A 72089-nucleotide genomic window follows, 5' to 3' on the forward strand; every position below is an offset into this window, starting at 1 on the left:
CTAAAGATGAAACTTGTTTACGCATATGTAATTTTAGCAGAGCTTTAAATATAACACAGATGGTAAAGGCTAATGGGCGGAATGGCAGATTAACTATCTGTATTTAAGTATTATAATTTTTACAGTAGAATTGTTTTTACAATGGCGATCATTAGTGAAAGACAACATTAGAGGCCAGATTATTTTTAGTACACGGGTGATATTTTTAAGCACATGGGGTATGTCTAGGGGAAGGGTACCTTTAGAAATGTCACCCTAGAAAGGAAGTACTTTTCTCCTAAGAGTGGATGTGGAACCAGAATACCAGGGTTAGTTTTCTTCAAAGAAATGCCTTTTTTTTTTTTTTTTTAAGTACTATCACTCCTAGTGGTTCTATAAAAAAGCAGATGTAGTGCCACACAATAGAAAATCTAAATCATGGTTATTTGCACGGTATTCTAATTTGCATGTTTGAACACATTTTTAGTGACAGGGAGGGGAGAGAGCAGGCACATATTATGTAAGCAAGGATCAACTACCATTTTTTATTGTATTTTTTATAAATATGTATATTCTTAAAGTTTATTTATTTGAGGGGGCGGGGGGGGGGGGTTGCACAGAGAGGCAGAGAGAGGAGAGCGAATCCCAAGCAGCCTCCACACTGTGGCGCAGAGCCCGATGTAGGGCTGGAACCCATGAACGGTGAGATCACAACGTGAGCCCAAACCGAGAGTCAGATGCTTAACCTTGACTGAGCACCCAGGCGCCCCTCAATTACCAGTTTTTAATTTGCTGTGAATTATACACACAGGATCTCTCTGAGAAATTTACTCCAACACTGGTGCTTAAGTTGAGCTCATCTAGGTTATATATATTTTTGTTATTGTTTTGTTTTTGTTTTTAGTTGATTCTTAAGCTCTAAAGTACTTAAGTAAATGCTAGTGAATAACCAAAATTTAAGAATGTGTTAGAAAGGTTGCCTGTTGGGGTGCCTGGGTGGCTCAACTGGTTAAGCGACCGACTCTTGATTTTGGCTCAGGTCACATCACGATCTTGTGGTGGTGAGACCGAGTCCTGGGTTGGGCTGCTTAAGATTCTCTCCGTCCCTCTCTCTCTGCCCCTCCCCATCTTGTGTGCTCTCTTTCTCTCTCAAAAACAAAAACAAAACAAAACAAAAAAAGTCCTGCTAACTACTGAGTCAACTCATCAATGAGCCCAATTTCTGAACAGCCATGGTTACATTACCAATCATTTCAGATATATACGATCTGAGTTCTGTGGTGATCGTTTCAATCAAAACCATCAGGAAAAAACAGATCCAGGACCTATTAACCAACTAGAAAATAACCTATAACTTCTGTCATCTTGCCGTTAATTGAGGTATAACATGAAGTAGGACTTTGTAACATCAGTACCTAAGCTAATAAAGAAAGTAGTACTTTGTTGCAGACAAAATGGAGTCTTACATTTATGTCACAAAATGGTAGAACTTTTACTTCTAGGACAAGCACACAAATGCACTCTGGAGGGAAACACACAAACAGCGCTCTTTGGTTTTATATGAATTAAACAGCTTTTGTGTATGGAAACAGTATCAAATAGCATTTTTGTGCCCTGTTGTTCATGTAGTTTGCTTTAAAGATTCTACAAACACAAGAAACTGCTTTGTCAAATTTCAAGTTACTTTCCACACCTGCTGCCTCACCAACAGAAACCCTTTTCTGCAGTTTAAGGCTACACAATCTTATGGCTAATCAACCAGCAACCACACCCACCATTCTCTCCAAAATTATAAGCGAAGATTACTGGACAGAAATCACTGTAAGAACTTCGCACTCAAACAATTAAGCAAACAAGAGTCAAATTAAGTCTCTGTACACAATGTTTATGGAAGAGATAAAATAGCCTTTCCAAGTTTTGACAGTTACCTAAAATGTACATGTGTCTTCAGAATGGAGGGTATGGGACAGAATGTTTAAGGCCTTGCTATATTGATCAATTCGTTTTTGAATTCTGTGAATGTATTATTGACTGCAAAAAATACAATTATAACATTGTATTTTTACAATACTTAACATGTTGCCATTACACTACTTAGTAGACATTTACCCATTTGTAGAGACTTGCTAAGAATTTCAATTCAACAGTCTTTCCAAGTTCTGGAAATCATTACTCTAAGACATTAAAATTAATAATAGCTCAAGAAAATAAGACAACTTACAGACTGAAGGTATATGCAAATTACAGACTGAAGGTATATGCAAATGACACATCTGAAAAAGGACTGTTGTCCAAAATATAGAAAGAACTCTTAAAACTCAACAGTTAAGAGGGGCACGTGGGTGGCTTAGTTCGTTGTCTTGACTCTTGATTTCAGCTTGGGTCATGATCCCTGGATCATGGGATTCAGCTTTGTGTCGGGCTCTGTGCCGAGCGTGGAGCTTGCCTGAGAATATATATATCTATACACACACACACATATATATCCGTATGTATAACATATATACGGATATATAAATGTTTATAAAACAGTAAGAAAACCTGATTAAAAAATGGGCCAAAGACCTTACCAAAGAAGATACACAGATGGCAAATGAGCACACAGAAAGATGCTCCAGTCATGTCATCAGAGAAACACAAATTAAAATGAGTTACTACTGCACATCTGTTAGAATGGCCAAAATCAGAACACTGACCAACACCAACTGTTGGTGAAGATGTGGGGCAAAAATCATTCACACGTTGCTGCTAGGAATGCAAAATGGTACAGCCGCTTTGGAATTTTGGTGGTTTCTTACAAAACTAAACATTCTTACCATACAATCCAGCAATCGCACTTGGTATTTACCCAGAGTTGAAAATTCACGTCCACACAAAATTCGCACACTGGTTTAAAGTGGCTTTATTTGGAATTGCCAAAACTTGGAAGCAACCAAGATTTCCTTCAGTAGGTGAATGGATAAACCATGGCACTTCCAGCCAATGGAATATTATTCAGCACTAGAAAGAAATGAGCTACCTATCAAGCCATGAAAGATGTGGAGGGAACTCGCGGTGTATCACTAAGTCAAAGAAGCCCATCTGAAAGGTTACATACTGCAGAATTCCTACTACGTGACATTCTGGAAAAGGCAAATTAGGGACAGTAAAAAGACAGTAGTTGCCAGGGGTTAGTGAGGGTGAGGAATAGGTAGATTTTTAGGGCAGCGAAATGGTCCATATACTACAGTGATGGATACAGGTCATCACACTTGTCTAAACCTACACAATGTATACCACCAAGAGTGAACTGTAAACTACGGACTGGGAGGCGATAGCGGCTCAACGTAGGTTTGACAGTTTTAACAAATATACCGTCCGGGTGGCAGAGGTGACTAGAGGCGGCTATGCACATGTTGGGGGTTGGGGAGAAGGTATATGGGAAATCTCTGTACTTTCAATTTTGCTGTGAATCTAAAGCTGCTCTAAAAAGAGAAATTTTAAAATTTTTTAGCAGGGCATACTATGCGTCAGCCACTATCACCGTCCTCGTTTACTTACAGACGAAGCCTGATTCTAGGGTCCATTACCTTCACCACCACGCCATACCACTCAAAAAAGGTCTCTGCTTGCAAATTCGCGCCGTGAAAAGTCCACCTCAGAGCCAACCTGAGGCTCTAGTCTTACAGATAAGGCCCTTCGAATAAATCTTATAAAAGGACCAGCCCACGGCCATACATTTAACTATCATGGTCTGTCCTCACAAGACATTTTTGGAGTGGGGGTGTACAGAGCCTATATAAAGAGAAACATGGTATGTTCTTCAGATGCTTAGGATGTCAGTGTACATTCCAAAGTCAAAGCCACTTAAGTCTTGCCTGAAGAATATTCCGGTTTAAATGCAAGTCTAGCTAGAATTGAATCTTCTAGTTGTCTCACACTTACTCTTCTTCTCAATCAACTGATGCTCCTGACAAATCCTCAATCCAAATCTTTCCTAAATACTTCTCACAAAAAATTGTGGAAACATTACCACCATTTTGTGCTGCAAAGTTACAGAACAACAAAGGGCCCATCACCTTGTCATCTAAGTCTTTATCCCCCAGATACCACTTTGATTTCAAAACCTTAACATTTAAAATTCATCAAGCAAACATTGACAAAGGCAGCACCGAGAGGGGAAGTCTTAAACTTTCGATAAAAATTGTTGGCCCCAGTACTGTACTTTTCACCTCAATTGTGATTCTTCAGTATCTTCATAGTTCAGGAGAGATGATCTCATGATTTCCTCCACGTGAAGCACAGGCAGCAGCACCCAAAGAACCATGACAGACCAGTGAACGAGGGCATTTCCGTTGCAGACTCCATCACTGAGAAGTCATGGTTCTGCTTTTAGCTTCAGCTACCCCATGGGCCCAGCTCTGCATTAGAACCGAACCCGAAACAGAAACAAAACCATGCCTGTTTCTGTACACAAATGGTCGTGTCACCTTATATAAAGCAAGAAAACGGGCAAGGGAGATAGGTCACAGTTGTGAAAAGTCCATTCCTTTCTCAAGTCCTAAGATTGTTATGATCATAAAAGGTGCCTATTCATTTCTTCACAAATAAGCTGCCCACTGTGTACCACACTTGACGTCTCAAAGTTCATCTCAAGGCTCTCACTTAAACATACCATGTTTGGGGGGGGGGGGGGGCAATTAAAAAAATTACAAGGTAGCCATGCAAAGTCTCCATATGCAACTACCAAGTTGGATATGAAACATTTTCTAACTATTCCTCTTTATGGTTTCTACCTGTGGCTTAAGGACCCAATGAACAAGTGGAAGTTTCCCTCTGTACATGGCTTTTATTATTTACATAATACAATATAGCATCGATGCTGAATAGCATGATTATGTGCAATACATAAATATGAACTATCTGTACACATCTGCAGATCTAACTCCGAACTAAGGTACATAAAAATCGAAAGCAAAACCGAATGCTTTAATTAAAGTAAAAACTAGGACTGAACACTGCAATAAATCAGAAGTAGTGCCTCGTGTACCTACTTAACTATTTACAGATGAAAACAGGCATTACCACAATACTAATCTAACTATGCTCGTTTATATATAAAAAACACAAGTTTCATACATCACAAAAACCTTCCATTATGACACAGAAGTGATATTACCAGACAAGCATCAGTGAAGTATACTGCCTCTTCTAGTTGTTATTGTACAATGCTGTAGATAATGCAGCCCATGCAATACACCCAAGAACACTAGAGTCCTACACCCAAGTACAATTAATAGGATAACGCAGCCCTCTGCGAGTGGTGCTGGATACCACTAAGAAGTCTACTGCAGCCATGTTGGTTATGATTTTCCATGCAGAAGGTACAGTTACATTAAGAACTGAAGTCTTTAAAAAAGCTTTAAACATTCTTTCTTGAACCAAAACATTCAACAAAAGATGCACACGAAAAATGAACTTTTCAGATACCTTTGCAACTTAAAATTCAGATGCATGTTATTCAATAGAGCTGCGGCATGTAAAAACCAAATGTAGTTTTAATTTCTTCTTGTAGACAAATTAATCCTAGTGCAGTTCTGTGCTACACAACATTTTGAGCAATGAGAGTAATGCAGGCATCTTCTGGTGCAGGCCAGCACAGTAAGCTTCAAAGAGAGCTCAAGCCCCTGTTGGCTTGATGGCTTTACTCATGATAACCAGTTGCGATGTTTACCTTTCACAGAATGTCTTACTTGACAGCTTTTAGGAGACCAATGAGCCAGGCTTACATATGGCACCAAATACTGGTTTCACGGAAAGGTCTGATCCTCTTTATAGCTTTCCTCCTGCTTCCAAAGAACATGTTGTGGAAATTAACAGGGTGAAGTTGGACTATGGAAGAAGTAGACTGCCAGTCCTTTTCTGGTGTACCATTTTTTAAAAAAATACAGGCACGTAACACTAGCCAAAGATTATACCTTGATTACATTCCCAAAAGGCAGATATGCTGCAAACATGCAGAGATTTCACGGATTATGTTTGGCACGTGGGAACTAAATTTTGTCCCTATCGTCTGTGTATTTCAATTTGCTGTGCAGATTTTCATCCAATTTTATTCAGGGGAGGGCATATACATTTTGTAGGGCTGTATCTATCCATTTCTGCCTGTAACAAACACCCAAACATCCTAAAATTTCAATTATAAGACAGACAAGTGTAAAGTAAAACTCTGGAGAACATCAAAGGAAAATGGCCATGCATCTGCTCTTTAATGTTTTCCTACGATATATTAAAATAAAAACAAAGTTTCAGTCTCTTCACAAGTAGTAATTTATATTCTCTGGATTTTTTCAGCCACAACAACTGGATTCTCTTTTCTGATTTTTGCTGCAGCTTCTGCTTTGTAATCATATGGACAGTTGTGCTTGTCAGAGTAACGGTGAAGTCCACAAAACAAATTTCCACATCGGCAGTCAAACCCTGTACACATAAGAGGAAGTAGAGTCACTTGGGAATTTGCAGTAATTAAAAGGGGGAAAAAAAAAGCCTCAGTCAGTGGAGAAAAAGAACCAGATTTTCATGGTTCTCTGTAACATGAAATTGAGTCTGCCACTTTAAATTGTGAAACAGCTTTCAATCTCTTTTGACATAGTGAGAAATTCGAATAGCTCTCCCTCCATAAACTCCTGTAGATAGCACAGGGTAGAAATTACACAGGCTCTAAAAGCCAGACTGACCTGGATGCAAATCCTCCTCCTCCTCCATATAAACAGGATAACGTTTTCTCAAGTGAAAACTAGGGAAAAGAGAACCAGAGGGTTCTGAAATTTACAGGGAACAGTTAAGAAGTATTCTAATACTTTGTGCCTGGCTCAAAGATGGTGTTCACTGTTTGGGTCAACTACCTTCTCCTCAGGAGAACAAAGAAAAGACTCGAAAGCGATGAATTTTTATCAGTTCAGTAAAGCAGAGTAACTCACAAGGCCTGAAGGTAATAAAAGGTTCCAGAGGATTAGAGACACAAGTGCAAATCAAACCCAACTTCTCCCACTCTGGAAACTTTCTGTTCCTGAAAGTCGGGCATTTTGTTGTAGGTGTTAGGACCGACCAGTCCCTTAAGGGAGCTCCCTGTTAAAGCCTACCAACAAAATATACGTTGTCTTCTATGTTCTCTAATACCTGTAAGGCCAACTTTCTTTCTGCACATAAAACATCTGTTCTTCTTTGGTTTGGGCAACTCAGGAGCTTTTTCTTCACTTTGAGAAGTACTAGGCTGAGAAACGGATGGACTGGGCTGAGTGACAACTGAAAAACAAGGGTGAAAATGAGATAACTGTTAAGAGTTCACTGGCTGACAATTACTTAAGTCACAAAAAGAAAACATTTAAGAGAAGAAGGAAGATTCTTAGTGAAAATATTCATGAAGCCTTTCTTAAAAACATGTGCTTTAAACAGAATCTTCTACTTCAGTATCAGAACTTTCAAATCTGACAATTTCTTGCCAACCAACATACACTTGGCTTCTCTAAATTTTGTAAAATGATTACTCCACTCAAATTCCTTTAAACTGACTCTTAACAGCTAGTCCTAGGGAATAAACTCCTAAGTTTTAAAGACCTGGGAGATGCTGGTCACATGCCCAGTTTTTCCAAATTGCAATTGCCTAAATGCAAACTTCTTAATTAGGGCAGTTTACATTCATTATTACTCAGTACATAAAGTTGCCAACCGCCAAAAAATTCATTTTGGTTTTACACTGATAGACAAAAGACTGAATACATAAATTTAGCAATTTCAGTAAGTAAAACCCATATCGTTAAGCCCTAATTAACTTCAGATCCTAAAATTTCACAATTATTTTGCCATTTTAACACGGGCTTTATATGGTCACATGCAGAAAATCTGAATAGTTCTTAAACTTTTTGAAAGATCAGCAAACAGTCTTTAGGACAATATAAGTACTTGTGAAGTTTTGACTATTAAGGATTCCACAGGCAAATCAAGAATTTTTAAAGCACAGCTTTTATTTGCTTTGCAGTACTTCTCTAAAATGGGTACAGAATTTAGACAATGAGAGATAATGATCTACTTTTAAGAAGTCCGTGTTTCTCCTTGAAGTTTTAGTTCACATGACATCAATAAAATTTGTCAACATGAAGATAAAATTGCAGTTCAGCACATTAGAGCTCACCATTACCACTAGTTACTTAAGACAAAAATACCAAATTAGTTCTCCTTTCATAGAATTCAATTAGACCAGAAGCACAGTTTTAATATTAATCCAAACCCCAAGAATAGCAAATTATTGTATGCAATGCTAAGATTACTGCTTAAATAGGCCAGCACCAATGCTATAAGCATAAATCCAAACTCTAGAGCAAGCTGATAGGTTTCATGACAGCTTACTCTAAAATTCTCTGTAAATACATAACTCATTTGCATTAGTAATATATTTAGTCAGACTAATAGCCTATTATAGACTAACAGAATAATACTCTACCTACTACTCATTCCTAATAATCTACTATGACAACCTAATAGTTTCTCCTGATGCTATGATGGTAGAGAAAAATGTACAGGAACAGTTTGGGGGAGGGGTATGTGTGACAGCCATTTCCTTGGCTACATCAGAAGACTGAGTAGTGGTTCCTGGGACATACAGGGACAAATGGGAGTTAAGAAGGGGGAAACGACTCAGTAAAGGCAAAGAGGAACAAACTACAGAACCTATTAAGAAATAATAAATGCAGAGACTAGGTACAGATCTAAACCAAAAGAGTACCGTTCCCAGGTCAGAGTAATTTTGTTTATAAAACCCCACAAACACCTAATTTGGCTGGCTTTTTCAGAAAGACTGAACTCCTTTGAAAATATCAAATATGGATTCACCTGCTGAACTGCAGAGTTTTTACTTAACTTTATAAATTAAGATTGCCCTAGTTCACATAAGCTTTGCTATGTGATGTTAGCAAAAGCAAGCCTCCAAAGCAGATCACATACCCACAGATGTTATTTCCTCACAATGAAGTTTTATATTGTGTTCAGTCAACACTGTACCAGGAGACAATGAACTGAGTAAATGAATGATGTGCCCTATAGAGTACAGAGCTGTTTTAGGGCCCAGCACAGGTAATTCAAACAAGTCCATCTCTCAATGTGACAGCACTTCTGACTGTGCTCTACAGAAGCAGAGACTCAAAGGCACTCAGTGAAAAAAATGCCTTTCCATATTGAGTTTTGAGCTCTTGTTTTTTCAACTCCTAGACTTTTCAACTTGAAAGCTTCTTTCAGTGTTCAATATGTTGTCTTAAATATTTTCTACCAACACTGAGGATACCAAGACTGAGTATTGCTTTTGATTATAAAACGTTCTTCATGGCTTTGAAATTCAATCTAATTTCTTCTGTTTATGAATAACACTTTCTTTAGTGATTTAGAGATCTTTGAAATATAATGGCAAACGACCTTTTAAGTTCATTACATTCTTAATATTTCCAGTTCCCAGATTATAAATTTATGGTGTGAGTTTAAGAAGAAAAAAGAGTAAAGAATGACTATTTTACACCCAAGAGACTTGAGAGAGAGTGGTTCTTCCTTGGCCTATATTTTACAGCTCTCTCTCCAATTTAACCTTCGATGGGAAGGAACTCCTCTCCCGCCAACTCTTTCTTGTACTACCAAATCCAGAACGGAACTAGTATTAAACAAAAAGCATACCTGGCTCTGACACCTCTGTTTTCGGGGTAGTTATTTTGTCCTCTCTTGAAATGCTCATTTCTGTCATTTGCTGAGTTACAGGCAAGGCAGCCACAGGCACATTTCTATTTGAGTTCAAGCAAACATTTTTAAAGATGTTAAGGGTACTTCTTTGTGAGACAGTAAGTTGTCAGTTCAACTTTAAAGTACGTACTATTTCCAACATTGATCAAATGGAACTAAATAATCTAAAAACTTAAAAGAATATTGGATGCCCAGCACACACGGTTGAGAATAAAGAAAGCGATCTGATAAATGGCTCATCAATTCAAGGCTGCATATGTGTATAGGTTACGAGGTCCTATTATAGCCAACTGGGAACTTTTAGCTGTGCCTGTAATTTAAGGGCAAAAGGGGCAGTTTGCCAAAATGTCTTGTGTAGCATTACAATACAGTCTACAGAGCCATACTCTACAATCACTTAACCTCAATTATAATACAAGCACAGCATTCTCAATACAGCATCTTTGAGAGTACCACGGAGTGTTATGATATACGTCTTTATTCAGTGACCTGTAAGACCATGTAGTAAAAGATCCCAGAATCCCAGACTGTGCAACACAAGCAAAGCCAAGGGCATCGGATCCGTTAACATCCTTAGCGTATATAGACATTCATAATTAGAATGGTATGGGGAGCACCCATGTATTTCCTTGTTGTATTATGATAAAAAGCCTGAAGTGGTCAATCTTACCTTGATTTTTCAGATGTGCTGCCAGCAGCACCTTCACAGTTGTTTAAACTAGTGTCTGCTCTCTGTACAGATGCAGAATCTGAGGTAGGACTGTTGGAACCACTAGCTGTTCCTATTTAAAAAAAGGATTTGTAAGAAACAGCAAGACTACCAACACTCAGTAGCAAGACTCTTAATAAGTAACAAATACTTGCATTTAATTAGGTTAGTGATTTAAGCACTTTCACTGTACTGCTGAATCCTACAATTAAGTGAGTATCCAAACAAAAACATGTATGGAAAAGTCACATCCAGTGAACATAAGTATGAAACAAAACCTCAAAAAGGAAAATAAAAAAGCTAGAAGATGCTTGTAGATGGTCATTCATTCCTGATGTTGTCATGCCAAGGACGTGGGCTGGGCTGCTGCTTTAATTTCAAGCTTTTCTCAGGAATTCTCTTCTCGGGCTCTCAGCATTGATTCTCATAGTCTTAGGCCCCAATTCTTGGTTCTATATTTTCTGTCCACCAGTTCTTCAAATGGGTTTTTCCTTGGAAACTTACCCATTGGGCTCATTCTGCCACTATTTTGCTGCCTCTGAAGATGTTCTTTGTAGCAAACGGAACACATTCCATTTGTCCTAGGATTCCCATAAAAGCCACATCCTGTACTACACAGCATGGGCCCTGGGGTCTGGTTAGTCTCCTGAGCCATATTTTTCTGCTATAAACAAAACAAAAACAAAACTTTAGAAATTAGCACGTTACCAAATAAAATCACTAAATTAGTATGACAGCCACCAGCATACCTTTGTTATTTCTAAACACCAAGTCTATTTCTAACAAAGGCCCTAATTATGTTAATCATTAAAAAGAGTAGGACAAGAAAACTATGAATATTTTGTTGCCTTTATAAAACAAAGGGTATTAAAGAAATTGTCTTTTTAACTTGATAAACAATGAACTGTAGGGACTTCACATTCTTTAGGACAAAAAAAATGCTATCATTAAACATTAAAATGCATTACTCCACCTATCACTATGATCTTTGTTTCAATTTCTGAAAAGGTCACTCTGCCAGATGTCAGAATTACATTTAAATCAGTTTGGACAATTGTCATCTTAAAGTCACTTTCTGATTTCTGCACTACAGGCAGACCATATCAAATGAGATTTTTACTTCTCTGGCTAAAAATCTATCAAATGGAACTTGCCAATGAAAAAAAAAATCTACAATAATCACAATTAAGTACCAACTCTTGATATGTACTAGTGGTTCTTTAAGCTGGCCGTACACTGGATGTAGCTATAAAGCTTTCTTAAAATATCTTATAAGATGATGGGCCTCACTAGTAATTCAACAATTCTGCTACGGGACAGAATTTTAAAAACTTTTAAAAACGCAACACCTTTACAGAACACTGAAGAGAGCTGATAGATCATCTGGCCTTTCCTGCTGCCTTGGCACTAACAAGTGAAGCTCTTTAAGAATTTAGGGGTCAGCTGCTCATGCAATTCCTTTTAAGTTCTGCATTTGAGGTGTGAAATCTGGGTTTGAATACTTTAAAGGCAGTGCCTAGTAACTTGCAAAAGCACAAATTATCAGCTATAGATTTCTCCAGCCAAAGGCTCTCTTAAAGCTTTTCACGAGTGCTTGCCTTCCTCACGTCAGAAAACGAAACCTTTGAAAGCTCAATTTCAATATGGCAAAGCCAAGCAATATGAACACACAACCTTCAGTAGTCATTAATATTTAATGCTAGGTTACCAGAAAGAACTTCGTACAGCTAGCCTACCTTGTTTTTCCAGAAGCCTTGTTAAAATTAGAACAGATATAGTAACGTTATGCTAAATTTAGTAAATTTTTCTGAGTTTTAAGTGAAAACACACATTAAGAAAAATTTAAACTGTAGAAAGTTTCCATGTCACCTTAAAATATGTATGTACGTACAAAAACATATTTGAGAGCATTTTATTAAAGGGAGATTGTGTGCTATAACTTGTGGTCATGGTCATTTAAATGTGTCTTAACATTGATAACAGAAGTTAAGTTACTTATTTGTTATGAACATTTCAAATTAAGTGCAGGATAAAGTCCTTCATTCAAGCTAGAGCTGGTCTAGAATTTCATATGGCTTTTTCCAACTAACACACACTAGAATACACTCTTTAGTGAGTTACTAAAAACAATGTTTTAGCAAGTTATTTAATACTTTTTACCAAAATTACAAAAAGGGGAGAAGAGGGCTAACCAAATTTGACCTGGCCAGAATCCTGCCACTATTTCCTCCACAGTTAAATGATAGTACTCTTTCCTTTCGTTAGCAAAAAGAAATATCTGAAGCTTGAAAATACTTCAAGCCAATCAAGCTTATGTGGAGGGTGCGGGAGAACCACAGCTTACTTCAAACAATACTACTAATTTAGTTGACATGGTCGCTTTAAATAGTAAGTGGAATTTAGCTGACTCATTTTGGAGCAGGGCAGTGTAAACATTTCAACATCACTTAGGTTTATTAATAAACATTTTCAGCTGGGCTTAAAAAACTTTTAATATGTGCAAAAATGCTTCAAATAATAAATTGTCTTTACTTGCATCACCCCCCCCCCCCCCACGTAGTATGTGGGAATCTGCCCTATGCAAAAAGTTCATTCCTTGAAGCCAGCTTAAGAATTATGCTAGCTCACAGTTGCTATACTAACTTCCAGTGGCTCTTGTGACAGTGGCTTTATAATGGCGACCAGGCCTAAATTTAAGCATCAACCTTAGTTAATTCAATTCTTTAAAATCTTTTCTTTTACATAAAAAAAGGAGGGGGAAAGGAATCTCAATGATTTTACCCACTTCGACTGGCAACTTGCAAAGTATTCCACCTTCCCTTCTTCAGAAAACACAACTACTTTCAATTCACTATAAATAGCCTGCAACTGAGACACAAGAGACACCAGGACATTAGTCTTCCACGTAGCTTCCCATTTTGTAGATTTTCCCCCCCTAGAAAGCGAGCTTTTAAACGCCATCACATGTGCAAAGCTTGCCTTAATATTTCTCAGAAGCTTAGATCACATGGGCGGGAGCTTCAGCCTGTCACAAGGCTGCAATGTGACAGGCTGAGCTGGATGGAGGCTCTCACATAAAGCCTAGTCAACAGGGGCCTCTGAAATCAGCTTCTATTTATATCTTAGAGCCTGCCAACTCCTACACAACCCCAAGAACTAAGGATGCTGCGTTTATATATCTAATATAATAAGGAAACAAAACAAAAAGATGCCATTAAGGCTGCTATTTTTTTTTTTTTTTTGGTAATGTAGACAGGGCTAGTGAACAATCTCAAATTCAACAAAAAGATGCATCATTAATCACTCGTGAAGCCAAAATGGTCAGGGTTGTTTATAAAAACCAAGCACAGTACAGAGAGCACCGAGGCAGAAAGAATCCTCATGTTTAAATCCTCCTGCTTAGCAGCAATTTGGGGCGGGAGAGGGCAGTTTGCCTAAGTGCCGTTTCCCTTCTGCTTGGCAACATTTCAGAAAAATACAATACCATTACTATTTAGTACCTTTAAAGTTTTGTTGTTAGAAACTTGTGCATCCCTGTGCCAGCTCTATCAAGCACAGGGAAAATGTTTATTTTTATAGTTTGAATAGCTGAAATGTATATTTTTAGTTTGTGGCTTCCCCTAACTTCTAGTTTAAAGAAAACCAAAACCTGGGCATGTAGCAGAAACTCTCCAGCCTCAAATATGAATAATAATTTAAAAACAACATTTTACACCTATGGAATTTAGTTTTCAGGTGCACATGTTAGATGTTAATGCCTACTCACCCTGAGCTGAGACCTGAGTTCTAGTATCTAATCTACTTCTAACTAAGCCAGTGACCTTGGGCAAGTCCTTACTCTCCTGATCTCCGTTCTCTCTTTGCCAAAATGAGATTACTGTGATTTTTAAAGGCTCCTTTCCAGGCTTAATATCTGGCCCGAGACAGAAAATAGGGGAGAAGTACAGTAAATTCTTTGTTGGGGAAACATTAAAAAAAAAAAAAAAACTTGTAAGATAAAATTGCAATATTCTCACCCATGAAGTTCTGAAATTCTACTTAAAAAAAAAAATAAATAAGGAATGAAATTTTATTTTATTTTTAAGTCTGTAAATGACCTGAACTCCAGGTTTAAAACTAGGGGCTCTGTGACCTATATACGCTACTTTACCCTCATGTCCTTAGACTAGATTCTTAGGAGGCATGCAACAAATAAACACGGGCCTTTCCTGAAAACACGGCTCCACCGGAGTGCGTGGAAAGCGAGCAAGAAATGCATGTTCACCAGCTTAAATGCACGAAACAAAGGGGAAGGTGCTCCATTTCCTTCATGAAAGGGATCTTGGGCGACAAACGCAGCGACGCTGGCAAAACTAAAACACGACGACGGAGGAGTCCCCCTCACCCACGTTCCGGCGGATTTCCGAACAAGTCCGGGTCCCACCGGGCCCCCATCCCTCCCCCCAGGCTCCTCTCTAAGCCGAGGCCTTGCTCAGGAAAGCCCAGCAGGGCCTTCTCCAAAAATCACTGAGTCATGCAGAACGGCAGCTCCGCAGGCCAGGCCGGCCCCGCGCCGACCCCCGACCTCGACCGGCTCCTCCGAGGCGGCGGCGGCGAACCGGGGCGGCCGGGAGGAGGGGGAGGGTGTGCGGCGAGCAGGGGGCCGGGGGCGCGGCCGCCGCCACGGCCCCTTTGTCTCTCCGGGTCCGGCTGCCCACGCCGGGCGCCGCGCCGAAGGCGGCCGGGACGGACGCGAGGGAGGCCCGGAACCCACACGCCCGGCATTGTTCTCCGGGCCGTGCGGGTGCAGGCGGGCCGGGGGCGCGGGGTGCCGGACCCCGGGCCACGACGACCGGATGACGCCTCCGTCTTTGTGCTTCCTGAGCTGGAGGGCGGGCTCCCCTCCCCCGGAGGCCGCCAGCCGCGGCCCGCTCGAGCTCCGCCGGAGCCCCCCACTGCCCTCCCCCGGCCCGGCACGAGCAGCCGGGCGCCCTCCCCCAGCTCCGCACCACTCACCCTGCGGGGGGCAGGAGGGCAGGAGCCGGGCTCGCGCGCGACGCCGGCGCGGTGAGGCCGGGCCCGGGCCTCCGGGAGGGGCGAGCCGGGCGCCCCGGAGCGGCCGCCTCGGGCCGGGAGCGGGTCGGAAGCGGAGGTGGCGCTGCCGCCGCCGCGGGGTCCTCCTTTGTTCCTGCAGCGGCACTGAGCGTGGCCGGGACACGCCGGAGCCCGGGAAGTGGGAGGAGGGAAGCGAGGAGGGGGGGCAGAGGAGGAGGCGGAGGGAGGACCGGAGGCCGCGGCGGCTAACGCTGCTCGCGGCACTTGCCCGTCGTCACCTCACGCCTCCACCGGCGGCGGGCTGGGCCGACTCCGAGGGCGACCGGGACGCGAGCAGGGAGGCCTGGGCGCCGCGAGGGCCCGCCGGCGGTGCTCTCCGTCGCCTCAGCTACGGCCGGGAAGTTGCGCGGCTGCCGGGAAGGGAGTGAGCCCCAAGTCCAGACGCACACAGGTCCGCGCTCCGGCCGACTGACGCTCTCTCTCCGCCCGGCACTCGGGCAGCGAGGGAAAGAGGGAGGAGGGGCGGGGTCTGTGCGTCAGCGAAAACCCCGACGGCGGCGGCGGCGGGGAGCGCGGTGACGTCGCGAGCCCGACGCCCCGCCCCCTCCGGCCATGTTCCCGAGTCCAGGAGGCGGGGTCAAGTCCGGCCCTGCTGCCGTCGCGCGGAGCCGAGTCACTGGCGCGGCTGTCGGCCCCAGGGTGGGGCTGGAAGGAGCGAGTCCTGTGGAGAATACGTTTCTATTTTTAACCCGATTGTCCGCCCTCAGCCTTCCTCCTTCCGATTTTCTCGCTCAAGCCCGCTTCTCGCCATCAGAGTTCTCACGCTTTGTCTCCAGCCCTTGGCAGACATTTCCCTTTCCTCCTTACTCCCCTAACGGTCGCTCCCCACGTCGCCCAGGAGTTAGAAGGATTCGTTTCGAGAAAAGGAAACTAACTTCTCGCCTGTTTAAGAAGCCGCCCCTGACCCGTTCCCCCGTACCCCCTTTCGGTTCTAAAGTCCAGCTAGAACGTGGCCCGGGCGCCGCCAGGAAGCAGCGGCGCAGGCGGCGCTCGCTCGCCCCAAGGTCACGGGTGGTTGTGCAGAGTCGGGAAACGCTCGGCGGACTGGCTGCCAGTCCGGCCCCCGCGGCCCTGGCGTCGCTGTTCGGAACAAACTGTTTTGGCCAGCCTGTAAAATCCCTGGAAATCGACTATTCCAGTAAGGCGTCGTGAACTAGGAAAGCACCAAATGTTCTGCTCAAGATGTGGAGTTAAGGGACAAAAACACGCCAGACCTGAGGCGGGAGAGACCAGAAAGAGGAGACGTTGCGGGGGGGGGGGGGGGGGGGGGGGGGAGTTCGACAGGAGGCGGGTATTAGGCAGGCAGTTCAGAAGTGAGGCACAGGGCCTGACCATTTAGCAGAGGCGAGTGAACTCAAAACACAGAACCTTTCCAAAGACCCAACAAAAATATCCCGCTTGCAGCTGACCTCGCCAAGTGACTTCGGTTGAATTCAAAAGAACAAAATTACTAAGACAGCAAGTACTTCTGAAATTTTGTAGTAAACAGTGGCCTTTACTGAGTAAACAGAAACGAGGTTTAGGGCTTAGGTGAGCCACCGTTAGAATGGAGTGAAAGGTCCCTTCAGTGTTTCCAAACTTGCTCTTCGGAGAAACCACCTGGGGTGATTATTTAAAAGATTCCTAGGCCTCTCTCCCCTGGAGCGGGAGCTCAGTAGTTCTCCAGATGATTCTTTGTGATTTTGTGTAGTTTGGGGGAACCCTGTCCTGGTGCCCTGCGGCAAAATTTCCAAGTCAAACATTTCTGTGCCCCAGTAAGCAGAATACACAAAACATAACTGAACATTCCCTTCACGATTTTAGGGTTATTGCTGTGGTCAATTCGTATCTTAGAGATGTAAGTAGTTTCAGTCACTGGAACAGTGACCATTGGACTTTATTTCCTTGAATGAGTAAATAAATTAGTAAAAACCCAGCAGCTACCATTTACAGACTTTTTGGTGCTGAGATTTTTCCATTTAGGGTCTCATTCAATCTTCAGGGCAAGTCACTGAGATAAGGTACTATTATATCCATGTTTCCAGAAAAGGTTACAATGACCAAAAGGAGTAAGTGACCTGCTTGAAGAGCTGGAGGACAAGGGAAGCCAAAGAGGTAATTTGTTTACTGAGGACAAAAATAACTTAGAGATTCCCCCTACCCCACCCCACCCCACCCCGAATTTTAGTTACTAAAAAGTGAAAGAAGAGAATTCCTGAAGAAGCATATTTGAAACACACACACACACACACACACACACACACACACGCACACGCGCGCGCGCGCGCACACACACACACACTTAAACCAAAGAGTAATAAGGTGAGCTGGTTATTTAATAATGTATTGCATCATATATGTTATGTAGCCCCTTCTGATCATTCATCCATTTACAATTTTCTCTGCGAGACTGTTTCAACCAAGAATGTGGCTGGTATTGAACCTAATGTTAGCAAGATTCCCTTCCAGCAACTACCTTAGTTGTTCTCAAAGTTGTGATCCCTAGACCACAGCAACACCTGGGCACCCGAAAGAAGTACAAATTCTCAGGCCCTCCCACTAGAGCTATGGAATCCCAGACTCTGTGGGTTTGTCTAGCTATCTGTGTGGTAAGTCCTACATGTGATTCTGATGCTCACTCAAGTTTAAGAACCACTGACTTACCCCAACCACGCTATCAGGTGCTTTTAGATCCTCCTACCGTGTGAACAGAAAGGGTTGAAAAAAAATTTTTTTTTCTCCTGTTACTGGTATAACACATTAGGGGATGTGGTTCGAAGGAGCTTTGTTGTTATTCTAAATTTTCAGTTGGACTCTAAAGACAAACTGTAAAACTCAAAATATTCAATAGAATGCTCTTAGTATAAGTATGCAAAAAGGCTGTCACTCTGTGATCATCTGAGAAGACTGAAACCAGCATCTGGAAACAAGATATCGGGGAGAGTGGGGTGTGCTCTAAATGTGGTGTAATCAATTAATCGTTCAAAAATATCTTTTGTAGAATTTCATTACATGGGACATACCAAATGACTGATACTGCTCCACTCCTAAGGACTCTGAAAATTATATCTATTGACTTCCTAGTATGGAAAAATCATGATTTTTGTCTGTCTACCCTCCCCAAAAGAGAATTATTATGTATTGATTAATTTTCATAAAAATGTTTTGCACACTTACTACATTCTAGGCACTCGCTGAATGTGGAAATACACACTGGTGGGAAAAATCTTACCCTGATTCTCGTGGATATTACTGTAATGTTGGGGCGAAAGACATTAACAATACTATCACACAAATACATAATTACGAACTGGTAAATATTTTGAAAGAAAGATACAGAATGCTATGGGAGTATGTAACCAAGGACAATGGATACTGAAAACTCACCCAGGTCTGAATTCCATCACCTCTTATCCCCATCACCCGTCATTTCCTTAAAGGAGTCAACTATAGTAAACTGGCATGTCCTATGAGAAAGTTGGAACATTTTGTATTATGCTTAGAATTCAGGTCAAGTTATTGCAGGTTCACTTACGTTTTTCTTTATAATCTAGGCATGGGCCAAAAAAGGGATTGATGATTGGGGAAGAGCAAATGTAATTACATTTCTTAAAAAGTAGAAAATGGCATCCCTTAAAAATAGCAATAAAAGTTATTAGTTCTAAAATATAATAGCTTGACATGTAACTTCCCATTATGGAGACAGGAATTGCTTCTATGGCATTATTGTAATACCCTGTCATGGGTAACTTCATTTTTTCTCTGTGCTTGAGTAGAGCTTGGTGAAGCACAAAGTCTTTGCTAGGGTTTTAAAAACTGGCGAGTGTTGTTTGATGTTCACAGTGGCCTTTCTCCCTTCCCTTCCTCAGCCCCTTCCAAAATCTCAAAGATCAAGGTAGGAGACTCACAACTGTATTTGTATTATTTTCAAAATGATGGGCTGAGAGGATTACAATATTGTATTTAGAGCAAATCAACTAATTAAAAAAATTGGAGTGTAACATAGATTATTTAATTACGGTTTTTTCCTCTTTAATCATTGATAATGAAATCATAATTAAAATATCAGTGAATCCAATAATAGATTGGTTTTAAACCCAGCTCAGCAAATGGTTGGCTAATGTTTTCCCTTAAGGAATTGATAAAGCAAGTAGCAATTTAATTATCATGAAGAACTTTTGGTAATTTTAAAGCCCTCCTTATTTTCAATGAAAACAACTTGATCAAAGAAATCTTCAAATAAATGGCAATGATATGTTACCTGATTAAAGGAGACTTTCAGACACAATCCAGATACTGTCACATAGTCATAAACAATTTTTAAGACTGTTTAAATAAACAAAAGTCTTTATTATTTATGTAAATCAAGAATGGAAGGTGAAGGAAATTGATATTGATAATAAGTATAAAGGGGCCCCTGGGTGGCTCCGTCGGTTGGGCATCTGACTACACTTTGGCCCAGGTCATGATCTCACAGTTCATGAGTTCGAGCCCCGTGTCGGGCTCTGCGCTGACAGTGCAGAGCCTGCTTGGGATACTGTCTCCCTCTTTCTCTCCCCTGTCCCCGCTTTCTCTCTCTTTCAAAATAAATAAAAAAATAAAACTTAAAAAAATGTGTATGTATTTTGCTGTAGATGTCATCTTTTAAGACACACACGAGGTACTTTAGTCTCAAGAACTTTAAGAAACCTTTATCACTGAACAAACTAGGAATGAATGTTAAGTAGGAGTCTCAGTAGTTAGCTCTGAAACAACACTTTGAAGCATATCATAACTTGGGCACCAGGGTGGTAGGTAGGTGGACCAGAAAGTCAGGAACTGGGTAGGTAATTCTGCAAGAGCCCAGCAACTGGGATGTATAAACTCTGGCAATGGCAGTTGGCACTAAGGTCTTAAATATCAAACAAAAGAAAAAGGTCACAGAAAGCAGGTAGATACCATCAGAGAGCTCAGGATTCAGGTAGAAGACAATGAAAAATGTGGGTAGGGTAGGCCCTCGTCCCGGAGGAATGCACGTTCTAGGCAGGGAGCCAAGGCAAGTGTCTTAGTTTGTGTAACGTTTTTCCTTTTACAGTGTATGTTCGAATGCATTAATTCGATGAATTATCACAACAGGCCATTGATCTATGCATTCTCATGTCTCCTTTTGCAGAGGAGTTGACTGAGGCTCAGGGCAAAGTCATGTGCCCTGTCCAATGTCATGTACCTAGTAACAAGTCAGAGCTGGGAATTCAGTTCTACCCTTCTGTCTTCTGGTTCAGTGTTCTGCTACCTCTCCAGGAGCATTTCCCCTTTTACTTTAGGTTACAATTATATTTCCCATCATAATGTGAACCACCCTTATATATCTTGTACATCACTCATCTCACTCAGAATCGTGACCTTCATAGAAACTCTGATTCGATAGTGTCTTCCTGTCTATGGCCATACCACCCTGCACGTGCCCGATCTCGTCAGATAGTGTCTTCCTGCCTAACAGGCAACTCCTTCCAGATCTGTTTGGCTTCATCTTCTCTCTCCAACTCCTAAATGTAGCATTCTATAAGTCCGCTTCTTGAGCACTCTTTGTTTCTCTATTGAACATACTCTCAGAGTGATTTCGCTCACTTTCATAGATTTAAATGATATTTGTACTCATTCCTTGGCTTACAAATGCTTGATTTATGAAATTTTTATTTATAAAGACTTTTATATCTATTTTAAAATTTTGTATGTAAACGCTTCTCAGTTTAACCCAGGATACTTTTGTTTTCAAGCTAAAGGTACGCTGTGTCATTGGAAGAGAAATTCATAGCTAGCCACTACTATTGCTGGGTCGTGAATAAATGGGACGACCTAGACATAGAGATGGGTTTATATTTATTCCTTGTGAATCATGTCTCCAAAGGGGCCAAGATACAGTTAGAACCTTGGAGTCCCCAAACAGGTGCTTCGGTTATTGGTATATGTCTGATTTAAGTTCTTTCCGTACAGTAATTTACAAAATAGTGACCAGCTCTAAATGTGAAACATACAAATACATAGAGAAAAATCTTACCTTTTATTGTAAAACTAAAAGTGATCAAATAAGTTGAAGCAGGATAGAGAAAAAAAAACAACACATGAGGTGGGGCACCTGGGTGACTCAGTGGGTTGAGAGTCTGACTTTAGCTCAGGTCATGATCTCATAGTTCATGGTTTCGAGCCCCGCGTCGGGATCTGTGCTGATAGCTCAGAGCCTGGAGCCTGCTTCAGATTCTGTGTCTCCCTCTCCTTTGCCCCTCCCCTGCTTGCACTCTGTCTCTCTTTCTCTCAAAAATGAATAAACATTAAAATTTTTTTTTACAAAAACCATGAGGCTTGGCCATTAACTGATTGAATAATATAAAATTGGAAAAAAATCAGAAATTGTTAGGTCTTAATAACACAGTATCGCTCAAATGTGTCTAAGGCTATGCCTAAATCTTTGGAGTATTTCCTGAAGCTTTTGATGCTGCATAGAATGTTGCTTTGAGCCTCCTAACTATATATGTCTTTGAAGACCTCTAGATGGCTATTGAAGAGGGAACCCAGAGGACAAAAGAATAGGAATAGAGTTCAGGGGACATCACAGAAGGTTTCAGAGATTGGAGAAGAGTTTAGTCTCAGAGTAGGATCTAGACTGCAACTGTAGACTACAAGTGGCTTAGCAATGGCACAGAGGACCTTCAGAAGAAATTCGGCCTCCATCATTATTATCGTCTTTGAAGGAGGTTGATCTCTTGAGGAAACAACTTCCCTAAAATCCAACGGTCTCTTGTACATTTCACCGAATGTAGAAGGATGGCCCAGATCAGTCTCCCCAGCTTTCCAAAAATCAGAGAATAGATTGCTTTGTTCGCCGCTGCCTGTGGACAACTGAAGATCACCCAGTGCAATGGTTGTGGTTGGAAGACGTGCTGATACTCCAGAGGCACTAGTGGCTTCTTTTCTAGTCCAGTTCCTTCCTTTCAAAAAGTCTTCTCTTCTCTCATCCTTTTCAAGCTAAGAGGTTAACAAGCATGTTCCTTTTAGAGCAGCCTTCAGAAGGAGAAGATGAAGTAAAGAATTTCTGTGGTAGGAGTTATATTCAACCAGATGACTTCTACAACCCCTGGCAATTATAAGACCCCATGATTTCTTTGAGTGTCTATTTGAATGAATAGATTTCTGTTCATTAAATGTTTTAAAATGTTTTATTCCTTTGTAATCACTTGACCTTATAGTTAAAGTAGAATTTTTAAGGAGGGTAAAAAGCCAGGAATTCATAATAAATTCATTTAAAAAAAGAAAGAAAACTGGGGGGCCTGGGGGGCTCAGTTGTTGGAGCATCACTGACTTCGGCTCAGGTCCTGATCTTGCAGTTTGTGAGTTCGAGCCCCACATTGGGCTGTCTGCTGTCAACATCTCCCTCTTTCTCTGCCCTTCCCCTATCATTCCACTTCAGATCCTCTATCCCCCTCTTTCTCTGCCCTTCCCCCGCTCATGCTCTCTTTCTGTCTCTCAAAAATAAATAAACATTAAAAAAAAATAAAAAAATGCAAACCAATACAGCAATGTAACTGCATATTGATTAAAGGAGCTATACAAGTTGCAGGCAAATAATATTTAGTATTTGTTCTGTGCTTACTTTCTGTTTTTATATACCTTATGTTTAATCCTTGCGATAATCCTTTGAAGTAGTGATGATTATGCTCTTGGACAGAGACAGAGCTGTGGAACAAGGAGGTAAGTAATAGGTCTAAAATCATGTTTCATTGAAGTGACATCAAACCCAACTCAGTCTGATTCCAAAACTTGAGTTCTTTCTAATGCAGCAAATGCCTTTCTTAAACCAGTCATTGTTACTTGGAATGAAACCTGGACGCTCCTCTTCAGCTCTGCACCCAGCATAGAATCCTCTAGACAGTATATTCGGCATTCAGGTTCTGTGCTAATACCACGAATAGAAAAGTATATAATATATATACATATATATATACACATACATATATATACATATATATGTATGTGTATATATATATTCACAAGGTGATGCATTCCAACCTCCTTAGAATCATGATACAAGATTTAATCCAGATTATTACCATCATCTAGTTTGCAAAGACTTCAGAAAAATGTAACTTTAGTGTTCTATTTAAACATATTCCATGACTATTGAGATGACATGGTTAAAGACCAAATGGTTCAAAACAGCTAACAACTTTTATTTTTGAAGAACTTATTGACAAACCACGCTCAATAGAATGGCTATTTCTTCAATTTGTAGTCAGGTGCAATTCTGTGGACTCTTTACTATGGTCAACTCTCATTATCAGTTAGTGAATTATGTGCCGAACACCTCATCCACAGTAACCTGGATATTTTGTCACTTAGAGCAAATTTGTTTTTCTGTTTTGGAGGGATGTTGGGGATAAAGGCAAAGGAGGAGGGACAAAACAATGACCAAAGAATTTTGGGATGGAGTTCTTTCCTACACCTGTTTCATTATGCTATTTCTAAAAATTGTTAAGTATTGGAGTGCCTGGGTGGCTCAGTTGCTTAAGCGTCTGACTTCAGCCCAGGTCATGATCTCATGGCTTGTGAGTTCGAGCCCTGTGTTGGGCTCTGGGCTGACAGTTCAGAACCTGGAGCCTGCTTCAGATTCTGTGTGTGTCTCTTTCTCTGCCCCTCCATTGCTCATGCTCTCTCTGAAAAATAAACATTAAAAAATTTATATAAAACTTGCTAAATATTAATAATATATGGATATGTTCTCTTTGTATACGTTTCAAGCAACATAGGATTTTAATATAAAAGTGAGTGTACTATTCAAGCCACCCCCAAACTATTCTCCTCTTCTCAAAGATACTTCTTAGCAATGTATGTGTCTACCCCTTAAAACCTTGTTTTATGCATTCATGTATTTATACATGAATATAGAGAGACATATTTGTGATTTGTTTGTTTATATACACGGAATTATGCTATATATATAGTTCTGCAACAGTATGCCTTGGGGATCTTTTCATGTCAGTGCATAAAAACCTATCTTATTCATTTTAACAAATCGCTGAGTATGAGCGTAGCACAAGTATGTTAATCATTATCTTACTGGTGGATATTCATGTTGTTTGTATTTCTTAACTATGATAAATAATGTTGATAAGAACAGTAACTTATTTGCATTTTGAAAATATTTTTTTGGTATGAACTTTGACTATGCTCAAATGTCAGTTTTTGTGGACAGAATTAATTTTTATGAAAGTCAATAAATCTCATTGAGTTAACTGATGATCAGGTGACCTTTCTTTCTCTTTCTCTCTTCCTTCCTTCCTCCCTCCTCCCTCCCTCTTTTCTTCCTCTTTCTTCCTTCCTTCCTTCCTTCCTTCCTTCCTTCCTTCCTTCCTAACTTCGGGAAAGATAATATGTGCAAGATGTTCAAGGTTCACTTAGGAGAGCAACCATGATGTGAAGTTCTGCATCATTTTCTCTCATCATAAGCTAATGATCATCATGACAATAGGGAACATTTGTTAGGCACTCGTTAAGTGCTAGGCTTTGTTGTAGGCACCTTACACACTTTAAGATTAACTTCACTGATTCTCATAGAAGAAAGAAGTAGACACAATTGTTATGCCCATTTGGCTAATGTGGAAATTGTCAGAGGTTATCCTGGTACGAGACCAATGAAAGGACGTCCATATGGTGTACCCCAAGGGCCTGGCCACGGAGGTCTTACACCTAGTGGTTAAAGGGAGCAGTGAAGCTTCATCAAGGCTCCCAATGCAGAGCTGCTCCATACTTCTTGGGGATCTGAGTTAGGGTGATCCCCTCCACTGCTTTGCCTGAGACTTTCTTAGCTTTAGCACAAAAAGATCTGTGCCCCAGGCAAATGCCTTAGTCCTGGGCAAGCCTAGACGGTTTAGTCACCCTAGTCTGAGGAGCGTTTGTTTTAAGGAAAGGTTGGGGAGAATATACCCGGAGCAGGTGGGCAATGGCCCTGTCTCATGGTCATCAGGGAGTTTGGCAGGACCTTCACTGTACACTACTGGCAGTGCATATCTTCTCATGAACCCTGCTGTATAAAGGGTAAAGTCAGGTTGCTAACTCCCTCTCTCTCTCCAGAGGGGATCCCCCACCCCCGTGACAGAAGAAAGGATGACAAAAAGAAAAGGTCCACCACCTGGGTTGCATTTGCATTCTAACATATCAGAGCACAGAGGATGCTGAAGAGGGACCAAACCACACAAACTCCCCAACAGCAAAAGTTCCTATTCTTTTTGACTTTTAATATTGGGCAATTTAAATGCAATATCCTGTCTCTACCCATAACAGGCCTGCAAAATATCTTATTCTTCCTGGTTTCAACTGCAGTCAACAGTGCTAGCTACTGTGTTATCTATGTCGTAAAGGTTTAAGGCTTTGCGTGTGTGTGTGTGTGTGTGTGTGTGTGTGTGTGTGATCTGGAATTAACCTCGTGATAACAAAGATGAAATGTGCCTTTAGGAAAAAATGTTAAAAGCAAAGATTGCATTTTTTTTTCTTGAACAGTCTGACGATCTTGATATATTTAGAGTTGCAAACAGAATGACTTTTTTTGTTGTTGTTAACTCAGTCACAAATTGCAAAGGAGATTAGAAAACCAAGAATCAGTCATGTTTCTTGGTAGATGGTGGGTGCCAAGAGAGCAAATGATAAGACTATGCCCATCCTCACAGGTCATGATCTCACGGTTCATGAGTTCAAGCCCCGTGTCAGGCTCTGTGTTGACAGTTCAGAGCCTGGAGCCTGCTTCAGAGTCTGTGTCTCTCTCTCTCTCTGCCCCTCCTCTGCTCACACTATGTCTGTCTGTCTCTCTCTTTCTCTGTCTCAAAAATAAATAAACCTTAAATCTTTTCAAAATATTAAAAAAAAAGAAAAGAAAATTGTTTCATCTAAGAAATTATGCCCAAAATGGCCCACTCCCAGAAATACAAATGAAAGAATCCACCAATTCTCACCTTGAGCTCTGGAATTGTACTTAACATAGCACTAATTGGCTGAGTGAGTGGCATTGTTGACCAAGACAGACGTGCCATGAAGCTTGGGGATACAGTGCGAGGCCATTTATTTTGTAACAATTTGCTCCTTTTCTGATTTAAAACAAAAAGTGATTTTTTAATGCATCCAGGAATCTAATCTATTAACAACATTTATCCTTCACCAGTCACCATTTGCCTTGGAACATGCCAAACTGTGTAATCTGAGTAATGAGAACATCAGAAGCAGACTTTGGGGACGCGGTGAGCGATGTGGCCCTGAAAACACCGGGGACACTTTGTCCCCGAGGCAGGGGTCACTAGGGAGGGAAACGATGCTCAGCGTAAAGACAGGATGTTCTGAACTCTTATCAAACAAAAACATTACAAAATTTGCCACCTCAGACTTACTGATGGAAGAACTAAGAAATTAAATATATCCTTTAATATGTTCCTTTTCCTAAACCAATGGACTTTCTGATTCTCTCCAACATATATTTATTGGACATTTGTCTCATCCCCAACTGACCCCTGGCCCCCGCAGAGCAAAGTGAAGGGTGAGCTGGCCTCGTCCCCGGAGGAATGGATGTCTCCGGACCTCGTCTTCTCCTGCTCTCCCTTTCGTTACCGTTCCTGCCACTCTGGCGTCCTTGCTCTTCCTCACGCGTGCTGAGCACTGGCTTCAACACCTTTCCAGTACCTTTCCATTTGCTGCTTCTTTCATTTGAACAGTTCTTGTCCCAGAAATACCCCTTTACTCCTCACAAGGGAGGGCTTCTGCCACCCAGCAGGTAAGGGATCATCCATGCATACACACATATGCCCTTTTACTATTTGCCTTGTCCTCATTTACTTTTCTTCCTATCCATTTTCTTAGCATATCAAAATCATACATATTTTCACCTGTGTATGTCTTTATTGAGTATCTTCTGTTCTCCAAGCTCCGTGAAGGCAGAAAATTAGTCTCTTTTGTTTACTGCTATACCCCTGGCACCTCAAACAGCATCTGGCATCTCATAGATACTCAGTGAATAATTGGGGACTGATGATTGAGTGAAGCAGTCATATAGGCTGCTGTATTATTCACACCCGGGAGCTCGGTCTAACTCAGTGTTCTTATGCTTTGATATCCCGAACGCCATGAATCAAATTCTAAGTTACTTCGGAAAGCTTCAAGGTCAGTAGTTTTATTCTGTGTCCAGCAAAAGACTGAGAGCCTGAGGGAGGGTAAATGATTCGGCCTCTGTTTCTCCCCCCACCTCTTTTCCTGTCTCCTTTTTCGGTTATAACGACTTTGCTTTTAGCAGTTTTAGATAGTGGGCTTCCACAAAAGATTTCTTGTAAAAGGCAAGATTTCCTAAGCTAAAAAAAACAGCAAACAAACAAAAAGAAAGAAAACCACTGTTTGAGGCAATTAGAGTGAGGGATGTTCATTCTCTCCCTCTTCACTTCTGTCTGTATTCCTTAGGAACTTGGAAGAAGGGTATTTGATCTTGGTGAGTCAGCCGGAGTCTTACAGAGGCTCAACTTACCCCAAGATAGAACCTGGAGGGGGCCATAAAAGAAAGGTGGAGTTTAAGGGGCATCTGGGTGGTTCAGTCAGTTAAGCTTCTTACTTTGGCTCAGGTCGTGATCTCATGGTTCTTAAGCTCGAGCCCCATATCAGGCTGTCTGCTGGCAGCATGGAGCCCACTTTGGACCCTCTATCTCCCTCTCTCCCTGCCCCTCCCTGTCTCATGTGTGCTTTCTCTTTCTCTTTCTGTCTCTCTCAAAACTAAATTAACATCAAAAAAAAAAAAAAAGAGGGGCACATGGGTGGCTCAGTCCATTAACCGTGTGACTCTTGGTTTCAGCTCAGCTTATGACTTGTGGTTTGTGAGTTCCAGCCCCATGTTGGAATTCTCTCTCTCTGTCCCTTCCTTGCTCATGTGTGTACGCTCTCTCTCTCTCTCTCTCAAAATTAATAAATAAACTTTTCTTTTAAAGGTGGAGTTTAATGTTTTAACTATTTTAGAAGATAACTTTTAAAGGTAGTGCCATGCTAGGAAATTTTTTCTGTTAATCACTTTATATTCCAGTGTTAGGGACATTAAATCAATTGCAAGTCTTTGTTAACATGTGTGAGATCTCTCCTGAAAAATCCTGATTTTGAGAGATCAAATTTGCATCATTCACAGGGAAGCTGTTAGAAAAACAACAGCACCTAAGACTTAAACAATTAAAAATTGTTTCGATTCTTACCAGTTGTCCACTGTTGACTGTTGAAATGAACAGCTGTGAGCTCTGTGTTCGGAGTTTTCACATGGCTTACATGTCCTGGGGTGGAGTCCTGCGGTTGTCATTTAAACAAACATATCTTTGTCATGTTGAGAGAGGCATCTAATTTCATTCAGTTGGAGTGATGTGATGGCGGGTTTGCGCTAGGCAATTGGGAGTATTTAGTGCAGTTCAGAACACTGTGGGGAGGAAGGTTCTCCCTGTCTTTGGCAAATAGCGTCACTGCCTGGCTGAAGGGCAATGAATGCATCAGCCACCCCAGGGGCAACACTGTGTGCCTAGCACTGTGGTCTCCGTACTCTGGGAGGAGGGATTTTAAAGAGGTATGAGCTCATCCCCACCGTCCTGTCCATGCTCCCTTCATGGCAGAGTCAAACTTGCTGGAAGAGAAGGCGGTTCATTCGTTTTTAATTACTTTGCTAAACACTGGCTCCTGACCTCCAACTCCGGCTCAGAAGAGCTTATTTTCTCCAGGGGCTGCTCTGCTTCCTCAAAAATCTCTCTTTCATGTACTTCATGCACCCCTTTACCATACCAATTTTCCTACAATAGAAGCAGATTTCGAGCACGTTGGGCTGTAGGTCTGGTTTCGAGCTTATTCTAACAAGTTGAACTAACACCTCTGCCTTAGAACTGTGGTGGGGATCCAATTTTATTATGTTAACCTATTTTATTATGTACTCCTCTCAATAATGAAAACCTTCAAAGACTACCTATTACCTACAGAATGAAGGCCACGGGCATCAGTCTGTGGTGAGAGGCCGTCTCCACTGTCTAAATAAAGGCCTTTCCCCCCTGTCTTCCATGTAGAACCTATTCTCCTATTCTTCCTAATTCCTAGAACAAAGCCTTACTTTTCATGTCTGTAACCTTCGTGAACACAGTTGCCTTTTCTAGGAATGCCCTTCCACTTACCTCAGGCAATTGAAACCCTGCTCATTTTTAAAGACTCAACTCAAGTACTGTTTGCTTTAGTTTGCATCAGGCTTATGTCACTGGTTATGGGCAATATCATATTGTGGATATATGGGTACCTGTCTGATCTCCCAACAGGAGCTTTCTGAATGAAAGGACCAGGTCTAACTGATGTTTTTTAATTCTTTAAAGTGCTTTGGGGGTGCCTGGGTGGCTCAGTCGGTTAACTTCTGACTCTTGATTTTGGCTCAGGTTATGATCTTATGGTTCATGGAATTGAGCCCTCTTGGCTCTGCGTTGGGCATGGGGCCTGCTTAAGATTCTGTCTCTCCTTCTCTCTCTGCCTCTCCCCAGCTTGTTCTCTCTCTCTCTCTAAAAAATAAAAAAAAAAAAGTGCTTTGACTACCATTGGCATTGAATGTATATTTGCCGAAGGCGAGGAAAAATGAATAAACTCAGAATTAGGAACATGTTTTATATTCCCTTTTTGAGATTCTATGATTATGTTTAGCTTTCTGGTGGAAGCCTTGGGAAATTCAGGTGATTGTGTGTGATTTTTTTTTTCCTCATCTGGAGAAAGATGGTCACAGAGATATAAACTTTTTTTTTTTCCTTCCTCTGATGGATTCACAAAACCTCTCCTGGAGAATGTAATCATGTGGAAGTTGTATTTTATTTTCTATTTACTTTGCAATCTAGAAAGTTCTCTCATGACTGTTATTTCTTTTCAGTCTCCTGACAGTGGTAGACACGTGTTTTCTCTCTGCTTATAGAAGAGAAACTTATGACTCAGAAAAGTTTAGTGACTCAGAAAATTTAGTAACTCAATCAAAGTTATGGGAACAGTAAAAGCAGAGCCAGGCATCAAACCCGGGTCTTATGATGCCAAAGCCAATGTTCTTTCTTCTAGACCATCGCTGCCATCTGGAACCTGGCAAGAGTTATACTTTATTTCTATTGTTTCTCTTCAGAAAAGAACAGCTTTGAAAATAATATTTTAAGAATGAAGTCACTTAAGTAATGTTTTTCTTTTCAGTATGTCATAACTTGATACCTTGCATGTGTGATATCAAAGGAAGGAGCGTCATAGGAGGCTCTCTGTCTATGATTCTCCTAAGATGCTCTTGTCCTGAATTATGTAATCGAGGCTCAGGAAATGCATTTACTGCTAGGTCTCATGCTACTGATGTAGTGACAGGAAACATACTGTGACAATAAAAGCCACCTGCCTTTAAAATACCTTTCAGATTTGGGGCACGTGGGTGGCTCAGTTTGTTAAGTGTCTAGCTCTTGACTTCAGCTCAGGTCATGATCCTGGAGTTGTGGGATTGAGCCCCCCATTGGGTTCCACACTAGCAGCACAGAGCCTGCTTGGGATTCTCTCTCTCTTCTCTCTCTGTAACCCCCCACTTATGTACACACTCTCTCTCAAAATAAATACATGAACAATAAAAAAATACCTTTCAGATTCATAAGGGTAGCTTCAAGTTCAAAATGTCAAGATGAGCACATTTTTTTCTTTCTTCAAAAATTTTTTTTAATGTTTATTTATATTTGAGAGAGAGAGAGAGAGAGAGAGAGAGAGAGACAAGGTGTGAGTGTGGAAAGAAGGACAGAGAGAGAGGGAGACACAGAATCTGAAGCAGGCTCCAGGCTCTGAGCTGTCGGCACAGAGTCTGATACAGGGCTTGAACTCGTGAACTGTGAGATATCATGACCTGAGCCAAAGTTGGATGCTTAACCACTGAACCATCCAGGCACCCCAAGCACATTTATTTCTTTCTCCTTCACAAGACTAACATAAAAGTACATTAGAAGAATAAAAAATATGTATAGCTCACAAATGGAGAGAATTCTAGGTGGCTATGAGCAGATGACAAGAGAGAAAACAGATGCTTTAAAAGAGGTTTATCAGTGGAGCAAAGAGCAGGAAACCACACTCTACACTATTGGAGAAGGGAACAATAAGGATAGATGTCACCACGTTGCCTTGAAAAACTTTGGACTCAGAACTGGAACATCAGTCCAATATGTTATGGGTAGCAGGTGTCCTAAAAAGACAAAGCAGTCATGGCAGAGGGAAAGACATTATTTAGGAAATAACATCTCCAGAGCTAAAGGGAGATTTTCAAATTCAAAGGGTGTAAGAACCAGGTCAGGTAAATAATGAAAGACCCATATTTATGCGTATCATGAAATGTCAGAACACCAAGATTTAGAGTGGGAATTTACACCCATGCACTTTTTACTTGAGGATGTACTCCAGTAAAAAAAGGGTGAAAACCAAGAAAAAGAAAGGTGTGGGACTGTGTAGTAAAGAATTTAACCTTGCCCCGCAAGAAGTCTGGCCTTGACCTTCACGTTCTGGGTGGGAAGCTGTGAGCTCCTGGAGTATCATACCTGTTTGGGGTGTCTTTGCCTGAGGAGTTTGGGCCAGCCAAATAGGAACAGTGTGATTCAACATGGGGGCTTTGGGTCACTGGAGACCGGAGACTAAAATTAGCCATGGGGACAATCAATCATGCCTAGGTAATGGGACCTCAATAAAAACTCTGAATACCAGCACTCTGCTGGGCTTCCCTGACTGGCAAAAGTCTGTGCTTATCATCACACATCAGTGTTGGAAGGGGCTTCTGGGTGGCCCAGTCAGTTGAGTGCCCAACTCTTGATTTCAGCTCAGGGCACAATCCCAGGGTCATGGGATTGAACCACATGTCGGGCTCCACACTGAGTGTGGACCTCTGCCCCTCGGCTCATGCACTCTCTCTATATATAAAATTTAAAAGGAAAAGAAAAGAAAAACAAATCAATGTTGGAAAAGTAACGTGTCCTGACTCTATGGGGAGCAGGGCAGTGGAGGCTCTGTGCTGGTACTACCCCAGACTCTGCTCTGGATACTTCTTCCCTTGGCTGACTAATCTGTATTCTTTCTGTGAGATAATTTTTTTTTAAGTTTATTTATTTTGAGAGAGAAAGAGTAGGGGAGGGGCAGAGAGAGAGAGAATCCCAAGCAGGCTCTGTGCTGTCAGCTAGGAGCCCAGTGTGGGGGGGCTTGAACTCACAAACCATGAGATCATGACCTGAACCAAAGCCAGATGCTTAACTGACTGAGCCACCCAGGTGCCCCACTGTGAAATAACTCTTAACCATGAGTATAAAACCTTTCAGTGAGTTCTGTGGGTTCTTCTAATGGATTACCAAACCTGAATATGGCTTGTAGAACCCCTCAATCTTGCAACTGAGGTCACAAGTGAAGGTGGTCTTATGTGGGCTGTCTTCCTTCTAACGTTGCATATATTCACTCTTTTCTCAGGGAAACACAAACAGAACTAGTTTAGGGGGCAATGAAACAGCATGCGAGGATGACAATTATGTAGGCCAAGGGAGGAAATTGATCTAATTTAGGACAGAGATAGGCAGGCCTTTGGCAAAATATTTTCAAGGAAAAGAACGAAATTTATTTCAGATAATAGCTGCTGTTAATAAGAAGTTGCAAGGTATTAGAATATGGTGGGAAAAACCTGTGAGTCTTATCTTAACAAGGTAAAAAAGAATAACCAGAAATTCTGGGTAGATCAAAACACTTTACCAAGATGTCATGTTCCAAATACAAAACAATTTAACACCTAATTATTTTTCAGCGATTGGTAAAATGTAAGAGAGAAGACTGTATTTAACCTCAGGGTTAGTACATTTTCCTTTGAGTGGCCCAGGGATTGTGACATCAGAAATGTAAGCAAGAATTGTAATTATTAGCACTTTCTGGCTCTGTGTGTGATGAATTATGTGATGAACAGTCCTACTAATGTAAAATTTGCTGATTGGTTGTCAGCTTTTAAAATAAACCTGTGCACAAAGCATGGAAGAGTTAATCACAATGAAGAACAGATACGAACACTCTCGCTTTGATGCTATTCAAGTAGAGCTCTAGGTGACAGATGTTGGGAGATGAGAGGTAGGCAGCAGAGGAGGAAGTAGGGGCAAGGGTACAAACACCCTTGTTTTATAAAGCGAGAAGTCCAGAGAAATTGAAAAGTGATGAAAAATTAAATAGTGATGATAAAAGGGACACAGCTGATGACAAAGGGACACAGCAGAACACCGGGGTAGAGAACACTCTACCTGGACAAATCCAATGACTCAACCCACTCACACTGTCAACAGAAGTATCAGTTCTAGGTAAATTGTAGATGCTTCAACTATGAAAGGCAAAACAATAAGGCTTTAGAAGATAATATAAGAGAATAAATTCATGATCTCAATATGAAGGAATGATTTGTAAACATATTGAACCTAAGGAAGCACAAATCTAAAGGTAAGGATTGATGAATTTGATCACAGTAAAATTATGTTTTAAATAATGTTAAATGTTAACATTTAACAGAATGTTAAAAATAATGAAAATAGTGAAAAGGCAAGTTGTAGATATGGAGCTCTTTGGAGTGCACAAAATCAACAAAGTGTCTATATCCAGGATATATGAAGAACTCCTATAACCCACTAAGAAAATTCAATTCAATAGAAAAATGGGCATATAGGCCCCACAGACACTTCGGAACAGGATATATCTAATTGGTCAAGAAACTAAGATAAGGTGCTCAATCTCACTGGTCCTCAGGGAAATGCAAATTAAAACCGCAAGGAGATGTTGCTGTCCATCCATCAGAATGGCTGCAATTAGCCATTCTGGAATTAAAAAGACAAAATAGCAAGGATTTCCAGGGATCATGAGCATCTGTCACTTTCATCTGACTGCTGGTGGTAATGGGCACCAGTTTGACCAATCTGGAAAGCAGTTTGCCTTTATTTACTCAAATCAAAGATTTCGTACCTCGTGACCTAGCAATTTCTCTTAGGTGCATATCCAACAGACATGTGTACTAATGTGTACCTGGAGACATGTATAAGACAGTTTATAACCTAAACTTTATTTATAAGCTGAAACATAGCAAACACCCAAATGTCCATAGGAGGATGGATTGATAAATTGGGGTAGAGGGACGCCTGGGTGGCTTAGTGGGTTAAGACTCCGACCTCGGCTCAGGTTATGATCTCGTGGTTTGTGAGTTCGAGCCCCGTGTTGCTGAAATGACTGAGCTTGGAGGCTGCTTCAGACTTTGTGTCTGCTTCTCTCTCTCTCTCTCTCAAAAATAAATAATAAACATCAAAAATTTTTAATAAATTAGAGTATAGTTATGCAATGGAATATTACATAGCTATGGATATGAGCTACAACCGAATGCGATAATATGAATGAATCTTATAAATATAATATTGAGCTAGAAAAGGCTGATAGAGAAGAATATATACTGCATGAGTCCATTTACATAAAATTCAAAACCAGGCAAAACTGTAATGTTGAGTGATGTGTTCTTGGATGGCAAAAAGTATAAAGAAAAGCAAGGAAAATGAATACCACACAAGTCAGGAGTTACATTTAAGGAAACACAGTGAGTTATGACTCAGAAAGGCATGTAGGGAGCTTCTGGGGGCTGGTGCTGCTCTGCTTGATCTGAGTAGTTAGTACAGGGATTTTTGCTCCAGATACATCTATGTTTTATGACCTTTTTGACATGTGACATATTTTACATGCCAACTCCTTCCCACCACCCCCCACAAAGATTTAAATAAAAAGGAATTTGTTGGTAAAAGGAAATTATTTCAATGATAAAGATAACAAGTAGAGAGACTAAAAATAGTGCTTTAGCAGCTAAAAACCGAGAGCTGTAAGGGAATCATGTAATGAGCTAAATTCTCTCCTGCAGTCACAGGAAATTAATAAGAAAATCTCCAAATGGTAAACAAACTGTAAAAGTATTGTTTTCTGTTTTATATTTTCCATTTTTAAATGATGTATTCTTAATTTCATAATCAATAAAAGCCATCATGTTGCATTTACAGTTTTGTATTTGAAAACATCTATATGTTTTCTATATGTTTTCAAATCAAGCACCCAGATTATAAACAAATAAATTGGTTGACTGAGTTAACTAAGGTTGAGGAATTTTAATTTTAAAATGAAGCTCTATTGCATTGCCTTATATATTTATGAAAGTTATTTGATGCATTCGATAAAATGTTGTCAAAAATCCTTTCTTTTCTCTGTATAACTTTTCACATAACTTTTGAGAATTTTGAAAATGATAGAAATAACAGGCGAAGGATTTTTTGTTTTACTAACAACTTCTTGCTTTTTGTATACTTGTTGAGGACCGTGACCACGAAGAGAGTATAGTTGCAAGTTGGCCTTTTACCTTTCCTTATTTCATTGCACTTTATTTAAAAAATTTTTTTTAATGTTTATTTATTTTTGAGACAGAGAGAGACAGAGCATGAATGGGGGAAGGTCAGAGAGAGAGGGAGACACAGAATCTGAAATAGGCTGCAGGCTCTGAGCTGTCAGCACAGAGCCCGACGCAGGGCTCGAACTCACGGACCAAGAGATCACGACCTGAGCCGAAGTCGGACGCCCAACCAACTGAGCCACCCAGGGGCCCCTTCATTGCACTTTAAAGGCATTATATTAGTAAATAGCAATGCTCATATCCAACCACCACTGTCATCACCAGCCAAAAAACCAACAAACAAAAGAAAATCTCTACCCCTCTAAAAAACCTAGCATTATGGAAGCTTCTAAGAACTAACCTAAGGAAACAATGTTCTCATCACCCACCATTTCAGGGATGTAGCACAGCTTTTAATATCAGACATTCTCATTAGTATTTTATCCCAAGACTTTTTATCAGCGAGGCAAGACACTTATAGATCATTGTAATAGCCAATTCAAGTGCATTCCGAGTTCACTGATAAACCACACGAGAGAAAAGTTGCTTTTCAAATACTGAAGGTATCTATTTTTTTTTTGAAATCTTTACTTGCATTTACTTCTTTTGGATTAGGTTACCTTGAAAAGAAGTACAGTTATTGTGGTGAGCATTTCATAATGTATATAATTTTGAATCACTATGTTGTGTGCCTGAGACTAATATAATACTATACATCAGCTATACTTCAATTAAAAATTTAAAAGAAAAGAGAAAAGAAGTATAGTTAGCCTGGAAAAGGTGTATAAAAAGGGTTTTCTTAAAAAAAACTTTTAAAAATTCATATAAAATACACAAATATTCTTCCAATATTAAAACAAAGGAAATTTAAAAATTGAGGTTCTATTCTATTAAATTAACCCTAAAAATATGATGGATTAAACTCCCAGACCCTTGGACAGGGTTACCAGAACATCTATGATGAAATCAGAAATTTTTATAAAGGGAAAAATAGTTCTTGTTCCAACCGGCAGCTCTCTTTGACTTTCTAGCTAACATAGAGAAGTAAATATGACTGATTGCTCTGAGGAATCTGTTGTCTCAAGGCAGCTAAGAAACACATCAATCCATTACTCTTGTACATTAAAAAAAATATACTGTATGTTTTAAACTTGCTTTTTGAGGAGGCATGTTGAGACATCTGGACTCTTGTGCCTTTAGATTTTGGAACTATTTTGGTTTCGTTTCAGTTGTAAACTATCCATCTGATCATATGTCTGAGTACTTTTGAGTGTTTACAGTAAAAATAATTGCCACCCATCGCACTCATTTATGACATGGATGGGAGCCACCCAACTGCCCACTCTCCGTTCTGGCGGGTCACCTTGTCTCTGCTTTTGTGCTGTGTTTCAGCTGGGTGAGCTCACGACTGTCCTTTTTCAAACTTCCAACGCACGTTTCCAAAGAATGGTCATCGCAGTCCATCTAGGCTAAAAGAATTGATTTAATTTCCTTTCTCTGAGAAGGCTGGATTTCAGGTATGGGAGTTAGAAGATAAGTAGTCATAGGCATAAAGGTCAACAAGTCTGTTTTTAAAACAGGGCTGACAACCAGCTGCAGGCACTAAGTTCAACCTACACGTGTGTACTCTAAAATCGGTTCTGACTCATCTGCTCTGTCTGCTTGGCGCCCCTGTTTACAGGACACCTTCAGCCCTCTCCCGTAGCAATGTTACTGGTAAATAACTTACCCTTTCTGACAGGGTGGGTGAAAAAGAGAACAACCTGATCTTGGTTGACAAAATGTGTGCCGTGGTGAAGGCATATTTTGTAAAGACTTGAGCAATTATTTAAAGTGTGTGTGAGTGTGTGTGTGTGTGTGTGTGTGTGTGTGTGTGTGTGTGTATGCGCACGCGCGTGAGCTTACTTTATGTGCTAGGTAATGATTCATGTTCTGAGGGTGTGTTTTTCTCCCTTAAAGAGCTGGCAGCCAGCCCGCCCTCTCAGAAATGGGAAATTTCTTGAGCTAATTTGGACATGCAGGCTACATTTTTACACCACAAAGCGGTAACTCTTTGTCCAGACAGCACTTCCAATTATCTATGAATATCCCTATTCAGCAGGGACTTAAAAAAACAAAACAACACAAAAACCACACACACACACACACAAAAGCCAGATCTTTTTGCCTGTTTTGCATATAAACATTCAGGATAATTGTATATTATATCACTTCTGAGGCACAAAGGAGTTATTTAAAGAGGTGACCTGATTATCTTGGTAAAGAAAAGATAGCTACCATCCAGTTTCTGAAATTTTGCCCTTGCATTCGCGTGGAGGCCAGAAGGTGAGAACTTTTGGATTAAATTCCAAACTCTAGGACAATAAGGTTTGGGCCAAATAATTTACTCTTTCTAAAGCTAAGTTTTTCCAAACTGTCAAACAGGAATCAAAGCATTTACTTATCTCCTTCTAGGAAAATAAACTATTGACAATGGATTTGAAGGTACAAATCGGTGCAAATGCATCTGTTCTGTTTGAAGGGCTAATCTGCACCAGTTTTCAGTGGGCTCCTTCCTTCCACACCCGGATCTTTGCTCCCTTGTGGTCACCACATTTCTCACTGGCAAGAAAAAGATCTGTCGCTGTTGTTAAGAATCCAGGGAGAAATTTCATGGCGCATACGGCTTAGTTGACCAGGAAACAGACAAACATTAAGGCAGATTTTGCAAAAATTTCGTTTTGTGTTTTCTGCAATAGGAGAAGGCAAAATTTTCTGAGAGGGCAGAAACATCCAGGAATGGGTCTAGAACGACCTGTTAGAAGAATCAGGAATAGAGGAGGTAGAGAGGGGTTGGTATGCACTCTTCTGAGCGTCTTTAAAACAGACAAGCAAATAAAAACAAGCAAACAATGTGGCTCCCACGTAGAGGCTGGAGGATTGGTTTCACCATTTTTTTGGAGTCCTTTTAATTTACAGCATGCTGGCACGAGCTATTAGGTCTGCCACCAAGTAACTTTGAGTGTCAACCTATGTGCCAAGTTCTGTAGTATGTGTTGGGAACTCAAAAGTGAATAGGAAACAATTTTTGCTCTCAAGGTCTTCTTAACCTCCCCGGGAGAGAAATACATACAAATAATTACAATATTATATGATAAGTGCTAGACTAGCAGCAAAAAAGCATGTGCTATGATTACAGATTTTTGCCTGAGGTGGTTGGGACTGAAGACGTGATCTCTGTACTTGACCTTGAAGACTGAATGGGAGCGAGGTAGGGGAGGCCATTCGAGGCAACCGGTGGAGCATGGACAAGGGCCTGAAAAAGTGGAGTGTGGGGGTACTTTAGAGAGGAGAGAGGAAGCGTATGAGGGTCAGACAGCCCCAGGTTGCTAACCCTGCTGGGTGGCTATTAACTGGATGCATGATTTGGGGCACATTACTTAGCCAGTCTGGGTCTCAGTTGGTGCATCCGTAATGTGGGGACATTATCGTCTACCCTGCAGGGTTGTTGGGAGAATGAAAACAATAAAGGTTAAGGACCTGGAACAGTGTGAGGACAGCGTAAATGTGCAGCAAATGGTCGCTGTTATTCTGTCTGCTTAGATAGGCTGTCCCCGCAGCTGCTTGGGAAGTGCAAATCGTTCAGAATAGCACAGGTCTTACCCTGGGGGGAGCTTCTCAACATCGGTCACCTGTAAAATGGGAAAAAGCACCGACTTTCAGGGTTGTTTTGAAGATCAGAGCTAATAATGCTAAACACAGGGCCACTGAGGGCCCTCGATAAACAGTAGATATTATCATTACAATTATAACCCTTCTCCCTCAAAGGCCAAAACGTATGTATATTTTCTTTATACTCACATTGAAGTTCTGAATTCGTATGTTGGTGCAGAACTGCACCTTCTGCTATGGCGGAGACTAAACCAGAAAACCACACTTGAAAGTCTATTTCTGCCCAAAGGTGAGGTGTCAGATTCATGAATGTGTCGTATGTGAGGAGTGGGAGTAGGTATCCAACCATGTTTGTTTTCCCTTTTCTGAGCCCGTGTGCCAGGCACCGTACCAGGCACCCAGTAGATGTTTAAAGACGTGCCTGCTGCGTGAATTAATGGGTAACTCTCTAGCTAGTTCTGTCAAACACACTTTTTTTTTTTTTAATGGAGGGAAACAATTTTAGATTCCGAAATTGCCTTTTAAAAAACCAAGTTCCCAGGGCGCTTGGGTGACTCTGTTGGTTACGTGTCTGATTTCTTGGTTTTGGCTCAGGTCATGACCTCGGGGTCCATGGGATCGAGCCCCGCTTTGGGCTCTGCGCTGACAGCATGGAACCTGCTTGGGATTCTCTCTCTCTCTCTGCCCCTCCACTGCTTGTGCGCATGCTCTCTCTCTCTCTTTCTCAAAATAAATAAACATGAAAAAGAAATAAAAACATAAAGCAAGTTCCCAAACTATTTGAACAATTGAACATGTACAAATTCATGTGGGACCAGCTTGTGGGAAGGATCATGCTGTCCTGAAAGTTGTTTGCCTGGAGGGTACACTGGTCCAACCGGTAATTATAATTGCAAACAGTTATTATGTCTATGCTTATTATTATGACATTTCTAATAAGTATTATTGTAAAGGTCAACCTCATGTTATATCAATAAACCGGGACCAGAATATCTTATGTGTGCATTTCATACTTTTTCTTCCTGGAACTATATTTAGATATTAGAAATGGTAGAAACCCGTGCATGTTTGAGTTTCCCAAAAAAACCTCCTTACTTTTTACTCTGCCCGATCGTGTAATGCCTCTGGGAGGTCACTTTGCTGCTGTTCCTTCCAGTTTTAATTACAAGTAATGATAATAATGAAAATGTTTACCTGTAGGCTGGTTCGAATTCGTGAAAATGACACTCACTCTCTGACTAAAAACACTGGATCTCAGAAGGAACAATTAGCATGGATGCACTTGAACTTCCTTATCACACGAGGCAGCCACAGAGTCCCAATGACGTCTTGCACCGGCTTCCAAGCTGAACTGGACCCAAGTCATGCCCCGCAAAATCACTGCTGTCTTACTTTGGGAGGGCTGCAAGAAAGAGAATTCACAACTTGCCTTGAAAATGTATCTGTTCTCTAAGAACTTTCTTTTTAGTTCACATTTTAAATAAAAATTTCTAATGTGACAAATTTAGCCTAGATCCTCTTATCTGTTCCTCAAGAGAAAATGAGAGAAAATATACCTAACACTCTTTTTGTTGTTATTTGGCCTAGATTTAAAATCCTTCAGCTAGCAGAGACTTTGAAACCTATTTCTTCATAGGTTTGAAAACTAGGGAGTTTAGTTGGAAACTGACCCCTGGAGTTGGAAAAGGCTCCTGGTTTGTCCTCAAAATTGTATCTTCTTTTAGCTGAGACCTTTGATATTCTAGGTGCTGCCTTTTGGGTACATAGTTATCACTATCCTGGGCTGTCATATTCACTCGTTCAAATGACCATTGTCATTGATTCACTGAGCAGCCACAATTAGGTTGAACATATAAAATTACTATTTTGGGGGCACCTGAGTGGCTCAGTCATCTAAGCGTCTGACTTCGGCTCAGGTCATGATCTCGCGGTTTTGTGAGTTTGAGCCCGCGTCGGGCTCTGTGCTGACAGCTCAGAGCCTGGAACCTGCTTCAGATTCTGTATCTCCCTCTCTCTCTGCCCCTCCCCCACTCACACTCTGTCCCTCTCTCCTTCAAAAAATAAATAAACATTAAAAAAATTTTAAATTATTAATTTTGGATATATAAAAAAAACAACTCAATGTTCAATCTCATAAATATTTATTGAGGACCTACCGTGTGAAAAACAATTAAGGTTCAGTGGTGTAGGGAAACTAATGCAATAGACTCTGGTAGAATACCAAACAACAGCTTTTCAAAGATTAACTGTACCAATTTGGTACAATTTTCTATTTGCAAACAGTGTTTTACACGGCACTTACTTTTTTTGAAATGTTGCCTGTTTGCCAATCATGTGGTTAATTTGCCTGATCAACAGAATTGGATAAAAAATATCCTTGGGGTGCCTGGGGGGCTCAGTAGGTTAAGCGTCGGCTCAGATCATCATCTCACAGTTCCTCAATTGGAGCTCCGTGTTGAGCTCTGTGCTGTCAGTGTAGAGCCAGCGCGGGATTCTCTCTCTCTCCCTCTCTCTCTGCCTCTCCTCCCCAATAAAAAAAAATATTCTTAAAGTTTGCTGGTTGTAAAGTTAAAAAGTTGTACATACAGGGGCGCCTGGGGGGCCCAGTCGGTTAAGCGTCTGACTTTGGCTCAGGTCATGATCTCAGGGTTTGTGGGTTTGAGCCCTGTGTCGGGCTATGTGCTGTGCTGACAGCTCAGAGCCTGGAGCCTGCTTCAGATTCTGTGTCTCCCTCTCCTTCTGTGCCCCTCCCCTGCTAGTGCTCTGTTTCTCTCTCTCTCTCTCTCTCTCTCTCTCTCTCTCTCTCTCTCAAAAATAAACATTAAAAAAAAATGAAAACAAAAAGTTGTACATATTTATTGAAAAAAGTTGTTAAATAATATGGAAGTCTATAAAATAAAAATTGAAAGGTCTTCCCTTACCACCTGGGGTAAACTGTGCTAACAACTTTTATTTTATTCTAGACCTCTTTTTTTTTTTTTCCTCTTTATTTTACATAGGAAATAAATAAAATTTACAGCTTTTTTTTTTTTTTCCACCCAGAATTATAGCCTGGACAGCTCTCCTACATGCAGAGCATTTTACTTCTGAACCCAAGACAACTCATCATGTCCGCTCTTCAACAGTCTTTTTAATAGTCACTTCCCACACTCAATTGCTTTTTAATCGAGTACTTTTCAACACTAGTTTTGATTGTGGTAATTGCCCAAAGACATTAAAAGAAGGCTTCTGATCTCAAAACACTTTCATTTAAAACCATCATTTAAGGAACATAAGGTACGCGCAGCAACCACATGATTTCAACACAGTGGGTTGAAAACAATACAAAAATAGTCATTCAAATGTCTTGTCTCTGCTACGCCAAGTAAGAACCAACTTAGAATCCTAAAAAAAAGAAAAAGAAAAGAAAAGAAAGGAAAAGAAAAGAAAGGAAAAGAAAGGAAAAGAAAAGAAAGGAAAAGAAAGGAAAAGAAAAGAAAAGAAAAGAAAAGACCCGAATCAACAACCACAACCCCGGGGCACCTGAGTGGCTCAGTTGGTTGAGCATCGGACTTTAGCTCAGGTCGTCGTGATCTCACAGTACGTGGGTTTGAGCCCTGCGTCAGGCTCTGAGCTGGCAGCGTGGAGCCTGTTTGGGATTCTGTCTCTCTCTGTCCCTCCTCTGCTCTTTCTCTCTTTCAAAATTGAATAAACATTTAAAAAAAAATTAAAAACAACAACAACAACAAAACCAAAACCAAACTAGGCTCCCAGGGGGCACAGATACTGTCACCATTTTTTAAATTGAGATATAACTGACATACAACATTATATTAGTTGCTGGTATGCAACATAATGATTTGACATTTGTATGGTCTCCTTTTAATTTTAGAAAAGAAGGTAATGAACTTTGAACTTCTGCATTTAAGTTCACCATCTCCAGGGGTGCCTGGGTGGCTCAGTTGGTTAAGCCCCTGACTCTTGATTTCAGATCAGATCATGATCTCAAGGTTCATGAGTTCGAGTCCTGTGTTGGGCTCTGTGTTCTCAGCCAGCTTGGGATTGTTTCTTTCTTCCTCTCTCTCTCTGCCCTTCCACCGTCTTTAAATATTCCTTAAATCTCTGGCATCTTATACCACTTACCCGCTGATGAGTGCGGGAGACCAAACGAGTACATAGCAGACAAGGGTTAATAGAATAATTCGGCAATAATGCATTATGTTTAATGTCACCAACATTTTCCCCCTTGGATACAGTTGAAGTTGCATATAATATACGTATATTGAACGGAATAATTCTTTTCTGCTACCAAAGGTTCTGGTGCCTAGGGCAGACATAAATATGGCAGTAGTTTGATGGGTTTCCTGCAAAAAAAACATTGACTCCGGGGGTTCTACCAGCTGTAACCAACTGGAGAACACTGTCATGGGGGCAAGAATTCTGTGCCATAATCAAAAGGCTCGCTGTTTCTTCTGAAGTGAAGAAAGATGGGATGGATGATCCTCCAGGGTTCTTTTCAAGAACATTTAGTTCTGAAGTTTATTTGCAAAGCTTTCAGTACCCCACGCCCCAGAGACAGAGAGAGCAAAATCTACATCTACAAATACCAGCTTACTGTGAAACCCAAGTATCGATCCCATGGTGAATAAGACTTTATTTATTTATTTATTTATTTATTTATTTATTGTCTCTTCTTGGAATCTTCCAAACTACACACATACTCCTCCTTAAGGAAAAATAGCCTGCTGTACCTGGTCTTTTCAACCTGAACTACAGAAATATTTACTCTGTTATTCCTTTGTATTGCAAACTTCTAGTGAACCTAAAATGTCCCGGCATTTGATTGAAGCGAAACAATAACAGGGCGCCTGGGTGGCTCAGTGTGGTTAAGCGTCTGACGTCGGCCCAGGTCGTGATCTCACGATCTGTGAGTTTGAGCCTCACGTTGCTCTGACAGTGCAGACAGAGCCTGCCTGGGGTTCTCTCTCTCCCTCTCTCTCTGCCCCTCTCTTGCTCTCTCTCTTTCAAAATAAATAAACAAACTTAAAAAAAAATAAATGAGACAATAATATAGCTAAATAGCCGTGTACTTTGTACCAAATTTGCACCAAATAGTGCATTCGTACCAAAAAAATGACAAATTATGGATACTATCTGCCTATAGAAAGGCAGGCTTCATTTTCTTGTGGCATGGGATGTGAACACTGAGAGTCTTAGGAAAATACAAGGTTTTGTTCTCTCTCTGCCTCCACGTTATATGTTAAAAGCTGAAGTATAAATCATTCAGGACAGATTGAGTTGTGTGGAAATTTTACTTTTTTTATCTGTTGAAAATGATCAATGTAAAAGCTTTAAAGTTACCTGAGACAAACTGATTTTTTTTAAATGCATAATTCCTTCGACGGTAGAATATTAGGAGCTGACTGTTGCCTATCATGCGTTCCTCTTATTTTCTCTGGTGGTTGTGAGAAGGAGAGGTTAACAAATCGTTCCCCTTAGCATTGCTGAAGTGATCAAGTGTTGTCATGTTTTGCGATAGAAATCTGAGTAGAAGCCTCCAGGTGCTCAGCTTGAATTACTCTTAAGTCATTTTATACTGATGAGTGATTTTTTTTAGATACAATAGGGCCTCAGACTGCATTATGTCTGCATTTCTACCTCTGGAAGATATTTAGATGATTACCCGAAACGGTTAAAAAAAAAAAAAAAAGTCTTCTATTTGTAGATCTGGGAAAATTAAACCAAGACTGGGTGATCAGACTGTTTCTTTAGAAAAGGTACTAGGCACACTCTTCTATTATTAACAGGTATTATTGGTTTGCAAAAGTGATACACACAATCACTGTAGAAAAATGCTAAATGACAAACTGCAACCAGGTGCTGGTGAGCGGGGGAGGGGGGGAGATTACCATCATAAATAACATTTTTGCATCTAACCTTCCAGTCTTCTGGGTGTAAAAGAATGGATGTGGCACAGAATGCTTAGTCAGGCTGCCAGTTAATCACCGCTTCTCCTACAGGGAAGGTTTATTACCTTCATTGTTAAGAACTGAAAAGAGGAGTTGCAGAGCTCAGAAGTTGTCTGAGCTACCGGCGGGCAATCCCTAAATCCATGTATTGTGCTTAGAGGATTAGTTTAGTTTGGGCCTCTGAATTTCATGTCCCAGAAGGTAAGATCAACTTTTTCTTTTTCTTTCTTTCTTTCTTTCTTTCTTTCTTTCTTTCTTTCTTTCTTCCTCTATTTATTTATTTATTTATTTTTAATGTTTATTTTTGAGAGAGAGAGAGACAGAACACAAGCGGGGGAGGGGCAGAGAGAGAGGGAGACACAGAATCGGAAGCAGGCTCCAGGCTCTGAGCTGTCAGCACAGAGCCTGAGGCGGGGCTCAAACTCACAAACCGGGAGATCATGACCTGAGACAAAGTCAGACGCTTAACTGACTGAGCCACCCAGGCACCCCCTCCCCTTAAAAAAATTTTTTTTTAAATGTTTATTTATTTTAAGATGAACTCTTTTGTCTTGGAGAATGTCAGAGGAAGGGTGACTGAGCCCTGAGGCAGAAATAGGACGAATGGAAATGGATGTGCTCAAGGAGATCAGAAGAGCTCTGGTCTGGTCATCTGTGAGACTGGATTTACATCCTAAACGCTGTGTGACCCTCTGGGCACCAGTTTTCCCGTTGGTGAAATGAAGGCAGTACAGATAAGGGAGAGTGGAAGGTGGGAGAGAGACTACAGAGACACCTAAGACGTAGTTCCTGGTTAATTGGAAAGATTGGCCTGAGAGAGAACTGTATTTCTAAAGTGATGTGGTGGTGGTGAGGTGAGGAAGGAGAGGATCTTAATGAGAAGCTCGGCTAAAATTCACATCTCACTTAATTTCTTCATTCAAGATCTAGATCTATGCTGTCTCTAGCCACATGCGGCTGCCACACACACATGCGATTGGTCTGAATTGAGATGGGCTCTAAGTATAAAATACACACTGGATTTTGAAAATTTAGTACAAAAAATGTTAAAGACACCCTTGCAAATTTTTAAATACTGATTCAATGTTGAAATGGTAGTATATTAGAGATACTGTGTTAAATAACATATACTATGAAAATTTATTTTACCCGTTTCTTCTTAAATTATTATTGTTTTTTAACGTGGCAACTAGAAAATTCTAAATTACGTATGTGGCTTGTCTTCTATTTCTATTGGACAGTGCTGATCTAGGATATTAAGTTAGTGGAGTGCATTTCGGGGAAAATGTGTCATCACTGGGTGCCTCAGTCATGGTTTCGGCTCAGGTCATGATCTCACAGTTTGTGAGTTTGAGACCCCCGTCAGACTCCCCACTTATGAAGCCCTGCTTGGAATTCTCTCTCCCTCTCTCTCTGCCCCTCCCCTGCTCGTCTCTGTCTCTCTCTACCTCAAAATATATAAATGAACTTAATAAAAAAAGAATGGTGTAGTAGAATAATGAGTGTTAACAGAAACCCACATATTTCACAGATAGAGAAAAGCAGGAAAAGGGGGATGAGTAAAAACACTTGAAGGGAAATAATGGTAACAGGTGTCATAACTACATATGCATATGAATTTCTGCATGACAAAACCACTCAGAGGTAATCTACAGGGCAACATGCTGGAGCCACACCCCTTTTGCAAATGATTATTTTATCTGCGCCTTTCTGCAGACTGTCTGAAATAGCTTTAGGCAAGAGGATGGGGTGTGACGGGGAAGAAATGGGCAATGGTTTACAAAGCAGGTTTATAGACTTCATAGACTGGGCTCACTCGGCAGAAAGGAGTTGATATATGTCAATAAACCATTACAACTACTCTGATAAGCTGAAGGCACTTGTTAAATAGCAAGTCCTCTTCCTGGAAAATGTTCTTTGCCTCATACGGATGAATCATTTACTTCCAGAAAACAGTACATTTACTGTACAGACACTCAGTTCAGCCCTAGTAATTAATTCAGTTAGCCAAGTAGGGTCAGATTGCATGGAAACACGACACTCTAAAAGGACACCGAAAATGTCCTAAACACCATATCCGATGGCTTGTCACGTCTTTGTCTTTGTAAACTGCAGAGCCCCACTTGACAGGAATAACCTTCCTTTTGACATTTCCTTCTCCATCTCCTCCTGCCGTGTGACGCGTCCCTCACAGCTGTGACCTGTGCTGTCGGGGAGCTGTTTAGCATCAGCTGAAGAGCCAAGGTTAGTGGGTTGAATGTAAGTTTGGGTTAATAATTTATGTAAAGTACATAAGCAGGTTCTCAGTAAGTGGTAGCTATTATGTCTTTTTATTACTTTTTACTGAATATTTTCCTTCACCCAAACCGCTCCCTCCTCCCCAGACACTATGGAATTCTATCTACTCCTTTAGTGACAGAAAGCCACAGATGCCGCCTCTGAACTCCCGTTTGGAGGGACAGCGTAAGCATCGTCGATGGGCTCCTGGCCTGGGATTCTGGATAACACACAGATTTGTCCCAAATCCTCCTCCTGGCAAAGCCCTCACTTTTGCCAAGTCAGCATCACAGATGTGTGCCTGGCTCTTCCCCCGACCTGTCCTTACAGCCTTGACCACGGCAGAGCTCTGGGAACACACAGAGGCCACAGTACTCACACATCCCAACTCGAGCTTGGTTTGAGTTCTGGGACACCACGAAAGTTTGATGATCAGATCAAGTTAACTTTCCTTTTTTTCCAAGACCACTTTAGTGAGGCGTGACTGACATACAAAGTCGTCCATTTATCGAATACAACTTTCTGTAATTAACGAGAAAGGGAGAGAGGTTATGTTGACATCCTTTAGTTGTGGGGCATCATCCCTGTCACGTCACCTTTCTGTCTCAGTTCCTGCATTTGCAGGATGAGTGACCTGGGTTTTATCTCAACTTCCCAGAACCAGGTTGCTGTGCTTCTAGAAAGCACCAGGAATGGAGAAGAAAGAAAGGCTGGTCATTTTCTTCAAAGTTTTCAAATGAAGGTGTTACTTAGAGCAGGATAGTGGAAATGGATTGGTGTTCTCAAAAACTTCACGTTGAGGGTAAATATCAATAACTGTGACAAATCCACACCGAGGGAGCAGAAGCTTGCAATCCCTGACACTTCCATTCACTTTTGCCAGTTTTGTTACTGAATTGATCATTTATTTATCAATGATCATATGATCGTATTAATCATAAAAATCTTGAGGATTTTTACTTTTGCCAATTACCAGAAAGCTTTATTTACTTACTAAGGATTAAACAAATACACAATACAGACCCATTGCAAAAAAATTCAAACAAGAGAGAAAATAAAAATAATCTAGTAAAAATGAAATGACCCAAATCATGGTCATCCAGAAATAATCTTTTTAAGAATTTTGTTTAGGATCCTGATGTATTTGACCCTCTCTATGAGATCAAACTATAAATGCTCTTTTGTAAACTGTTTTTTTAAACCTCTTTAATAAATAGATTTTTTTCAATAATGACTGTTGATCTAGAATACTCTTTTGTAATGGCCATATTCCATTGTGTTGCTGTATCAAAATACATTATTTATTCCTTTCCTGATGGACACTTAAGCTATTTTTAATTTCGGACTATTATAGATAGGACTGTAATGAATGCCAAGCCACACTTAATCTTACGAACATATTCAAACACACTCAGATACAAAGAACAGATTCATGTTCTTAAACAGGTAATTAAGAGGCAGCCGGTAAATACAACTTGATAATCAGATTGCACTGCACTGCCACAATTCCTGATTTGCAAAAGATTAATGTATTGTGACCATTATTTTCCTGAAGGGTGGAAACTTAGCCTTAATCGTCACTGTAACTAAATATTAATTTCAGGGGTGCCTGGGTGGCTCAGTCGGTTAAGCATCAGACCCTCGATTTCCGCTCAGGACGTGATCTCACGGTTTGTGAGTTGGAACCCTCATTTGGGCTCTGCGCTGACACTGTGGAGCCTGCTTGGGATTCTTTCTCTCCCGATCTCTCTCTCCCTCCCCCACTCACATGCTTGCTCTCTCTCTCATAATAAATAAATAAATTAAAAAATAAAAACTTTAGCATATAATGCAACAATGATTTCAGGAGTAGATTCCTTAGTGCCCCTTACCCATTTATCCCATCCCCCCTCCCACAATCCCCCCGCCCCATAACCCTCAGTTTGTTCTCCATATTTATGAGTCTCTTCTGTTTTATCCCCCTCTTTTTTTTTATATTATTTTTGCTTCCCTTCCCTTATGTTCCTCTGTTTGGTCTCTTAAAGTCCTCATATGAGTGAAGTCATATGATATTTGTCTTTCTCTGATTGATTAATTTCGCTTAGCATAATACCCTCTAGTTCCATCCACATAGTTGCAATGGCAAGATTTCACTCCTTTTGATTGCCGAGTAATACTCCATTGTGTGTGTGTGTGTGTGTGTGTGTGTATATACACACACACATATATATACACACATATATACAGATATATATATATACACATATATATATACATACACATATATATATATATACACACACATATATATATATACCACATATATATATATGTGATATATATATACCACATCTTCTTTATCCATTCATCTGTCGATGGACATTTGGGCTCTTTCCATACTTTGGCTATTGTTGATAGCACTGCTATAAACATGGGGGTGCATGTGCCCCTTCGAAACAGCACACCTGTATCCCGTGGATAAATGCCTAGTAGTGCAACTGCTGGGTCGTAGGGTAGTTCTATTTTTAAATTTTTGAGGCACCTCCATGCTGTTTTCCAGAGTGGCTGCACCAGCTTGCATTCCCAGCAGCTGAAACTATTATAATTACTTCTAATTAAACCATCCCTAATGCATATGATAAAACATATACTAGCTTCTCATCTCATTTAATTTGAAGGTTCACTCTCATTCATGTTAAAAGCTCTTCTTTGTTTTACGCCAATAATACCTTTGACTTGGGCTGACACCATCTCTTCTTTAAAGGGTATGGGTTGCTACAAAAGGCCATATTTCATTCTTTCTCATTGCCAAGTAGTATTCCATTGTGTATATAAACCACAATTTCTTTATCCATTCATCAGTTGATGGAACTGGAGAGTGTTACGCTAAGTGAAATAAGTCAGGCAGAGAAAGACAGATACCGTATGTTTTCACTTTTATGTGGATCCTAAGAAACTTAACAGAAGACCATGGGGAGGGTAGGAGGAAAAAAGTTACAGAGAGGGAAGGATGCAAACCATAAGAGACTCTTAAAAACTGAGAATAAACTGAGGGGTGATGGGGGGTGGGAAGAAAGGAAAAGTGGGTGATGGGCATTGAGGAGGGCACCTGTGGGGATGAGCACTGGGTGTTGTATGGAAACCAATTTGACAATAAATTTCATATTAAAAAAAAAGGGCACGGGTTGGATGAATAAAAACAAAAGGCCAACATCTTTATATATTAAAAATTTTTAACTCAAAAAAATTCAAAATCTCAACCAGATTAAAGCAGTGTTATCAAGTTATTTTATTTTACTTTTTTAACATTTATTTATTTATTTTGAGAGAGAAGGAGAAAGCACGAGCAGGAGAGGGGCAGAGTGAGAGGGGGGAAGAGACTCTTAAGGAGGCTCTGTGCTCAGTGCGGAGCTGTACGAAGGGCCCGATCTTGCAACCATGAGAGCATTGACACTTAAATGACTGAGCGACCCAGGTGCCCCTGTTGTGAAGTAATTTTAAAAAAAGTTTTTGAGAATGTTTTCTCTTTAATGCTGGTACCTCACACAGTGTCTGGGCCATATATACCTCATATAGTACTAGGATTGAGACATAATGTACATTCAATAGTTGCTGAGGAAATGAATGAAGAATGAATGAATGAATGAATGAATGAATGAATGAAAAAATAAGTAAGCTACTTTCAATTTGTAACTTAAACATTGGCAAATATCTGAACTGGTAGAGCCAGTCATTTCTGCAATTAAAATAATCCATATGCAGTACCATACAATTGTGTTTTCAATGCTAAGGAAAAGGGTGAATGTTTTCCACTAAACATAACTCACTGGTTTTATCATTCTCAGGATCTGTGGTTTATGGAAAGTATCAGCAAACTGTGTTCTCTGGGCCAAACCTGGCCTCCTGCCTGTTTTAGTACAGGCCATGAGATGAGAGTGAGTTTAAAAACATTTTTAAATGGTTTAAGAAAATCAAAAGAAGAATAATGTTTTATGAGAGGTGAAAATTATATCAGATGTAAATTTCATTGTTTCTAAATAAATTTCACTGGAACGTTGCCACGCTCATTTTTTTTTTTTCTCGTGTGTCACTTATGGTTGCTTTTGTGCTACTTGCAGGGTGAGTAGTGGTCCACAAAACGGAAAACGTTTACTATCTGGCCCTTTACCAAAATGCCTGCCAACTCCTGGTTTAGGTCTATCTTAGTTTGGGCGTCTCTAAGATCATAGCATAAACTGGGTTGCTTGTGACAACAAAAATTTATTTTTCACAGTTCTGGTTGCTGGGAAGTTCAAGAGAACACGGCAATGGGCAGTTTCCGTGTCTGATGAGGACGTGCTTTCTGCTTCATAGGTTGCTGTCTTGTCTTGTGTCCTCATGAGGCAGAAAGGTCAGGAGAACTCTCTGGAAACTCTTTTAGAAGGACACTAACCCCATTCATGAGGGCTGGACTCTCAGGACCTGATCACCTCCCCAAAGCCCCACCTTCTCATACTTTCACATGGGAGGTTAGGATTTCAGCATATGAAGTTTGGGACACACAAACATTCCGTCTAAAGCAAGGTCCTAAACTATTTCTTGAGTGTGGAGGGTGTGTATCATTCACTAAGTGGCAAGAGTGTTTTTGGGTCACCAGCCTTACTGAATGTGATGCAGTCTACTAAAATGACAAGGCAAAGACAAGTCACTAGGTGGTATGCCTGTTTTGTCAGTAACTTGAAGATAATAATAATAGTGTGTCTTCTTTTCTCTTTCACGGTCTCTATTAAGAAGACCAATCTTATGCAATGCAAAATGTTATTCGAAAACACCTCAACACAACAGAGTCTCTAAAGGCAGGATTGCTTAGAACCTCCTTATAGCGCCTCATGGTTCACTCGTGACCCTTCTGGCCTCCCCGGGCTTCCCTCCAGGGCAATGCCTGCCCGTGGTCTTACAGGCTGGGGACTCTAATGGTTCTCCAAATAGCACAATGCAAGATTTTAACAATTCGACTCTCTGGAACTTCTGTGGAGTATTGAAGGCGTGTACTCTGTACTCTAATGTATGGAATTATTGAAGTTTAGGTTTTTTTAGGTTTGATATTTCATTTTTATTACTTTCTTTTTATTCTATAGCCAAGACATTCATTGGTACCAGGTTCCAGAGTGAAACCAAGGATTATGCTAGGGAGTGAACAGTTCATTTACTGTTACTCTTAAACAAGATCTCTGTAACTCTGATTATAAAAGAAAGAGAAATGTGTGCTCCTAGGCACATATCCTCTGTTCTTGGCTTTCCATCACTCATGTTTAATATGATAATATCAGATTCCCCTCAACTTTAGCATGGATCATTCTCCAGAGAAACAGAACTAATAAATCTATCTATTTTCCATCTATCTCTCCATTTATCCATCCATCTATCTGTCTGTCCGTCTATCTATCATCTATCTGTCATCCATCTATTCGTTTTAAGGAATTGGCTTATGAGAGTATGGGGGTGGAGAGTGTGGGATTTGCAGGACCTGCCGGTGGTCGAGAAATTCCTGTAAGAGTTGGTGTTGTAGTCTTGAGGCTGAAGGCAGTCTGGAGGCAGAAATTTCTCTTCCTTGGGGGACCCAAGTCTGCTTGTAAGGACTGCAACTGTTTGGATGAGACTTATCCACATCAGGGAAGTAATTTGCTCTACTCACAGTCTATTGATTTAAATGTTAATAGCATCTAAAAAATACCTTCACAGCAACATCTAGACTGGTGTTTGACCAAAGAACTAGCTACCATAACTTAGCCAAACTGACATGTAAAATTAACCATCGCAACTATATACATGTATAAACACGAATATGCTATACAAATACATATAAATAAATACAAATGCACATATGGTACATGTATCACCTTTTTCTTTGATTAATTGTGCCAACTTCATTAAAAATTTTTTTTTCATTTTTATTTAAAAAAAATTTTTTTTTAAACATTTATTTATTTTTGAGACAAAGAGAGACAGAGCATGAACGGGGGAGGGGCAGAGAGAGAGGGAGACACAGAATCAGAAGCAGGCTCCAGGCTCTGAGCCATCAGCACAGAGCCTGACGCGGGGCTCGAACTCACGGACCGCGAGATCTTGACCTGAGCTTAAGTCGGACGCTTAACCGACTGAGCCACCCAGGCGCCCTTTTTTTCATTTTTAAATAAAGGCAGCATGACTTTAAAATCATAAGAATTTAAGGCACTTTTGGGATACTGAATTTGACTCCTTGCGGCTCTCTTCCAATTTGAGTTTATGCAGCTTGTCCAGATTCTATGAACTTACAGTTGATATGATAGTGTGATAGGTAGAATAATGTCCCTGAAAGATGTTCACGTTCTAAAAACGAAACCTGTGAATATGTAACCTTACACGACAAGGGAAAATTAAGGTTGCAGACAGAATTAAGGTTGTTAATCATCTGCCCATAAAATAATCACAAGCATCCTTCGATGTGGGAGAGAGAGGCAGAAGAGGATGTCAGAGTGATAGGATGTACTGCGGACTGAAGTGGGCCCCCCTGAATTCAGATGTTGGAGCCCTAACCCCCAATGTGGTGACATTTGGAGATGGGGCCTTTGGGTTGTAAGTAGGCTTAGATGAGATCAGGAGGGTAGGACCCTCTTGATGGAATGAGTGTCCTTAAACGAAGAGACACCAAGGAGCTTGGTCTCTCTCTCTCCACCATGTGAGGACGCAGTGAGAAGGTGGTTGTCTGCAAGCCAAGGAAAGAGCTCTTGGCCGTCCATGCTGGTACTCTGATCTGGAATTTCCAACCTCCAGAACTGCAAGCAAATGAACATATATCATTAAGCCACTTGATTGTAGTATTCACTGCAGCACCTGAACTGACTAAGAACAGGATGTGAGATGAACTTGGGACATTGTTGCTGCCTTTGAAGACAAAGGAAGAGGACCGTGAGCTGAAAATAGCAGGCAGTCTCCCGAAGCTGGAAAAGGCAAGGAAGCAGACTCTCCCCAGATCCTCCAGAAAGGAATTCAACCCCACTAACACCTTCATTTTTGCCCTCTCAGACCCATTTCAGACTTCTGACCTAGAGATCTGTAAGATACTAGATTTGTGTCGTTTTAAGCCACTAAATTTGTAGTAATTCGATACAGCAGCCATAGAAAACAAATACAGATACTAAAGATCAGATGGGCAGGGTTGAGCACTTAGTATTTCTACAAATTCAAGCATGTCAGAATTGAGGCTGTTGTTATTAGAACTAGAGGTAAAATGCTTTAGAAATTCTTCAAGCAAATGTGTTGTACAGAGCATCAAAGTCTCCAATGACTTTGTTCGGTTGTTTAGGGCATGCATTTCAAATATTATTAAGAGAATCTCATTGGTACTTTTATTTTATATTATTGAATAACTTACAAAGAGGAGATCAAGAGTTTATTTGTAGCTAATTTCCACATGTAGATTTCAGAGCAATAAATTGACTGCTGTGATCTTGATATAATTAATTTTTGAAAAATCCTATCTTAGCTTCCAAAAAGAGAAAGAAAATAATCGTATAAAATTCAGTATTTGGTAACATTGTAATAGCCATGTTTACTTTATGCTAAGGACATATTATTTCATTTAATTCTTCCAATCACCCTGGGAAATAGGAATTCTGTTTATTTTGCAGGTAAAGGAAATGAAGCACAGTGTCTAAAGTGGTAAAGATAGCAATCTGAACCTTGGCAGCCCGAGTCCTGAGGTTGTGATTTAAACCATTTTACACACTGACACACATACTATAACTAAACTGTGTTCTTCATTGTAGGCTTAGCATCTAGTAAAGTAAAAAGTAAACAGGATTTTAAAAGAAGTAAGATGCGGTTCTCAGCAGGATTCTAAAATCTATCTATCTATCTATCTCTATCTATCTATCTATCTATCTATCTTTTTTTTGGGGTCTGAGGTGGAGAAGAAGATTTCCCAATCAAATAGGCTGGGATTAGAAATCATAAAGGAAGTAGACAAAGGCCTTACTTTCCTCCTATAATATATCTTGCTTTTTCCCAGAGGAACCTTGTAAAAAGGGGATTGACTCAGCGGTTTAAAGTATGCTTTAATTACCTACCTCCCCTCCTCCTGCCATCCAAGATGAAGAATGCAGTTTTTGGAGTTTGGCTAGGGACCACAGGCCCTTTGCCTCATCCTGAAAGGAGCATGCAGTGTAATGACAAATTCACTAAAACAGGGTCCAGAAGACTTCTATTCAAATCCTGGCATGGACGTACAATTTAATCTCTTCTCTGTCAGTTTTCTCATCTAGATAGTGAGCATACTTATATTCCCTTTTCTGGATTGGTTTGAGGATTACATAGCATATTTAAAGCAGTTAGCGCAGAATAGGTTCTCAATATAGTTAGGAAAATGGTTTTCTTGCCCTTCTTCTCCCCCTCCTCTAGAGTCTTTCAACTTTTTCCCTGTGTTCTAGACCTAAAGCTGTCACTTCCTAGTTTTGTGGCCTGGGGAGAGTTCTTTAATCTCTGTGACCTGTTAATTTTTTTGTTATCTATAGAATGAGGAACAAAAATATTGGTTCTGGCTGCTTAGAGCAGATTTCCCCCTCTTCATCTCCCTCTCTTTCTTTCTTGCTTGCTTGCTTGCTTTCTTGCTTTCTTGCTTTCTTTCTTTCTTGCTTCCTTTCACTTTTCTTTTTTCAGACCAGAAGAAACTGCATCAGTGGATGCCATGACTAAGTCACTTTTCAGCTATAAATGAGAATGCTAATAAACACTTAGAAATTGTTATAAAATTAATAGCAAAACACTGTATGTACATGGTTATGGAGCATATGAAACTTCTGGATTTAAATTTCTTCTTGCCTCATTCTTGATTAAAACTCACCAGTGGCTTCCCATTGACCTTAGAATGAACACCAAATTCCTTAGTAGAGCCTTCGCATAGGTCCTGCCTATGTCTTTAGTGTGTTTTGAAACCCCCTTTTCTCCACCATGTTGGTGTTCTTTCGGTATTTCATATTTCCATACTGTGTTCCTTTCTGAGAAAAGTCTTTGCTTGTGCTATCAACTTCTCTTTTACTTCCCTCCTCTCCAATTTCTCCAGTCTTCACATTTCATCTTACAAGTCATTTCCTTTGGGAAGATTTCTCTGTCCTCCCTGCCATCCTCCATATGACTAGTAGATCCATTGCTACAATGTCTGCATTGGACACTTGCTCATTACTCTGTCCTTCGTAGCATTTGTTACAATTTCAGTTAAATCCTCATCTGTATAATTATTTGTTTGATGTTTATTTCCTTGAAAGGTTATAAGTCTTGTCCACCACTGTATCCCTGGCCTTAGGTGCAGGCTTGGGACATATGATCTGCTCAGTACATATGTATTAAATGAATACCAAAGGATGTTTTTATGGATGATAAAGCTAAGGCCTGGAGAGTTAAATAATATATCTAAGCTCAAACAGATGACCAAGGGCAAAGACAGCCGGAGGCCAAGGCTCCTGCTTCAATATCTTCCTTTTTATTTATGAGAATAATGGATTTGTAAGAAAAGTCTAGTGAAATTATAATTGAGACAAGTAATATCTTTAAGCATTAAACCAGAGTGAATCCTCTCTACATCCTCATCTAAAACTGCCCCAACAATGAGAATATAAAAAAACTTTTGGGGGGCTCCTGGGTGGCTCAGCCTGTTAAACATCTGACTTTGGCTCAGGTCATGATCTCATGGCTCATGAATTCAAGCCCCACCTCGGGATCTGTGCTGACAGCTCAGAACCTGGAGCCTGCTTCGGATTCTGTGTCACCCTCTCTCTCTGCCCCTCCCTTGCTCATGCTCTGTCTCTCTCTCTCTCTCTCTTTCTCTCTGTCAAAAGTAAATAAACAATAGAAAATTAAAAAAAAAACGTTTTGGAAGTTTAACAATATAATGAAAGTTCATAAACTTATCAGAGGATATGGACAAAGGAAGACAAAAAAAATCCTGTCTAGTAAAATTGGAATTAAGGAGATCCATAATTGTTATTTCTATCGTGGAAGGTATATAAATGGGAATGTCAAAGAATTCTTAGATTATACGATCAATATTGTAGTCAACTATGGTTTCAAAGGCCTGTTCTTCCTAAAAATCCTGTATTAAGCTTGCATTGGAAATGCATAATAAATCATCCTGGGAAATCAGTGGTGTCCTCTCTGCCTTGGATCCAGCTTCCACGTTTCAGTTCTTACCTCGTCAATTGTGATTGTGACCAAGGGTGATTATGTTTATTTGCTGTTAGAGCTGCCATACATAGCCAAGTGCCACAGGCTGGGTGACTTAAGTCAAAGAAACTTATTTTCTCATGGTCCTGGAGACTAGAAGTCTGAGATTAAGATGTAAGCAGGATTGCTCTTTTCTGAGATCTCTGCCCTTGACTTGTACATAACCATCTTCTCCCTGTGTGTTCATGTGGTCTTTCGTGTGTGTGTGTATATGTGTGTGTGTGTAACTTCAACTTTTCTTATAATGATACCAGTCATATTGGAATAGGGCCCACTTACATGACCTCATTTTACTTTAATTACTTTTCAAATTATAATTTAATAATAATTAAATAACTTAATATCTCCCCAAACAGTCACATTCTGAGGTACTGGGAGTTACAACTTCAACATATGAATTTTGGGGGGATAATCTAGCCCAGAATAGTGATATCCAAAATACTTAGTGTGTTGGGCACAAGTTCAGACCAGTTGACATGGATGCTGGACGTAGTTTGGGCAAAGTACTGAGACACTCTCCCATACTTCAGTTGCAGGAATGTAAGGACACGAGGGGACAAGGTCCACTGGAGCGGTGGAAAGACCCCTGGGGGACCAGGCATAGTGGCTATTTAACAACTGGTAAAGACACATTTCAACGTTTTAACAAGTACGGCATTCTGGGACAAACCAGCTGAATGTTGGACACATATGAGGCATTTAACCATCCATTTTGAGCGTGTTAAGTACGGTCTTACTTTCTTGGAATCATTGCTAAGGTTGAGCTTACCCATTAAGCAGGATGGGTAAGAGATCCCAGGTGTGTGTTATGCTCCAGTTATGAACAGGAAAATTGTGGGGCTTCTCTTTCCTTGATTTACTAGGGTCTTAATGATTTTCTTTTGAAAGGCGGCAGGTGGAAGGTGGGCTGGGGCTGGAAGAAGTGGCCATTGAGAGGCTGTATGGACAGGTGTGTTGACAAGGTGGAAGAGGCAGGAGACTGGGACACCAGTTAAGATGCTCTTACAAGGACACAGGCATATGTGGATAGAGGCCTTAATTAGAGAGGGCGCCGTTAGAATGGAAAGTAAGTAAGAGGTGGGCTGGAGAGAGGGAGGGTGCGGACTGTCTTTGAGAGGCTGAGTGATTCAGATGCCCACTGCCAGCCATCCTGGCACAGGGAAGAGCTTCCCACTGCTGGCTCTCAGGTAGTCCCGGCAGCCAGCACCACGAATATTTTTCCTTATCTCACACACATCAAAATGAATTAAGTCAAAGGAAAATATAAAGTAAATTTTACAGGCAAATAAATACATATTGTACAGACTATAGACGTGGCAAAATCTCAAAGGTGGCCCGCAAATCACTGAAGTTTGGGAAATACTGATGTGGAGGACTGATTATCAAATACATTTGGCTAGAACTTGGCATCAGGAAACCTGGGTTCAGATCATGACCATGGCATTCACGAGTGTTAATGCATCTAATTCCTTGGTGGTGAAATGGGAAAAATATCACCAAACCAGCTTCTCTCCTATTCTTGCCGAGTCTTCATCGACTCTTACCTGTTTACTCATTCAACAAACTTGATCAGATTTGTACTACATGTTGGTACAGAAAACACTGTATAGTTAAAATCAATTATTACTGGAGGGAGATATAGGCTTTTGAAATTTTTACATGACGCTCTGGTGTTTAATTTAAACTCTTCAGGGCAGCCCTCTCTCATTTCAGAAGATTACTAGAGTAGATTTAAATTAAAATGAGGTATATTTCCTGTCTCCAAAATATGAAAATAAAGGGAGTGCTGGCTGGTGGGGGCATTAAAATCAGAAACAGAAGTTACCATCTCTCATTTAGCAACTGGAACACATACAAAATCCACCTTTAACCCCTTCTTATTGCTTATACAGTGCTGGGAATACACGTGACACCTTGCAAAGTGAAAGTAGAAATGACAAGGTCCTTTCCCCGAGGAGCCCAGACCTAAGCATTGTTGAACAAGTCGACACAGCCCAGCGGTGGAGTGCATAATTGATAAGGTGGGAGAGATCTGGCTGGGGCTGTAGGAAATGAACCATTCACAACCAAAGGGTTTGGGGCTGGGAAAGCAGGAGGGAGAGTGTGCTCCTCATCTCTCCATGGGATGAAATAGTAAATGTGGGGCAAGAGGGTGCACAGAGAGGGGTCAAGCCTGCTCACCACCAAGAAGTGCCTCAGAAAGAATTCACTGAATATAATTTCCTTTATTCCTTGTCATTTGCCTGGAGGCCTTAGAAGTTTCTCTTCCTGATCTGCTACAGGGAATACACTGTTTGTTCCATGTCTGATGTACAGAGGAAGGATGAGATAGACAGCTGGATACACTTGCAGGGATGTTTGGCCAGTTTGACACTAGAGGCCATAATAAGGGGGGAAAGTCCAAGTACATTCCAGGGTTGACAATGAATCACCAAGTGCTGCGAAAAAGGGAAAGGTCCAAATCCCGCAACTGTTCATGACATTGACCATGCAACTCTGCATGCTAACGGGGCTGCCAGAGTGGACCCTTCACCCTTTGCCTGTCTACACCACCTTCACCTCCGTGTTTGCCCTGCTGTGCCCAGAGATGGTAGTCAAATCATCATGGCGTCCTTTCTGCTATGGCTCTGGCTTCTCTAATTTTCTCCCACTTTGAGTCATAATAATCATCATAAAAGTTAATATTTGATGAGCACTTAGTCTTTGCCAGGCACTGTTGGAAGAACTTCACATGTAATAACCTCCTTGCTCTCTCATAACAAATGGCAGCAGAAAGCTTCACTTTACAGGTGAGAACGTGGAGACTCAAAAAGGTTAAATGGTTCACTCAGGGTCACTTAGCTAGTAAGTGGCAGAGATGGGATTTGAACCCAGGTTCTCTTGCCCTGGCCCCTTTTCTTAACCAGCTGCCCACTACTGCTTCCCAAGAGGCCTCACTGAAGCTGCAAGGAGGTGAGAGGGTGGGAGTCAGGATCACAGACTCCAAAGGAGCTCGGAGCACCATCCCGTGTCCTCCCCCATCTCCAGAAAGAATCCCCTGAATGTTCTCCCTGACAAATTGTTACTTTGCTTCTCTTCAGATGCTAGTGGTGACCTGGAACTTGGAGCCACATGAGGCAGCCTAGTCCATTTTTAGATAGTTCTAATTGTTACCCAGTCATTCCATATTTTGAGCACCCGTAATTTCTCTTCCTACCTTCACCTACTTGTCCTAGTTCTGTTTTCTGGAACCCCACCAAGTAAGACTTTCCTTTCTTCTGATGGACAAACCTTTAAATATTTGAAGATCTGAGGGATTTGGGAACTGTCTCCTACTATACCCCAGCCTCCTTTTCCTACTTGCCGCAGAAAGCCAGGATTTTATTCTCTAAATGTGACAGTTCTGTGTCTTCATTTATGTGAGCAGCTCATCATTTGTCCTATGGATCCGGAAGGATTTGGTTACACACAGGAGAGTTGAGCTTTGTGTTAGGGTTTATTTGGTTTGGAAAAGTTGCCACACCTCTGGGCAGTCGTCATAGTTTATTATTCAACTTCAGTCGCTTAGCACACCAGCTTTGTGCATGGCCCTGGCGAGGCCCCAGTGTGAAACCGTTAAGAGATATCATTTGTCTCTTCACAACTTACAAGTGATAGGAGAGGAAAGTGAGATAGTGAAAATATCCTTCTGTGAAGGTGGAAGGCTACAATGTAGAGAAATGAGAGAGAATGAGTTGATTTGGGGTGTCATGAGGAAGGACCTTGCAAGAAGTGGTTAGGCTCTCTGCGTGGGTCCCCCCAGGGGGAAGAGTAGAGTGCTAGAGACTTTTAAGGACAAATTCATTGATGGTGGGATAACCAACTAGAAGAACTTTGGCAATGACTTGTCGTATTTCTGGTTCCATTTGAGGAAGGGTAAAGATTATAGTGTATATACAGGATGACGCGATTCTATTTTTTTTTTTTTTTTTTAATTAGGCATGATAGCTAGCTGTAGAAAATGTGAGTTTGGCAGTTGTTTATGTAATATTGCATTCTTTTTTTTTAATTGTTAAAAAATGTTTATTTTTGAAAGAGAGAGAGACAGAGAAAGAAAGGAAGAGCATGAGTGGGGGAGGGGCAGAGAGAGAGGGAGACACAGAATGTAAAGCAGGCTTCAGGCTCTGAGCTGTCGGCACAGAGCCCCACGTGGAGCTTGAACCCACAGACCGTGAGATCATGACCTGAGCTGAAGTCAGCTGCTTAACTGACTGAGCCCCCCAGGCGCCCTGTAATATTGCATTCTTGATAGAAATTTCTAGGAAGCCCAAGGACTTCTGTGTTTCAGCGAAACACTTGAATTTTATAAAGAATATGCCATCTTCAGGAAAGCTTTATTACTGGAACTGACACCCTTTCGTTGAGGAGACGGCTCCTCCCCTTCCGCTGGTGGGTTGTGCTGTTGTGCAATAGAACGTGAGTCGATCCGGCCTACGTAGGCCACTAACCCGTTACATGACTGTGGGGAAGGCTTCCTCTTTTGAGATCTCCATTTCCTCATCTGTGAAGTGAGGGACTTAGACTAAGGTTCTTTCCAGCTCTGGGGATCAGAAGTTCTTCCTCATTATTTTCGTGTGGTTTCCTGATGTAGAAAGGCCTAGCATGGACATAAATGACCCATTTCTCCTTGTGACATCCTCGGTGTTATAGATTAAATTATTGGTTGCAATTTTTCATTCCCTTTGCCAGAGGAATTATACATTTCATACCCTTGCTGGGGCCTCAGGGTGGGCAAGGTGTATTGCCCTGCCTCTTGGCTTTAGGTTTGGTTGTGTGACTTGTTTTCACAAGTGGCTCGTTAGCAGATATGACATTAGCAAAGGCTTGAAACATGCCCGTGCGTGTTTTGGGTACTGGTCCAAGAAGGATGCGAGAAACCGATCCTCGAAAGACCAGCCCTAGACAAATCCAAAGCTTAGGGCCCAGCTTTCATCAGTTGAAACCCAATAGGTGCCTGAGTGAAAAATAAATGCTTTATGGTGTTGTTTTTTGCTGCTGAGATTTTGTAGTTGCTTGTTTTCCAGGGTTAATTAATCATGAAAGTAAAACACACTCAATGTGTGACCTGACCTAAATCTTTGTTCTCTATGGACATTAGGCACTCACTCATTTCAAATCTTGTTGAATATCTATATTCTGTCTTTTATTTATGTTTGTAGTCTATGTTTTATTTGTATTTATTTTAACTGAGGCTTTAATGCCCTTTAGTGGCCCACTTATTAGTTTGGTTTGGATTTTTGTTTCACAGAGAGGTCAGTCATTAAAGATGGTTTTGTCATTCCACCCATTTGTCATACTTATGAGTGGAATCCCAAGTCTCAGAGCTGAACTGACTCTTATTATCCTTGTCAGCTACCTGAATGCAGAATTATGGTTCAAATGCACCCCAGGAGTCAGAGCCATTGAACTGTGGACTCCTTGCTCTCAATACTGACTCCTCGTTCGCATCCACAGACTTGATCCGCAATGCTTAAATAGCTGGCATTTATTTACTGCCGCCCAACAGGGGGGAAGGATTGCCGCACAGAAAAGGTGGTGTCAGCAGTCTTTGGGGGCTTAAGGGTCTTGAGAATTAATGGATTCTTTTCTACCATGCTGTGTTCCAAAATTAATCTGGTTTCTCCCTGCCATGAACTGACATAGATTGTTGTTGTATGGTTATTTAAGGCACAGCATTTAGCCTCCACAATTAGGTTTTCCCCTGCTCTTCCATTATGAGATCAAACAAAGTGATCCCCTGTTTTATATCCTCGAAAGCTGTGGGCTGTGATGCCCATCATCCTCACTTTTCTGCCCAACTGCTACTAGGTCTTTCGGAATTTGACGGGAGATTCACACTGTGTATCCAACGCATCATTGTGCTTGCTTAGGAAACAGTGAAATAAATTTGAAACGATATCATATGACTTGAAGAAAGAAAACTCATGCTGTGGTCACATAGAGTTCTTTCAGAAGAACTCGGTTTCGTTGCATCCGTCATGTTATGTGACAACTTTCCCTTGGTAATATTCCGCAAGCTTTCCAAGCTCAAACTCAGAGCATTTAGTCTTTAACTTCTTTGTGGTTGAGGTGACCAAAAAAGCCAAAAAACAGAAACAGGTATGGAAGGGACTTTATGGTAAAACGAATCAAGGAAAAAGTATTTCCATCAAACATAGGTTTTGAGCTTGTGTTTTCTTTGAAAATAAGGAAGAGATTTTTACTCTGTAGGTTGTGGTGGTGTATATTTCTCAGGTGGGGCACTACATTCTTGCATATCTAGGTAATGGTTCCAGATGGAAGGTGGGAGAGGAGAGAGACGCTTAGTCCTCCTCAGGGAGCACAAGAATCCTTGCCCAGATCACCTTGGGGTTCATGTGTATTGAGTGCGACTCCTCCAACACTACCCATTATTGGAATGGCACAGAAAATGTTTCAAACAATGCAACAAAAATAGAAAACCCGTCTAGTGGAAATGGGGCTGTAGCATGAAATCTTCAGAACTCGTTTCACAATTTATTAGGCACTCTCACGTGCATTATTATATTTATGTCTCAAAATAATCCTATAAGGATAGCTGTTCTTAGACCAGCATATCAAGCATCATCTTCTTGTTTAGTTGTATCTTAAAATTAATCTTCCCTTCACATCTGTAAGTCTTTTCTACCTTCAGATCAGAAACTACTTAGAGGACAAAGCTGTAGGTTTAAAGTTTTTAGTCTATGCAAGGCCCATCACAATATGATGATGATGATGATGTTCTAGCTCAAAGGTTAAGGAATTTGCCAAAGATCCCACAACTGGTGAATTGTAGACTCAGAGGTTCAAACACTTGCTAATAGCCTAGGCTGATACTCTTTCCATTATACGATACCTGTTTTCTTACGATACCTAAAAACTCCTGTAAACTTTTTTCAATCTGCCTAGTATTTTATATTTTTTGTATGGTCTATTATACTATGTGATTTATATCATATTTGTGTATGTACCATGTACCTATCATAGTAATTTGACCTGAAGATATTAGTAGTTCTCCATTTGCCCCCCATGTAGGCACTACCTGGGTATATAAGGAAACCAAGCAAGGCTTAGAACCCTTAGGATCTTCCTATCAGGATAGGATAATGGGGCACACAGACAAAGACTAGAGAAGATTTCCTATTGATTCCTATGTGTGTGATCTTCTAGCCTGTTATGAGGGTACTCAATTTTTTAAAAATTTATTTATTTATTCTGAGAGAGAGAGAGAGAGAGAGTACAAGCAGGGGAAGGGCAGAGAGAGAGGGGGAGAGAGAGAGAATCCCAAGCAGGCTCCATGCTGTCAGTGTGGAGTCGGATGTGGGGCTCAAACTCATGAACCGTGAGTGAAATCGTGACCTGAGCCCAAACCAAGAGTCAGACGCTTAACTGACTGAGTCACCCAGTCTCCCTGAGGATACTCAATATGATTATGCAGCTATGACCAAAACAAGATTCCCTTGTCTTCTCCTTCCAAGTTCCCCCAAACCAGGATTTTCTGGGCATCACTACGTACATCGTTCCATGCTCGCAGCCATTGTGTTGTGGCAGGCTGAGTGAAAGAACCCGTCCAATGTGAATAGTTTTGCCAATGAAGTTCTTTTCCTAAATTTTGCAGAGAAAAACAATGGGGAAGATTTCCTAATCTTCTGGCTGTCATTCCTCTCCTAAATGGGGAACTGCATCATTCTAAGTATGTGTACAAAATTAATTACAATTGGCAGAGTGTTGCCAAGCTTGTGGAGTCTCAGGGATGGGGGGATGGGATGGTTTTTCCCTCCATAGTCATAATTCTCCACAAATATGTTTAAAAAGTACCCATGAAAAAAAAGCTACAGAGAGGGAAGGAGACAAACCATAAGAGACTCTTAAATACTGAGAACAAACTGAGGTTTGGTGGGGGGTGGGGGGGAAAGGGAAAGTGGGTGATGGGCATCGAGGAGGGCACCTGTTGGGATGAGCACTGGGTGTTGTATGGAAACCAATTTGACAATAAATTTCATAAAAATAAACAAATAAATAAATACATAAATAAATAAATAAATAAATAAATAAATAAAAAGTACCCATGAACTATTTTTGTTTTCACTTCTCAGCACAGCCTTCGTGTAGGACCCAGGAAATTAACTTTACTGGGACTGATTTTCCCTATAAATAGTGCAGCTGTAAATACTGATAGATCTTAGCTAATGCTGCACATGAGATCCTGATATCAGAGAAAAATATTTAATTTAAAGTCCATTTAGCCTTATTTCAAAAACATTCTTTTAGTGGTTCTTTTAAATGGTAGTCTTACTTAGTGTATTTAAGCCTTTGCTGAAGGGGGGGGGCGGGGAGAAAGATGTTATGGAGGAATTATCCATAGTTAATGTCACTTATTTATCTGTCAATTATCTGTCAACAAGTGATTAGGGGCTGTACTCTGAGCACTTAGGTGGCTCAGTTGGTTAAGCGTTTGAGTCTTGATTTCTGCTCAGGTCATGATCTCATGGTTTGTGAATATGAGCCTGTGTTGGGCTCCACGCTGATAGATCGGAGCCCGCTTGGGATTCTATCCCTTTCTCTGCCCATCCCCCATACTTGCTCTCTCTCTCTCTCTCTCTCTCTCTCTCTCAAAATTACAAAATAAACTTAAACAAATAATTAGGAACCATCATCAACAAAAGGTCATGTAAAAATGAAGCGACATCTTCTATGAAAATGTGTTTGTCCAGCACAGCATATGACCTAATTTATCAGCATTTTATTTATACCTAACATCTCAAGAATGCTTACTTATATACAAACTTGCTGATAAAGGGTTAGACTTTTGGGGTTGGAAGATAACTATGCAAAATCACAGTATGTAAAGAATATTTAACATTACAGGAATAAGAATGGAGAACTTTCAATATGTGCTTCCCAGTATGCCAATGACTTATCCATAGAGGCTGAAATATGGTACAGTGCTTATGAGCCTGGGCTCTGAGACAGTCCGCTTGGTTTGTGTTCTACTTTTTTCCTCTTACTAGCTGTGTGACTTTGGGCAACTCACTTAACTCCCCCCCTGCCTCAGCAAAATAGGGATCTCATTTATACCGACCCTATAGGATCTAAAAAAGCAATGCATGTAGAACAGTGCCTGACATAGACTAATAGCCCAGTGATTTCACTATTTTATATATTTATGGGTAATTAAACTAAAAAGGAAATATTTGGTTTCCAAAAGACCAGAGGTATTTGCCTGTCTGTTTACTGAAATGTACTCAGAGCTTACAACTGTGACTGGCACACAATAGGCACTAATAAATATTCAGAAAGTTATGTCTGAAAGACATTAGAAGAGCAGGACTGTAAGTAATATGACCTACGTCCTCAGTGTTATGGGTTCAATTGTGTCCCCAGAAATATATTTTGAAATCCTAACCCCCAGCACCTTTAGACTGTGACTTTATTTGAAAACAGGGTTATTACAGGAGTAATTCATCAGGATGACATCATACTGGGTCAGGGTGTCCTTATAAGATGGGGAAGATGTGGACACAGAGACACACAGGAGAGAATGTCATGTGGAGACATGGGCAGAGATCACAGTGATGGACCACAGATTGACAGCCGTTATCCAAAGCTAGGAAGGAGTCTACCTAGGTCTTGGAGGGAACATGGCCCTGCTGACACCTTGATTTTGGACTTGGGGACTTTAGAACTGTGAAACAACAAATTTATGTTGTTTTAAGCTATCCAGTTCATGGTACTTTGCAATGAAAGCCCCAGGAAACTAATACACCCGTTCCTTGGTTACACAGAAATGACAGGGCAATTGTGTTTGGCTGGCTTTTTGCCTTGACGCATAAATATAAATAGCTAATTTATACTGAGATCTTCTTAGGTGCCAGGCATTTTGCTAAGAAGTTAAAATAGACAGTCTCATTAAACCCGGGCATCATCTCCATGAGGTAGACATTATACGGCTGAGGAAGCAGAAAGTGTTCAAGTTACTTGCCCCACACACAGCGAGTTGGTAGCAAAGTTGACATTTGAAGCCGTGTTGATTGAACTATTAACCACTGCCCAATCCAGCTTCTCGTAACTAAAATGACGACCACATCATTGTGTAAATATGGTCCCCACAGGGACAGGGATCTTGGTCTTTTGTGAGTGTAGTGTCAGCATGAAGGATTTTGGCGTATGTGCATGACAGTGTTATTCTGCTCCAGTGGCATTAGTTAGACACAGACTTTGGATGCCACTTAGATTTGCGTTCTTATCCCACAACTTGCCAGCTGTACCGTTCTTTCGGCAAGACGCTCATATTCTCATGTTCAGTTCCCGATCTAGAAAATGGGGGTGTTCTCATCGATTTCTCAAGATGTTATGGTGATCTGTTGAAAACTGTCCATGGGAAATGACCTGGTGCAGTTCTTGGCCAATGATAGAGGTGATCAACATTTTTTTCTCCTTCTTCTCTTACTAGCCTTGACTGAATAACTGAATCATTTTATATTTTTTAATTTTTTTAATGACCATTTATTTTTGAGAGAGAGAGCCCGCGTGTGAGTTGGGGAGGGGCAGAGAGAGGGAGACAGAGGATCCAAGCTCCGTGCTGACAGCAGAGAGCCTGATGCAGGGCTCGAACTCATGAACCGCAAGATCATGACCTGAGCCGAAGCTGGATGCTTAATTGACTGAGCCACCCAGGTGCCCCAATAACTGAGTCATTTTATTTTATTTTAATTTTTTTAATGTTTACTTATTTTGAAAGAGAGAGAGAGAGAGAGCATGAGCGAGGAGGGGCAGAGAGAGGGGGACACAGAATCCAAAGCAGGCTCCAGGCTCTGAACTATCAGCACAGAGCCTGACGTGGGACTTGAATTCACAAACTGTGAGATCATGACCTGAGCTGAAGTTGGATGCTTAACTTACTGAGCCACTCAGGTGCCCTAATAACTGAGTCATTTTAAAGCATTGGTTTTCAGTAGGGTGTGATTTTCCTCCCAGGGGAAATTTGTCAATGTCTGAAGAAAGAAATGTGATTGTCCCAGTGGACTCACCAAAACAACAACAACAACAACAAAATCAAAAACAAAAACAAATTTTGGTTGTTGCAACTTGGGATGGGTGGGAGGGTGATACTGACATCTACTGAATAGAGACCAGGGATGATGAAGCATCCGTAGTGACAAGGTTGAAAAACCATTCTTTTAAGTAATCACAAGTTCTGCTTTATTATGGAGACACAATGTGAGTAGATCATAATTCTCACCGGCTCAACAGTATAGATAGACTGTTTGGTTTTCTCTTTCCTAGATGACATGAGCTAAATTGTTTCTCCCCACTCCCCACCCTCCCTCCATTCATATGTTGAAGCTCTAACCTCGAGTGCCTCAGAATGGGACTGTGCTTGGAGACAGGGCCCTTAAAGACATAATTAAACCAAAATGAAGTCCCTGGGGTGGGCCCTAATTCAGTCTGACTGGTGTCCTTAAGAGAAGCGATTAAAACACACCTGGAGGGATCAGGGATGTACAAATACAGACGTAAGACCAGGTGAGGCCATACCAAGAAAGTGGCCACATATAAGCTAAGAACAGAGGCCCAGAAAAAAACAAAACCTGATGACATCTTAATCTTGAACTTCTAGACTCCAGAACTGTGGAAAAATAAATTCGTTGTTTAAGCCACCCAGTTTGTGATATTTTGTCAAGATTGCCCTAGCAGACTAACATAGTCTAGGTCCATTTGGACTGTGTGTGTGCGTGTGTATGTGTGTGTGTGTGTTTACTGATAAGGAAGATTTATTCAGGTTGAGATTTGGCCTGCTTGCCAGCCTCCCCCTTTCTAGTGTATTATTACTCACCTTAAGTGGGATTCACTTCCCTGAGAAATGTCGAACATAACAAGTAAGAAAACTTGGAAAGTTTTATTTTTTTAGCATACTTCTCATCATATTTTCTGTCTGTACTTAGTTTGACCTGAAATACTTAAACCAACAGGTTTTAAAATTCAGATTGATGTTTGCAGACCTCTAAAACGAACAGTAAGTCACACATTTTCATCTGAAATGGAACATAGATAACAAAATTTGAAGAGATGAGCGCTTTTTGTAAAATGTCAGGTAATTCAGTGAGTTTATTCGATACTTAAATGAAGAAACTCTTTGGAATGAGAGCACCCCATTGCTGGTTATTCATCACATTCTATCTTTAAGGGTAACAATTAAATCCAGATTACTTGATGATGTTTGCTTGAGTGGCCTCTAGGAGAGGCTCTTCATTTTTTTTTTTTAAGTTTATTTATTTATTTTGAGAGACAAAGCACGCCAGCTCGCGAGCAGGGGAGGGGCAGAGAGAGAGAGCATCCCAAGCAGGCTCCATGCTGTCAGCGCAGAGCCAGATGCAGGGCTCAAGATCATGAGTTCATGACCTGAGCCGAAACCAAGAGTCAGATACTTAACCAACTGAGCCACCTGGGCACCCCGAGGAGAAGCTCTTTAAATGGAAAAGTCCACGTGAGGTGGCCTAACAATAGATTTTCACTTCGTGATATGAAATATCTACCTTCCTTGTTTTCTAATCTCACTCCCAGTAGCACCTCCTCTCTTTTCTCAGCAAAACTGTGATAGAGAAGCATGTTAAGACCTTAGGTCCACTGTGGACCTAAGCATGGCCTATCATTTATTTACTTGAGGAGCAATTTAGGTAGCTATGAGCAACTCTCTTTAGGGCACCATGTTGATAAGTAAAAAATTCCATTACATAACTGGACATTTTTTTATTTCCCATCTTAAAGTTGCAACCGGCTACTTTATTTAAAGTTTAGACATTTTTTTATTTTAAAAGTAATGTATGCTTATTGGAAAAAAAAAAAAAACGACAACAACAGAGGGGCACCTGGGTGGCTCAGTCGGTTAAGTGTCTGACTTTGGCTCAGGTCATGATCTCTGTGTTCATAGCGTCAAGCCCCGCGTCTGGCTCTGTGCTGACAGCTCAGAACCTGGAGCTCAGATTCTGTGTCTCCCTCTCTCTCTGCCCCTCCCCCGCCTTCTCTCTCTCTTTCTCTCTCTCTTTCTCAAAAATAAATAAACATTTAAAAAAAATTTAAAAACCAGAAAATTCAGGATACTATTAGCCAGTAGAAGGATAAAAACCACCAATAATTTAACTATTCATCGTAAATTTTCTTCCCATCATTTTTTCTATTCACTTTTTTTTTTTTTTTTACCTCTTCTAGTTTTCCTTTATCTCAAACAAGGTTTTTTGGAGGTAGTTTACTATTGAATCCCTTGGCCTTTCTACAAAGACCCATCATGATATAAACATTTACTTCTATTTGTAATCCTTGGCTTTGATTCAGGTGTGTTGCTGTTTGTGTCCCCCAAGTCCCTGTCCCCACTCTGCGAAGAATTCTGATAAAGGCAGCATGCATTAGGTTCTGCAATGGATGACAGTCTTTACGGATACCAGGCATTGGTTCTAAGTGAGAAGTTCTTCTTCTAATCACCTATTTGCTTTCCTAGCTCTCTTGAGCGGGGCAGCTTCTTCCTAGACTTTTCTGACTACTACCAATGACTTTCAGATAGCTTCCTTCTCTGCGACATTCTGCCTGTAACGACGATGCACAGATCACTTCACGTGGCAGTAGAGTATAACATTTTAATTTTTAATCTCAGCGATGGAACTATCAAGTGGTTAATGAACTGAAACTTGGTGTCATTTGGGCCTGCCGTTAAGTCCTAGTTTATCACACTTACCAGTTGAGTAATCTTAAAGAAGTCACTTTACCTTTCTAAGCATCATCTGTTTTGTTTTTGTTTTGTTTTTTTTTTTAATGAGGATTATAATGGCATTACAACAATCATGGGCATGTGGTAAGGATTACATGAGACAATTTTCCCCCAGAGTGAGCCCTCGGTAGGTTGTTTGCTCCTAGGATTCTTCTCTGCACTTGTCAGTGTTCTTTCTCCCCAGTTTTTCTCTGCTTAACTTACTGAGATGGGTGAACAGGAACATGC

At 40.7% G+C, this 72089-nt stretch overlaps 1 protein-coding gene across 3 annotated transcripts; it reads right to left on the minus strand.

Moving 5' to 3' along the window:
• Positions 1-6208: 6208 nt before the first annotated feature.
• Positions 6209-15986, minus strand: ZFAND5 (zinc finger AN1-type containing 5). Of its 3 annotated transcripts, none has more exons than XM_042963813.1 (6): positions 15443-15986; positions 10952-11111; positions 10409-10520; positions 9676-9779; positions 7138-7263; positions 6209-6438 (listed from the first exon to the last, which is right to left on the minus strand). In XM_042963813.1, exons 2-6 carry the CDS (start codon positions 11100-11102, stop codon positions 6290-6292), a joined length of 642 nt encoding a protein of 213 aa, XP_042819747.1. In that variant the 5' UTR covers positions 11103-11111; positions 15443-15986; the 3' UTR covers positions 6209-6289. The 3 variants fall into 3 exon arrangements, with proteins under 3 accessions (XP_042819747.1, XP_007077557.1, XP_015390920.1); XM_007077495.3 differs by lacking the exon at positions 15443-15986 and adding an exon at positions 13233-14475; XM_015535434.2 differs by lacking the exon at positions 15443-15986 and having other exon boundaries at positions 10952-14475.
• Between the last annotated feature and the right edge of the window lie 56103 nt (positions 15987-72089).

Source organism: Panthera tigris, chromosome D4, assembly GCF_018350195.1.
Source record: "Panthera tigris isolate Pti1 chromosome D4, P.tigris_Pti1_mat1.1, whole genome shotgun sequence".
Taxonomy (NCBI): domain Eukaryota; kingdom Metazoa; phylum Chordata; class Mammalia; order Carnivora; family Felidae; genus Panthera; species Panthera tigris.

What these genes read in the sequence shown, in the direction of transcription:
- ZFAND5 (XM_042963813.1), bottom strand. Translation starts at nt 11,102, where the DNA reads ATGGCTCAGGAGACTAACCAGACCCCAGGGCCCATGCTGTGTAGTACA. An exon ending in AACAGAGGTGTCAGAGCCAG is followed by an intron (nt 7,264 to 9,675) that starts GTATGCTTTTTG and finishes CTTGTTTTTCAG; the next exon opens with TTGTCACTCAGCCCAGTCCA. An exon ending in AAAGAAAGTTGGCCTTACAG is followed by an intron (nt 6,439 to 7,137) that starts GTATTAGAGAAC and finishes TTATGTGTACAG; the next exon opens with GGTTTGACTGCCGATGTGGA.